Genomic DNA, 72,089 nt, shown 5'->3' on the forward strand with positions numbered 1-72,089 from the left:
GAACAGTACAGAAAGAGATATTCGGGTTCTTGTGGAACAGGGCCAGAACAGTTTCTGGATTCACTGTTCCGCCTTTGGAAATTCACTATAAATTGACCAGAGATAATTAGGGGTCATACCATATATGTATGGATTCCTCTCTGAGTCTAGTTTCCATAGAAACAAACGGCATCAGTATTGAAGCTCTGTGCAGAGAGATATCCCAGTCGTAATGGGAAAAGGTCAGTGTAGTCGACCCCTGTAACATGGGAGACTTTGACTAATAAACTGTACTAGTTGGCCCTACCAAAAATTCTAAAAAAAAATCCATAGGTGGGGACATGAGTCTAGTTTCAGGGAAAAATCACAAAACTGATTTTTGAGTTGTGAAACTCAAGATATGATTTTTGAAGCGACTAGTACTCAGACTGGGCAGTGTCTGGAAAAATTTTTCAAAGTTTGTTAACATCTCGTGTCCGACTCCGGTGTCGGTCTCGGGTTCGGGGTGTTACAATTAATGTTGGCTAATATTGATTATTATTAAATGCATTTGATGCAAATTTCTCATGGTTGTGGTGGTTTCAGTTATATGTGTTATGCTTGAATTGGTTGTGGTTGATGTTGTGTAGGTTGGTGCAAGTAAGGGCGGCAACAGGCTTCGTAAATAGCCTTGTTTTTGTCCACATGGGAGGACACATGGGCGTGTGTCTAGACCGTGTGTGACACACGCTTGCCCCATGGGCATGTAGTCCGGCCGTGTGTCCCCTACACCTCAATTTTACAAGTCAGTATGCATGTAGTAAACACACGGGCAGAGACATTGCTGTGTGTCTCAGCCGTGTGGAGGACACGGCCTAACACCTGGGCGTGTACCTTGGCCGTGTGCCCTTAATTGGTTGCTAACATCAGAAATAGAATGTCAAGGTTTTTGCATACGGGACGAGACACGGGCCTGTCATGGCCATGTGGGAGACATGGGTCATGGACACGGGCGTGTGCCAAGCCGTGTGAAAACTCCTGTAGGTTCTAAGCGAAAAATAAATTCGCACAGGCTAGGGACACGGGCGTGTGTTGATATGTTCAGACCGTGTGAGTCACACGGGCCTCCAACATGGCCATGTTAAGGAGACACACGAGCGTGATGCCCATCCACACGGGCATGTGCCCCTGTCAGCGTGAAATTTTACAAAGTTTTCGAGAGTGCACAGATTAGTCTCGAATCAACTCCAATGTGTGTTCGAGGCCTCGTAGGCCCATAGTAGGGACATTAAGGTATTGTGAAAAGTTTTAATTTGGATCAAAATTTCATATCTAGGAAATGTATGTTTGTATGTATTTAAGCCCGATAACACCTCGTATCCTGTTCCGGCGTCGAACTCGAGTGAGAGGTGTTACACCATTGTTATTTAGCATGATGAGTTGAGCATAAGTGTTCAACAAGAGTTCGGAGTTGAAAATTGTGATGAGGTTGTGAGAAAAGAAGGTTTCTTCACTCCAATTGACATAGGATTAGGAGTAGGAGTAAGATTAGGTGTAGAATTAGATATTGAGGAAGAGATAAATCGGGAATCAAGTGAAACTGTAAAGGAATCGACACACTTTCTGACTATTTCTAAAGAAGAATCAACCGATGGACTTAACGAACATACCTATTTTCAATTTAAAATGGGAATTGATGTAACACCCCTAACCCGCATCCGCCGCTGGACTAGGTTTAAAAGCATTACTAGACAAATTGAAATATTTTACGAGCAATTCAAATACATTATCCACAATCATAGACGAAACTTATCGTAATGTCCCTTATATAGGTCATCGAGACCTTAAACATGCATTAGATAGGGGTCGGGAATAAATCGAGTTCATACAAAAAATTTTGAAACTTAAACAATTTCAAAGTTGTACAGGTTCCACGTCCGTGTGAACAGGCCATGTGCCTCACACAGCTTTAGACACACTCGTGTGTCTAGGCCGTGTCAAAACAAGGCATACATACTGACTTGTCCACACGACCACAAGACAAGCCCGTGTGCCAGGCCGTGTGAAAATTAGGGAGACTACTGACTTGGGTCACACGGCCAGTCACACGCCCGTGTGTCTAGCCCGTGCTCGAAATTGACTTGGCCACACGGCCTAACACACACCCGAGTGTGCAACCGTGTGGTCTGCTCAGGCTCATTTCGAAATGGCCCTCGAGCAACACGGTTGAGACACGCTCGTGTCACTGCCCATGTGGGAAAAAATAGGTCATTTACAAGGCCAAAATGCCACCCATTAAGGGTCCTCCCTACAAGCAACAATTAAACATCAATTGCATACCAACTGCTCAACTTTTTTCAACCAATGCATACACCAATCATGTCATATCATTATCAACCAATCTCATGTTCATAACACATACCAATTCATGTCATTCCATAAGCTAAAACATACCAAAACATATGGTTTATAACCTTGATACATTTTATTCATTCTCATACCAAATTCTTACCCAATTCTAAAATATGCACATACTAAAACTTACCAAATTGATCATTTCTTTTGGCCAACCAAATGCACATCATAATGGCACATTTGCATCACATATCATATATCAAAATCAAACCATAAGTTCAAACACAAACTAGCCATATCACATGGCATGATATATACACTACAAAACATATCCAAATACTTCTAGCCTATATATGCCATACTTTTATATTCACAATGTCAAAAGTGTAACAGCCCGATTTAGACCCTAATCAGAACGGTAGTTTTGGGACCACGAATCTTAGTCAAAAAAGTATTTTAAAATTATTTTATGTGTTTATTTTGTGTGAATTTATATCTATGAAATTTTCGTGATTTAATTTTATCGTTTAGATATCCGATTTAATAAAAGGACTTAATCGCGTAAATTAAAAATTGGTAGTTTAATGTATAAAGGGTCGAATTGTTATTGGCTTTATAAAAGGAAGCCCTTAAGTGGTAAATAGCCCATTGACTTATTAAATGGACCGTCGTGGACATATATTATATGGTTTTGTTATAAATTTAGTATAGATAAATAAGTAAATTAAATCATAAGTTAATAAAATATATTATAACATAAAACATAAATAATAATAATAATAAGAAGAAGAAGAAGAAAAGAGAAAGCCATGTCCATTTTATTTTTATCATTGCCGAAACTAAAACAAGAAAGAAAAAGAAAATAAAACCTAGGGTCGGTTGCTTTTCAAGCTCAATCAAGGTAAGAGTTTAACTCGATTTTTGATGATTTTTACGTTTTTTGAGATCGTTGCTTCGAGTAATACAAAACCCATGCTTGAATTTTTTATTTTGATGAATATTTTGAGTTGTGCCATTATTGATAGCTTGTGATTTTTGTTGTTTGATGATGTAAAATGAAATATATGTTTTAGATTAACATATTTTGTATTGGAGTTTTTGGTGATTTTGAGTAATTAGGACTAAATTGCAAAAATAATAATTTGAGGGACTAAAATGTGAAATAAATGAATTATATGAGCTTGTATGGATATGGGTAATATTCGGGCTAGCTTGGGTATGGAGAAATTTTGTGTATTTTGTGTTTTGTGCAATAGGGACTAAATTGTAAAAATCGTAAATGTTAGGGGTAAAATGGTAATTTGCCCATTTATGTGTTTTTGGACTAAATTGAATGAAAATATGTTTGAATGAGATTAATTTGAATATGTTTAGATCAAGAACTAAAGAAATCGGACTTGGATCGAGGAAAAACGAAAGTCATCGACTAGCTGCCCGATTTCGTTTTGTATCGTCCGAGGTAAGTTTTTAAGCAAATAGACGTGTTTATTTGGTAATTAAATGTTATATTTATATGCTGTTATGAAATGTAGAATTTTAATATCTATGGCCAAAAATGATTAAATTTGACTACTACACTTCCGAGTTCAATTCGACCGAGTTACGACGTCCGAAAGCCCCATATGAACCTTAGGAATAGTTAGGATACATATGTCATGACATAAGATTCCGATACATGTGTGCGAGTAAGACCATGGCATCGATATGTGGTTCCGATGTGTGTCTACGAGTAAGACCCTATCTGGGACAGTGGCATCAATATGTGACTACATGTAAGACCACGTCTGGGACGTTGGCGTTGTATGATTTACGTGATTATCTGAGTGTCCTATCTGATTCCGAGTGGTTCATCGGGCAATGATAAACTCTGTTTGAATTAAAACGAGCTATGTACAAGTATGGATTAATTTGTTACCAAGCCAAAGTAAGGTAAGTAAGTAATTAATGGTTAATATAAATGACTTATTAAATAAATATGGGAGATGTAATCATATGATAGTAAAAGAATTTGATAAGGAAATATATATGTACTGTGTTGGTTTTCGAAATGATCTGTGATATGCTTATTGATGTAACTAAGTGTATTCAACCATTTGTTTATTGTGTACGTGATGACATATTATGATGCTTGGGTAATAATTATGAGTATATGTGTATTCGAATGATTAAAGATATCTTGGCTTTGTAAATAAAATATGAATTACTTATGTTGGTTATACAGACTTTTGGCCAAGGTGAGCACTTTGTATAAAAATGAAATATCATGAATGAATTTGGTAAATTGAGACTAAGCATGTTCATATTAGTATAATTCGGCTAAATTTATTATGACATAGTTATATTATTAGATTGTTTATTTGCTTATGGTTTACTAAGCTATAATAGCTTACTGTGTGTATATTTGTTTCTATTTTATAGATTTTGGATTTAAGTTACAAGCTCGGGGATCGTAAGCAAAGTCCATCACACTATTTGCTGTTTTGGTATTTAAATAGTCGAACTTGAACTATGGCATGTATAGGCTGGATTTTATTTTGAAATATTAGATTTTTGGGTCGTGCATAATTTAGCCATGCTAAAATGGCTTAAGTGTTATGCTTGATTTTGGTTTGGCTAGACTATGGTTTGAGCTCGTTTCAATTATTTTGCTATATGCCATGGGTTGGAAGTAATTATGTTATGCGTTTTGAGTATTGAATTTAATTATAAATCTTGGATGTGGTATGAAGGTGATTAACTTGGATGTGTATTATACCAAGATAAAGTATGCACGTGGATCTTGTTTATTATATTTAGTTTTAATGTAATATGTATTTAGTAATAAAGATTTATGAAATTGGTTTGTTAATTCAGTAATGGAAACCTGGGATAGGTGTGTGAATTAAATATATAATTTGGTTTTGCATGGCATTAAATAAGGAAAAATATCCCATAATTGTTTTTTTTTTTTTGTCATTTACTTGGTATGAAATTAATTAATAAAGTGTGGCTTTGGTGCCTAGGGTGAATGCGCACTAGTATTAAGCCTGAAGGTATATTCGGCTATGTTATATTGAATTTAAATTGTGAATGTAGTTGTTTGCTAAATTGTGAAATAAGTTTCAATTAATTATATTGTGAGCTTATATTGGAGTTGTTAATTGTGTCCAATTGTGGTTTAGTTTTAAAAATGTTGTAATGAGCTTGCCCTTTATGTAACATGTTACATTCCTTATATATTAGTTATTTACTTCGCCTCAAGTATGATTTGCTAATAAGCCCTATTCGAAAATGCTAGGAGTTTTTATTTATGCATGTATATATATATGATTGAATGGATTTATTAAATTTTATTAATGTACCAAAACATGAATCACGTATAAATTTACAGTATGGTGCTGCATGTAGGAATCAAGAGCTAATAATGAAATTTATTTTCCATTAATACGTAACTTATGCATGTGCATGGCTTATTTAAGAATATGTTTAATATTCAACAATAAAGATATTGATGAGTCATATGTTCGGTATATGTATAAGATATGCTGATGTACTTTGAGATATATTTTATTTATACTATGTGATAAATGATAAAATTTTTTGGTTCTGATATATGAAATTATTATACCCACTGATGTGATATTAGGGCCGGTCTGTATTATATAATGCATACTGGTATGAATTGTAATATGATCGGTAATACCTTATAACTCTAACCCGGCGACGGATACGGGTTAGGGGTGTTACGAAAAGGTACCAAAATAAGGTTTGATAGTGTGGTGACGATCCCCGAGCTTCCGGTAGCTTTGATATCTATAAAACAATTGAAAAACACACAAAGTAAGCTTTCAAAAGCTTAATAAGCCATATACAAATAAACTTAACATTCAAAACATAAAAGCATCATCAAATTACATATACTCCATGGCTAAATACTATCTCAAACCACATAGTTCATATACATTTAACATATTCCCAATTCGTTTACACATATAGCATATTTTCCCATACTTATAACATATATTATCACTTGTACATATACTTACCTTTTATTCTCAAATATAGTATACATTTAGAACATACCTGAATCGAATACACATCACATATAATCATTCGTTTCTCAGAATGCTCGTTGAACCGTTCGGAATCATAAGGATACATGGATATCTCGGAAAGCTCGTAAAATGCCAATGTCCCAGACGTGGTCTTACATGCAATCAAATATCGGTGCCACTGTTCCAGCAGGGTCTTACAAGAAATCAAATACAATGCCAACATCCCAAACGTGGTCTTACACATAAATCATAAGTCGATGCCAACGTCCCAGACGTGGTCTTACACGATAACACATATCGGGTCCTATTGTGACAACCCTAATTTGGCCCTAGTCGGAAAGTGGTTTCGGGATCACAAAATCGAGTCACAAAAATAATTAGATGTTATATTCTATGTTTATTTCATGTGAAAGTGCATGTGTGAAAATTTCATGCTTTGATTTTGCCATTTGTGAGTAAAATTATGAAATAGGACTCATGTGAAAATTTTTGAAAATGCTATATGCTAATTTGTAGTGGCCAAATAACTTATAGTATGAAATAGGTGGATTTGCATGTCAAATTTCCCACCTTAAAACATAGTGGCTGGCCATGATGGGCATGATAAGCATTTGTTCAATTTTTTTTATTGAAAGTATGGCATAAGTGTAGCACAAATAATATATGTTATTTTGTGTCATAAAATGTTAGTAATAAAATAACAAAAGGAAGTAAAAGACAAGGTTTTTTGTTCATCCTTGTTCTTCATAGCCGAAAATAGGAGAGCAAGAGGGGAAAAAGCTCTTGAAAATTTTGGTCACTAGGGGAAGAAAAATCCAAGGTAAGTTCTTGGTAGTTTACTTCTATCTTGATTTTCATGAGTTCTTCTTGATTCTAACTTAACTCATGAAGCATATTTTTTATTTTTGGTTGTGTTGTGAGCATTCGGTCATGAATAGAAATGAAGGAAATGGTTGTTGTTTCATGTTCTTTTGATGAATAATGGAAGATAGGTGAAGTTGAGCCAAACAAATGAGCATGCATGTGCCTTAGATGCTAAGGGGGAAAATCGGCTAACATGTTGTGTGTATTATGGCCGAATGTGAACTTGGATAACATTGAGTAATGTTTGTGCTTTAAAATGATGAAATGGAGATTATGCTTAAGTGAAATAATAGGTATATGATGATTGATTTGTGATATGCATGTTTGAATAACATGCATGCAAGTTATGTGTGAAAGAGTGAATTGGTAATAAATCTGCTTGGGACAGTAGCAGTAACATGATTTTAGAAAATCACCATAAATTTTGGGAGATGAGTTAGAAGCTGAATAAATTATGTAATTAAATATTAATTAGTCTAGTTTCTTATAAAAGAAACCGTGTAAGCAAAAGAATTTCCGATAATGAGATATTTGAAGTGATGTGGGACAGGGTCAGAATGACTTCTAGATCCTCTGTTCTATTTTTATAAAATCATTATAAATTGTAAAACAATTATCATAAGATGAAATTTATATGATTAGACTACTTAATTAGTCTAGTTTCAAATGAAATAAACGAGAACATATTTTGAATTCTGTACAATGAGAAAATTTATTCATAGTGAGGAGTGGTCAGATTAGTCAAACAGTGAAACAGAGGAAACTTTAAGAAAAATATGGTATTGATTGGCCAAACCAAAAATTCTAAAAAATTTTTGGATAAAATATATATGAATCTATTTTCAGGAAAAATTAACGGAACTTGATTTGGAGTTTCGTAGCTCCATTTATAAATGATTTAGTGACTGTTTCTCAGGAAGATAGCTTGCAGTGAAATTATGATTATGTGGTAAACATTGACAAAAATTTGTTAATGAGTTGCTTATTGATTTCTTATAAGCTTACTGTGATCAGTAGGTGTGAAATTAGAATATATATATAAAAATATTATATTTTGAAAGTGATGCTGGAATAGTCGAATAATGACTAGTTTAAAATCTTTAAATTTAAGCTCAAGAGCATAGAGGGGCAAATTCGGATAAGGGAAAAGAGAAAGTAATCAAATAGCCGTTGTAATCATTCGGCAACGTTCAAGGTAAGTTCTTAAGTGTTTAAGCTTGATTCCTTCTTATATGCCTAAGAGCTAAATTAATATGGCAGAGAGAATGTAAATTTTATTTAGTTAATGTGCCGAATATGTAATGATTTAAGGCTATAAGCCGATTATGGCTATTATGCTTAAGTTGAATTGGATTTGGAAATTTGATGCACTAAATGAGTGTTACAATGAATAAACTATGTCGTATATGTGCTGGTAGAGATATCACGATTTGTGATTATTAAATATCTAAAGGAAACCATGATGTGTATAAAATTATTTTTATTAGTCCTTTGTGGTAGCCGAATGTGGCTTGGTACTAAAGTGATTAAATGTGAACTTCGATGAGGTAACTGTTAGTGATCGATGTTATAAGTTATGCATTATAATATATATTCGGGTTTCAAACCTAGCAGGCGTAATGCCGGTGAAATGACATCGGACTTAAAGGTCTAGCAGGCTTATGGCCGGCGATGAAATCAGGTTATTACCTAGCAGGCAAATTGCCGGTAAACTATTAAAAGTGTGGTGCTATAAGACTATGGGCTAATACGATATGTGGATTCGTTCCGTAAAGTAAACTATTCAGGTACGAACAACCTAATTAAGTACATGTGAATTAAATGAATTTGATGATTGATGTGAATCGAACATATAAGAAATGGTTTCATGTTTATGTTCAACTATGAGACCTTGTGTTAAATCGACAATCGATTTCGTTCAATACATTAAGTTGGTCAGGTATGCGATATGTACTTATGCATGTTAAATCGATTGGAATTGAATCATGAATGTGAATTGAGAAGCATAGGTGAAAATGCCTATGTCATATATATGAGTAAGGATAAAATCATCGTAAATTATCGATAAGGATGGGCTATGTGCGAAACCATCTTATAATTGCTAATTTGAATGGTTGTGTGCAAATCAATGAGCAAGATGTATTGTATTGAGATGATGCTTCAGTGAAAATATACATATGTTCTTTGCGTTGAATGAATATTAAATTAAAGTTATGAGTCGTATGTGACTAGCATATCTAGTCGAATTTGATACTATTAAATGATGTACTAAGATATGTGTTCCAATGTGGAAATTAAACCCTATGTGGTTGAAAGGATGAAAATCTTTGTTCATAGATATGTGTTTCAGTTATACATGATTGAAGTATAAGTTATGAAAGTGGGAAAGAACAGGTGAATTGTCTATCGAAATGTGATATTCGGGCTTCGAGCCTAGCAGGCTATAATGCCGGTGAAATGATATCGGGCTTTGAGCTTAGTAGGCTATGATGCCGGTGAAATATTATTCGAGCCTTTGAACCTAGCAGGCTATAATGCCGGTGAAATGAAATGTTATGTGAATTCGGTGTTCCTTGTAAGATAGGGATTTAGCCGAATGTTTAAGATGAAATGATAGTGTATTATATCATGCTTATATGGCCTAATGGTAAGTATAACATGTTGGTAAATATGCAATGTGCTTTTATAATCGATTGATAAGTTTGAAATGAATGTGAGTAAAATGTTATGCATAAGCTATCAAATGCTAAATGTGAAAATGAGATGAAAGAAAAGTGTTGAAATGTGTTAATATATGATTAAATATGCATGATATTTGTAACCGGCTTAAAGACTGCAGGCTATATGCTGGAATTATATCCGGGTTAAATCCCGTAGGCTTCGTGCTGGTAATATATCCGGGTTAAATCCTGCAGGCTTCGTGCTGGTAATATATCCGGGTTAATTCCCGTAGGCTTCGTGCTGGTAATATATCCAGGTTAAATCCCGCAGGCTTCGTGCTGGTAATATAGCTTCGTGCTGGTAATATATCCGGGTTAATTCCCGCATGCTTCGTGCTGGTATTATATCCGAGTTAAATCCCGCAGGCCTAGTGCTGGTATTATATTCGGGTCTTTGAGCCTAGCAGGCTATTATGCCGGTGAGACAATATTCGGGCCCTTGGGCCTAGCAGGCTATAATGCCGGTGAGATACTATTCGGGCTTTCAAGCCTAGCAGGCTATAATGCCGATAAAATGATAATCGGACCTCGATCCTAGTAGGCGAAATGCCGGTGATTTGAGAAAAGTCTAAGACTAAGGTACCTCGTGTTAGATTGACAAATGAATACATTCAATACGTTAAGTGGGCCAGGTACACATTATGTACTCATATGTGAGTTTGATTTGAAGTGAATCATTAATGTGTAATGTGATACATACGTGAATAAATGTTATAACTATATCTATGATCATGATACATTGGGTCAGGGTGTGAAAGGATGTGAAAGTATTTGAGTTAATTATGTTATATGAATTCAGATTAAGTATGATAAGAATGCTGAACGTGCATTATGTGTTTGTGTGAATTCGGCCAGATGGCAATATACCTAGAATATGGCCTCTTGAGAAATTGAATAATCGAAGTATAATTGCGTTTATTTGTTTGCATTGCTTAAAACTTACTAAGCTTATGAAAGCTTACTCCATTGTTACATTCCTCTGTTTTGTAGATTGTTGGCTCCAGTTATTTGCTCGGGTTGGAGTTCGCCGGAGATATTATCACACTGTCGAGCTCACGCTATTGGTGTAAGTAAATCCTAGTATTTCGAGTCTATGGCATGTATAAGGTTTTAATGTTGAGTATGTGATACTATAAGTTAGCCAAAGGTGGTGGCTTGTATTGATAAAGTGTTTTGGCCATGTGAATTGGCCCATGTTGGCTAGTGATGTTTTGGGCCTCGTAAGCCCATATATGGGACAGATTGCATGTGAAAAGAAAAGATTTAAATTGATTGAAATTTTTTGGCACGGTTTTTGTGTGATTGACTGAGTTTAAGTCGGGTAACACCTCGAACCCTGTTCCGGCGAGGGATACGGGCGAGGGGTGTACACCTATGTCATGACATATGTATCCTAACTATTCCTAGGGTTCATGCAGGGCTTTTCGGACATTGGAACTTTGTCCATACTTTCTCGGAAATCTCATATTAAAGGCATAAAGCCATTCATCATTGTTCAATAACATATAAGCATAAATAAATCATTTCAAATACATTTATTTGTATATAGACTTACCTCATACGGATTCGAATAGACGGAATCGGCTACTTTACTACTTTCGACTTTCCCCGATCTAATTCTATTTTCTTTAGTTCTTGATCTATATAAATTCAAATTTAACCCTTTTATTCATCAATTCATTCAATTCAATCCAAAAACACATATTTAAGGCATTTTACATATTAGCCCTAACATTTTCACAATTTGACATTTTAGTCCCTAATTCACAAAATCACAAAATACACAAAATTTGCATATACCCATGTTAGGCCGAATTCCCATAGTATTCATATAAGTCCGTACATTTTATTTATTTCACATTTTAGTCCCTCAAAATATCATTTTCACAATTTAGCCCAAATTACTCAAATTCATCAAAAATTCAAAGACAAAACTTAGTAATCTGACACATATCTTCCAGTTACTATCATCAAACTTCATAAAACTCATAATTTCATCAATGGCTCAACTCAAAATCATCAACAATTTCCAAAATTCAGACATGGGCTAGATAGAATACAATGCAACGATTACAAAAACGTAAAAATCATAAAAAAAACAAATCAAAAATCACTTACCAATTAACCAAAGTGAGTGTCGAATGCTTAAAGGCTTAGAACCCTAATTTTCTTTCTTCAATTTCGGCTAAATGGTGAATATGATAGCCAATTTAATGTTTTGTTTTATTTAATATATGACTAATATGCCAATTACCAAAATACCCTTTAATAAACCATTATAAAATCACATATATCAAGGCCATTAATGTCCATTAACCATGTAAATGGCATATTAACCACATAAGGACCTCTCATTTACAAAGACATAACAAATAGGCATACTTAACATATAGCAAGCAACTTTTACATTTTACACGGTTAGGTCCTTTTTACAAATTAAGCACACAAATGATCAAATTTTCATACGAAACTTTCACACATGTCAATTCACATATTTTAAACACAAAATAATATTTAAATATTTTTCTAACTCGAATTTGTGGTCCCGAAACCACTATTCCCACTAGGGTCTAAACTGGACTGTTAGAATTGAAGTCTGAGCATCTATAGCTTATGGTGACATTGAGCTTGTGATACCCGAGGCCATAGTACCTCAAAATAAGCTATAGATTTGGGTAGGCTTTGGAAGTAAGTGCCTCATGATGTGTTGTCTAGAAGGTAAAAAAATAAGATAGTGACAGTGTGCTCAAACACCAATAAGGTCCTTATTCTAGTCATGAAGAAAAAACAATGATTCAAGGTGTTGAGGACCTCTTGTAAGTTCTTCTATGGAGGGGATAAAGATCGCCCAAAAGTTGATAAGTTTTCTTTTTGACAGTTTTTATTTTTTTATTGCATATTTTTCTTTTGGTGTGTTTGTTTTGTTTTTCTATGTAGGTCTACCCACCAAAAGCTATACAATATTGAAAGCTTCAACGAAGTTTGAGGACGACTCCACCATTTTACTACACTTACATTGGATAAAGGGAGCTTTCTCAAGCTAATCTTTGGTTGGGGACACATTAAGGACAATGTGTAACTTAAATGTGGGGGTGTACTTAAAATTTTTAATTTATGTATTTCATTTTCTTATTTTATGTTTGCTTCAAAAAATTTCAAAAATCTATAAAATTTTTAAAAAAAAATTGTTTTTTTATTTGCCTTGCATGGTTATTGGATTATTTTGGAATTTGGTTATTGGTTGTTGATATTGAAAGATGTATTCTTGACTTTTGAGCATGTAAATTTTGATTGATGTTAGATAATTTGGTTATTCTAAAAGGAGATTAGTTAGGTCAATAACTTAAATTGCATAATAGACTAAAAGTAATTATTCTTTATGTAAATATGTATGATTTGTGCCAAATGATAGATAAATTGTATAGATGCTTCTAGATAAATAATGCTTGATTCAGTTGTTATTCATTGGGATAAATGTATATCTGATTGAAATTGTGCTTGGTGAAAAGGGTAAGGTATTATTTGATTAGCCCAGAGCTCAAATGACCAACCTTTATGCTATATATCCCTAGTCCCCATGATTTGGGCCTTTATTTTTCCGTTCTTGATGAACCCACATCCTTGAAACCTTGAGCCCAAATTGAGTTGAAAACTCAACCCTTCTCAGTCCTTGATCTTAAAATGCACTATGAAATGGACGTTGGGTCATGGATGTTGAAGGTTAGGTGGAGACATTTTGGTGGTTCCAAGTTGTTCTTGAGAGAAAAGAGAAAAGAGAAAAGAATGTTTGATATGGTGTATATAGAATTTTGGTAAGCAAACTAAATGAAAAATAAAATCAAAGTGAGTGGAATAAAAGCATTGCTAGTGATAAAAGAATTGCGAATGAAAGAGTGAAAATTATAAAATAAAATAAAAAACCTTAAATGGAAATTCATTTTTGAGCTTCAAAGAAATCTTTCATTTCATAATACACAAGCACTCCCTAGTTTGTATGCACCAATATTAATCAATATCTTCTATTTTTTTGGAGAGATAAGAAATGTGAGAGAAGGAAAAATAAGGTGGTAAGCTTAATGATTACTTTGGGGGTGAATAAGGAACAATGTCATGTGCTTTATTATTTTTAGTGCTTGAAACCATTTTGGGCTACCTTTTTTTTTGAAATCTAAACCATCCCAAGCCTCTAAACGCTACAAGTCAAGAAGACCTATATGACCTAAACATTTCCCTTGCATGATCTTTTTGACTTGCTTATATTTAGCTTAATGAACAATTTTGATTCCCATTTTTGTATCTATTATTTACCTATAGAGTTTGTATAGATGGGTAACACAACTATGCATGTAGTCATTTGAAATACCTCTAGACTTGTTAGCTCTTTAACTTAGTGAACTAGTAGGTATATTTGCTTTAGGAGTACTTAAGTTAGCTAAACATGAATCTTAAGTTGCATGTGAGATATGTCTTGTACAAATTCAATATTCGACTACCATGATCCTTATTGTTCAATGCATTCAAAGAGTCATGTTTGCATGTTCTGTGTGTTTTTTTAAGGACACGCAAAGACTTAACTGTAGGGAGTTTGATCTACCACAAATTGATGTGTCAAATTAGGCTTTCGTGTCACTTAACGAGCTTGTTTTTAATCAATTTAAGTGTCTTTTTTGTAGTTTAGATTAATGTTAGTTTTTCCAATTAAATAAGTGTAAATACCTCTTATTCCTCATTTTTGTGATCCAAATTGGCCAATTATACCACTGGGGACCCAAATGGTTCATTTAGTGTTGTATCAGCTTGTTGGTGGCCCAAACATGAGCGGAAACATCATCAAAGACAGGGGTATCGTGACACTGAATTGGCCTGGAGTGAAGACCACCTACAATGGTATCACGACATCCTCTTTGGGTATCACGATATCTAAGCCCCAAGAAAACCCCCATTTGGAGATTATCAGTAATATAATGATATCCAACCCCGAATATCGTGATAACTATCGCGATATCCTGCCTAACGCGACAAAAAAATTAACTGTAGGGTAGTTTTTGTCCAACACCCACACCAATCAAAATTAAGTGCTTAGAAGCATTTTAGTCTAAAATTTTGAGTTGTAAGCAGCTATTTAAAGTCACTTTTGGTTGAATGAAAGAGAGATTCTTTTACTTAGGTTTTCTATCATCTTTTTCCTTAGTTTTAGGTTAGGGTTAGGTCTTTTTCTTCTTCTTCTTCTTTTTTTTTTTGTTTTCTTTTTTAGATTAGGTTTTCTCGTTTCTTTTTAAGTTAGATTTTAGTTTTGTTGTTTACTTTCTTCCTTATTGTTAAAGATTTTGTAAACAAAGATGGACAAACTATTGTCCTTCAATGGAACTTCATCAATTAAATGAGCATTTCCTTAAACCCTTTGTTTTCATTTTATACTTACAATATGTTTGATAAAATGCTTGTTTGGAATTTGAGTTTGAGTATATGCTAAATTTTTTGGATGGTTCATTATTTGGTTGTTTGTTAACTTAAGTTGATGTCTATTCTTGATTGGTTGGTTGTTCTATTATATCAAAATGCTTAATACGCTAGAATTGACACCTCTAGCAGAAAACCTAGATTAACGAGACCGAGAGGAGAGTTTATCCTTATATAGTTCAATATGATTGTGCCAAGTAGTGAGACAGAGAGGTAATCTATATACCTAGGTGAGACCGAGGGGTAATCTTAGGTGGTATCTTTTAGTCTAAGATGAGAATGATAGGACATTCTTTGTTAAGAGTGACAAACAATACAATCGGTATAGTTCATTAGTTTAATTAGCACTCAATTAATCAATCAACCATTGTTTAATCATTTATATAAGTTTCGCTTAGTTTAATTAATAGTTTAATTTTAGTTTATAAACAATTTTATTTGGGCTTGCACTAATAACTTCTGACTTGATTAGATTAGTAATTTCTCATCTTGTAATTGACTTGATAAACACATTTACCCACTTGGCAATCTTTTAGGTTCGAACCTCGAGTGTCCTATTGACACTAAAAATATTACAACTGAAACTGTGCATTTGCAGTTAAACTCATTTTTTAAATTGTTTTATAAAATTGTTTGTTTTTCTACGCACGAGCGCGTGCGGATCAAATGTCCAAAAAAAACGATGGAAAACTCTTTTCTCTTGGACCATTCAATCGCCATAATTTGTAGGTTCCATTGGCAGATTGATGATGGTACCTAACACCATTGCCACAAATTATTATATGATTTATCCCACATGTTGTACATCTTTCATAGCCTTCTTTTTTACAACTCATGTCTTATAGTAAGACAGTGTAATTGTACTAACTACGAATATTGACAATCAAAACCGGTACCAAAATCCTAGGACTCGCTTTCACCATAGGTAAGATAATGTTAGAGATCATGTTAGAATCCAATTTCGAATGATCCTGTGTCATACCTGCAACAACACACGTATTTCAAAATAAGTAAGACAATGTTAGAGATTAGGTCAAAATCCAATTCCAGATGATCCTGTGACATACCTGCAACAACACAAGTATGTGAAACGTTATATTTTTTAATTGTCTAGAACCCTGTCTTCTTTCTCACAAATGCCATGATTTTCCATGGACATTTATTGCCATGCATTGTGCACTTGGCCTCATATTTTTCTAGTCGAGATTTTGTAACATGGAAGTTAACTCCATGCTTTATGCTATACCACTTCATTGCAGCAACAAAAGCATCTTTGGAGGAAAACTCCATTCCAACTTGTAAATCGCCGACATTTAACTAAGAACTTGCATGGTCTAGCCTCTATGAGGATGTTTTGGAAATTCTAATCCACCTTCAGCATCAAGGTCAACATAAAGCGTGTGGGGTGGAGGTGCATATTTCGTGAAATCCGAATGGGTTCCTGCAACATTTCCAAACTTGTAAACCACTCTCTTCTAGTTCAATAGGAACGTCCTCTGGTTCAAAAATTAATGCAATTTTCGAACCATCCTAGTCAGACTCTCAGATTGGATCAATTATTGGTTTCAAATCCCTCTTTGTTCTCAGTTTCCTCTTTATTATCAACCCCATTTTCATGTCTAGGGTTGGATGTCCCTTCGCCAATACAGGTTGTAAGGAGTACATCATTCGTTCTTGTAAATCGTACATTAAAACCAAAACCACTTGTGGGTTGCCCACCAATGTAACTTGATGGCATACTCGTATAAGTGCTTCTAGCATAGAACATTGGCATTCAGAAGTTGAAATCAAAAGCACTCACTGAATTCTATTTCGGGGTGTCCAAGTTTGAGTTCTTAACTAACCCTAACTATTGGCCAAATTGTATGCCAAAGTTGAAATCGATGGTTGAAACCAATGAATGTCTTCCCATTGATGATTCTAGCAATTCTTGATAAGAGCTTTTAACAATATTGTACCCTCACCGCACAACCGTGTGGTTGGACTATCTATTTCTTGTTCTCGATACAAATTTATTGGAATTGTTGTCGAACTCGGAACACCTTCTTCGCCATCAACAAGGTGGGCATATAACTCTAGTATAGCATTTCCACTAGAGCAATGTAAATTGAGCATTGCCTTGACCTCTATGTCGCCTTTGAGTTCAAATATATCATATCTAATAGGATTCAATGACGTTAGATATATTTATTTCATGCTCGAAATTTTTCTCTAGCTTGAAGTCGACACTTTCCTTCTAATTCTTGATCGAAGCTTATGCAATTTTATGCTCCAGTTGAAAGTCAATTCTGTAGATTAGACTGATACAAAAATAGCCCCAATTTCAGTGTCACAAATTTGACCGTAGTAATAAATAAAAGCTCTAATTTGTTTACTCATCTTCAACCAAATAACCGGTTTCACATGTTTAAAACCAAAACATTATATAGAAAAATGAGTACACTTTATCCAAATTCAAACAATGACACTTTAACTAATTTACTCTGTTGGGTCAATTTTTGAAAATCAGATTTTTAACATCAACAATCTTTTCCTTACGCAAATCTCCTTATGAAAGCAATATGCTTGAAATTTCAGTATGGAACCTCTACATAAAATGTCTTCATTTTATAGGAAATACTACTCCCAAATATCAAATATAACTTCAAAATGTTGAAAAAGATTGGACATGACAAGTCTAAAAATCATTTTTAACAATAAGCGTTTTCCTGAAACGTCTACTTATCTGTAGGAGGTATTTTCTTCCCACACATTTTCAACCCTAACCCTAACAGGGAATCCAATGATAAAATTTCAAAACTCGGGAATCCTGGGATAATTTTCAAACATCCCATCCTGGGAATCTCAGACAGTCATAGGCTCCCACATAATTTATTTTTTCCCCTAGTTGCCTATATAAAGGGGGTTTGCTCCCCTTTTTCCATCAGCTCCCTCACCCACTATCCCTTAGAAAAAAATATTTTTGTTTTAATTATTTTTTTGTTGATTGTTGAAATTTTGGGAGTGAAATTTTGTTTATGTTGGAGTTTTCGGAAGAAATTGTGATATTTTTAAAGCATGTTTAAGTTCACGATGGTGCGGTGGTACTCAAAGACCCACACATTGCATTTTCCGTGTAGGGAGTGCACCATCACCTTAGAAGAAGGTGCATTGCAACTTGGGCTCCCGGTTGGCAATGGTTTTACGGTCATAGGTTGAAGTAGTAACTACGACTCCCAATTGGCAATGGTTATGCATTCACGGGTTCAAGTTTCATATCACTAGAAGATGATAGTTTATAAACCCTACATATAAGTTTAAGATCATAATTATAGGGGGAAAAAAGGGCTCACCAATATAACTTATTCTTTTTCTCCATCAAAGTAGTATCATTAACCTGATTGTCTAAAACCTGTTTCAAAGGTAAGAGCAAGAAGACTTTTAGAAGGGGTAAATGTAACGGTGAAGAAAAATTAAAACACGACTCAAAGCAATAGTGATTGTTGTTTTCAAGAAGCATTTTTTGTTTTTCTCTAAAATCAACCTATTTCCCTAAATTTAAGAAAAGCCGACCTAATTTGCTAATTAAGCTTTAAAAAGAACAATTTTCTCTAATTAACCTTAAAAAAGTACATAAATTGAAAATTTTAAAAAGTACATAAATTGAAAAATTTCTTTCATTTTTCGACAGTTTTTCCATCATCTTATAGAACTTTCGATCCATTTCATATTTCTCACCGAACACATTACTATAAGTATTTTCATTTTTTAAATTTCCAATCTATCAATTTTGTTTGAAGCAAAACCTCATCCGAATCGATTGTATGATACGGAAGATACTCGAGCAAATCAAGTTGGACCCAAATCTAATCTTTGTGATCCATTATAATGCAAAGTTTGTTGCTTTCATAAATTTGAAAAGAAAAAAAAAATAAAACGGGAGAAGAACAATGAACACACTGAAGGATGAAATAATAATGGGAAAACTATTTACATGCACCTATAAGAACAAATTATTTGCCAAAGCCCCCCCATCCATGAAATATCTGCAGGATACGATTCCTTTTTCCAAACATTTGTAAGACCATCTACACCGGAGGCTAATGAATATATATCCCTCTATATATATAGCATTACAATCAGCAGATCCCCCCACCCTACCCCCCTGAATTTCCAGGAATACCCACAGTGAAATGGTAAATGTGGCAGCAACATTTACAGGTTATCTTCGATCCTGACTCCATGCAATTTGTGCCGATGCCAGTTCTATCGTGCAATACCTCCCGAATTCATGAAATTGGGAAAGAATTGATATTCATCTTGTCTGAGAATTGTCATCAGCGTAGATAGAAACACATGCATCTGCAGCACCAGCAGCAAGCAATACTTGGTAGGGATGGAAGGTAAGGCAGCTCACAGAACCAATCTTCTGGGCCATGAAGGTATGTTGGTATCGAATGATGCCTAGTTGTTCACCTTCCAGGCTGAAGACTTTGATTAGCTGTTTTGCTGACCCACTGGCAATTATCGGGGCGTGTCTATGAACAGCTAGAGCTGTAAGTGAGCCTCTGTGCGCATCGATTGTAAGGTAAGTATCTCTTTGGTTTCTAATATCAAGAAACTGAATATCACCTGCCTGGGAAGCACTAACAATCTGAAAAACAAAGTGAAAATATCAAGTTTAGTGTTGCCTTGATCAAAACATTGATGAAATGTTCAACGAGGAAAAAGGATGATGATGATGATGACATTTGAGCATATCCCGAGCTTACCTTTCCTTGATCAAGTCCAGGCTGAAAGCCAATACCCACAACTCTTTCAACTTGCTGGGTATGTGGTCTAGTTGCACAAACCAGCCTAACATTAAAATAACAATCTCAAGTCAGATGGAAAACATGGATGAGATCATGAGAGGGCAGAAAATAATAGAATTGAGATGGGAGTTAAGCACCATGAAAGGGATCAAGTGTCCCAACTCCCAAAAGATTACAAGCAATATCAATTGAATAGTGCCGACTGATGGATGACTATAAACTAATTGAAAAGTATTTTACGTCTATCAGTTGACAAAGGTAATTATGGGATGGGAAACGATGGCAGGTTTAAACAGGTAAGGTCACAGGAATCAATTTAATAACGAGGAAAGTTGAATTTAACTATAGGGCAATCCACATAGCAATTCAAAGCTCAAAATGATATCACAAACAGATAAAAACTCAGAAAAATGCTGCTCATTATCTTCTAAAAGAGTAATTTATTATAAAGTGCTTACATGTCAGGTGTCCGGACGTCATAGAGTCTGACAGAACCATCCACAAAACCGGCTGCAAATTGACCAGCATGAACTTGAGAAGAAGCCTGTGACCATGGAGAAAACGAATCAACAAGGAAAATAGGTAACCTGAGATAAGATGCCAAAAGAATGAAAAAAAATAAATAAATAAACTGAAAGAACAGCAACAGTTGACACTCCAGATGGCTGAAATGATATAAGAGCTAGATTCTTTAACAAAAATCACACAATACTTTAATTGTGCAGCAAGAATGGGATAAAATCACCCATTCCTTATTAAAAAGCATGTCATGGACAAACTAAAATGAAATATAAACGAACAAAAAAAAAAAAAAAGAAACAGAACAGCTCCTCCTTTTACGCATCAAACTTAATTCAATATTCAGGAAAGCATCCATACTAATAAAACTTGAATATATTTCCCAACATACATGAAACATCGCATCCAATTACAGCATGCTTCTTATTTGCCAGCTCAATGATGATATGCGGTAAAATTCCCTAAGTTGTACCTTCTACAAGATTAATTCTTTAAGTACCTATTGCCAACGGAATACATACAAGCATGCTCAATCTGATCGCTTCAGCAAAAACTTTAACAAAAATGCAGCGATTGACGACTCACCAATGCTGAGACACTGCAATCTGAGGAGGACGGTATTGAATTAATAAGTTGCTCCTTATCGAGGTCCCAGAGCATGACAGATGATATCTCTCCAGATGCATACTAGTATATGACATCATAGTGAAAAATATTAAATTAGGCATCAAATTATAAGCAAGGAAAACCTTTTAGTGGTGACATTTTAGACAAATACGTACGAGATATCCAGACTGCTGCTGCCAGTCCACAACGGTACTCAAACTCCGCATACCAGGTTTGTGACCTTGAATAGAAGAAAATGCAGTAACAAGTTTCTGTTTGCCCCTGACCGTATAATCTTTCCAAATCCGTATATTTCCATCACCTGCATCAGAACAGCCCTAAATCAACTTTACAAAAAAAAAAAAAAAAAAAACACCCACCACCATGGAATATTGAAAAAGAAAAGGTGGAAAGTATATTACCTGAAGCAACAAGTAACAAGCTTTCATCAAGCTCATTCAAAAGACAAAGTTTAGAAATTCCATTCTCTGGAAAATCATGATTATCAAAACCATTGAGAACGGTGGCTTCCTCATAATTCCATACCCTGGAAAGAAAAACCAAACAATTAATATGGCAGCAAGTAATTTACAGAAATAAATTGTGAAAGTATCATTGAAAACAAAATATAACAGGCAGTCCCAAACTCATCTTAACCCATTTCAGCAACATTGTCCAGTTTTTAGTAACAAAAGAAAAGACACTTGCGGAAACAATTTATAATAACCTTTGACAAAGTGGAAAAAAACTAGTTTTTGACAGCATATTTGCAGGCAAGCATCAGTTCTTAAAAAGCAGAAACTATTATCTTCTTAAGAGTTTATATCTGAAGCACATAACGGCAACGTGAATCACAACTAGCCACCTTGTTAATTTTAAAATTAAAAATAAAAATAGAAGGGGTGGGGGTGGGGGGAGAGAAAACTATATTAAAAAGGTTCAAATATATGCATTTCAGGAGTATAACTTAAAGACCCCATCATTGATTACAGCTCACCAATAGACGGATCATAGCCATTTAATACTCAGAGACAAAAGAATATTTATTCTTAATAGTGTGTTATCTCAAATCAGTTAACATTCAAAACTGGAAAAGCTTGCTTTAAGATCCATTAAAGCAGAAATGGCATACCTGATCCGTTCACTCTCATCTGCTGCGATAACAATAGGAGAGAAAGGTTGCAGCAATGCTGTTCTTGTACCTGTCTCGAATCTTGTATCCCAACTAGCAATTTGACTATTATTGTTAAGTTTGCTGACAGCTAGAAAAGAAAATGAGATACCTATTAGTTACAAAGCTAAAACAGGCATGAGAATGGCATGAAAAGAACAAAAACAATTTAGATAAAACACATACAGGAGTGCTGACATTTAGCAATACGCTCCAGTGCAAATCTCTCCCGCTCTTCTCTTATAGCCAATAGTTCTTCACTATCATCTGATGCAGTAAGAAGTGGCTTTGAGAAGTGGCCACAACTAAAATTATAGATAGTTGATTGTGGAAGTAAACTGCGCTCAGAAACCCCAGAAGAAGACCCTAGAAGTGGGTCAGCCAATCCGGAGTCCGGAGAATTCATCAGATGAGGCCTGAATTCTAAAGAGCAAACTCTACGCATTCCTGTCAAAAAATTTTGCCGAGGGGGGCTAACAGGAGGAGTTCTGAACGTTAAAGGCAGATGACCTGTCAACAATGTCCAAATTAAATCTTGTAACTTGCATGTCCAAATAAAACAAAAATAGCATCATGTCAAGCAGGAAAAGAAGAGAACACAATGATTCAGATACTCATTATTAGGACTAACAGAGAACATAACAGTTACCTCCATTCATGTCAAACCATGAAGAAGAACGAGCTAACCCAGCAAAACTAGGAGTCGCTGAGGAAGTTGTAGGCTCACCAGGCCTAGCACTGCTGCTACCAGCAGACTTCACAGATTTTGTTACTTGTTCAATCCCAATAATTGAAAGAACCCGTCTGCCTAGAGTTGCTATGCGTGGAGATGGGTCCTTAGCTAAAGTACACATAGCTGGTACACACTGTGAATACATTGCATTGTCCAAAGGTTTTGACCTTGAATGACGAATAAGTCCATTACTAATACCATCATTCAAAATCCCAGAATCAGAATGTTGAGATGAATCATCAGATAAAGGAGATCCATGCATGACTCCAGCAGTAGCAAGAGGACTGCTGGTGGAAACCCTTCCATCCCGAACTACAGATGAATTGTCATTTCCTACCCGAATTAAAGGGCCTATCTGGGATGAAACTATATTCCCACTTCCTGTGCCATTTATATTAGCCAGCGAAGGCAATGAACTCAACAAGGAATTAGATTGAGGTTTCCAATATGCAGCAGCAATTGACTTGAGATGCTGCTTATGTCCAAAGGCAAACCTTGCTAGAGCTGCCAAGACAAAGAAAGGCATCAACACTTAGTCACCAGCATAGTTAACAAACATGGCAATCTGTGGAACGCACACTCACAACCCCCAACCAGGAAAGAAAGCAATTCAAAGATGAATTTGTGTTTGCGCAAAACATTAGGTTCTAATAATGGTATCAGAAACTGATAGAACAATTTGTATAACAAGAGATTACTAGGAATACAATTGCAAGTTGCTCTAATGCTTTGCATATACTATCACAGAAATGATGCAGAGTTCGGAAAATATTACAGATAACTCAGGCATTTACAAGAGCTACTGAAACTTTTGACCATGTCTCAAATTGCCAAGTTTCTGCATATTCATTCAACTAAGTCGTGATAATATTCAAAAACCAGGGTAAACACTATAAGCGACTCTCAATCTCAACACAAGAAACATGAATGAGATAATCACCACATACCTACAGCTACTTCTGCTCTGACAAGAGGGCTACCATCAGAAACAATATTCAGAAGGCTTTTAATAATAACAATAATCTCGGCTCTAGTCTTTTCATCATCATCACATTCTTCATCCCCTCCAACACCATCTCTGAATGAATCAAACCCAATGTCAAGCAAGGTAGCCAATGCAAAAACTGCAGAAGCCCTAACCTGAAATAAAAACCATTTAATGTTACAAATGTCCGTTATACGCAAAATAGAAACTACCCATTTAGAACCAAAATATATAATTAGTGAGGAGATATACTTCAGGCTGCGGCTCAGAAAGAAGAGGAGTGCATATTGCAGGTGCATCTGCCTGCAAACCTATTATTTGAGCCTCAGTAAAATCCTCCCAGAGCTTTCCAAGACACAAGCAAAGCCACTGAAGGAACAAGGGTTCAGTTTGCACATCATTTTGCATGGAACTGTGAAGGTGCTTCAAGCACACATGGATCAACCCTGCCTCAATACAGGCTTCCTGGCCCCGTCTATGCCCATCCACAATGACAGCTAGAACAAATGCAGCCATTGCTCGCTGTTCAGGATATGCTTCCACGCTATTAAGAAACCTAATGAAATAAACATGACCGCCATCTTTTACCAGATCAACCTGACATGACTGCAATACAAGATGATAGAATTTCAAAATTACTAAGTATACAGCGAAAGGAATATGCTATCATATACTGCTACCATGAGACATCAAATGGAATTTGTGAATTAGACCAACCTCTAAGCGTCAGCAAACACAAACGACAGACTATCAAAAACATATTTATTTGGCTACCTACAAAAAGTGAAAACTAGAATTTTTCACAACAACGCACTTAATGACACCTAAATGTCAGTTTTGAAGTCAGGCACATAACTGCTACTTAAGTACTAGCACAAGTATATAAGTTATGCTGTATGCATAAGTAGATATACAGAAAAAGCAATCAAATACTTATCCCAAAATTAAGAATCATCCGTGGTCACACCTTATCAAGGGCCAAAATTTTTGTCCATATGAAGACAAGGATTTGACGCAGTTCTGGTGTGGTTGTTTGCAACAGCTTCAGCACATAAGGGAATATTCCAACAGAAAGGGCCTAAAAGAAGGGAAACTACTATGTAAGTACACAACAGCATGTAAGGAGAAACAACAAAGTGCACATAACAAAGAGTACATCCAAGAACAACTACCAGATCTACAGCCCATGGTCCCATATCAAGGAATCTTCCAAGAAGAACCAATGCACGGAATCTATGGCATTGACTAAGTAAAACCTGAAATATCAATTATGAACTGGTCAGTCGTTATATTGAAAACTAACTTGACAGGGTAAATTTGTTTTAGCATATACCCAATTAAATTTAACAATCAACATAAATAAAGAAAGGCAACTAAAAACTGCACCCCACAGCTAAAAAGACCACCAAAATATAGCACCTGAAGAACGATAGGCAATTGCTCCGGTGGCTTTTTATGCTCAGATCCATGGTCAAGCCATACCTCAAAAGCTGTCAGCTGTTCAGTAAAAAAGGGACTTGGCTGAAAACAAAAGAAAAAACACACCGAGTAAGGGAAAACAAGGAACATAAAATAAGCACCTTCTCATCCTGCTCCTATAAAATTCTTCAGGCTCCAGGAGCCATCAAGAAAATTCAGGGTAATAAATTCACATTAAGCAAAGGACTTTGAGAGAAAAAAACACACCTGGAACTCCGCATTAGGATCCTCGACCAATGCTGGAAGCTGAGAAAGGCAAATTTCAGCAGCCATGTCCCATGCATCCCTAGAGTGCATAGAAGAAAATTTTAAGAAAATCAACTGAGAAACAAATTGTAAAGTTAATGGAATCCCCTGTAGTACCACATATGGTGCTGATGAGTTGGCGGCAACATTGGGTAAGAAACTGGAGAACAATTTGCAGAGCGCATAATCCTCTCAGCAAGCAAAAAGTTTCTGAACAAACTGGCAACTAGTAGATCCTGCCTAAACAATCTCCGGAAAAGCTCTTCATCACAAAAAGCAGAGTTGATAGAATAGATCAGAAGACAAAAATCACTATATGGAAGAAAGCACACAGCTGATCGATACACTCAAAAGAACTACCATGAGGGAGAACGTTCCAAGCAATTGTGTCTGTTACTGCAGTAAAAATCCAATTCAACTCCCCTAGAAGTGTTTTACGATCATTTTGGCGGCCAGGAATTTTATCTATAAGCGAACAGTCAAGAGACTCATGAAGCAACGAACGTGTGCAAAACCTGGAAGAGATGTCAACCATCAGAAGATTAGTAACCACATTTTACACAAGATAACCAAACATATCAAAATTATAAAGGTGTAAGGTGAATATCACTGTCATAACAAATCCAGAAACAGCAAAATTAAATAGAGAACCAGGGTAAAGCTAACTCAAAAAGAAAACAGAAGGAAATATCTCTAGCCTAGTTACTTTATTAAATATTGCACCCTCAAACAGACAGGCATTTGATTAATTCCATCTGCTAGACATTGGTGAAATACTACTTTGACCTTACAAGAGCTATTAAGCAGCTCTTGGGAAACCGCATGGATCAAAGACATTGACAACAGTCAATTTACAGACAATAGAGACCGAAACAACAGTCAACATAACGTTTTATACATAGCATCTCACACAATTTCTAATCTAAATAAAAACCATCTTCTAGTGACAGTAACTACTCATTGAATTTTAAATTTCAAAAGGAAACAGAACAAAATGATTTGATGTGATGTGATACAGTTCATGAAATATTATAAATGTGAGAAACAAGCCAAAAAAAAAAAAAGGAAAGGTAGGAGGGAATCAACTTTCATGAGCCTCAAAGATGCATTCTCATGATTTATCTAGAGTGCGAATACCAAGAAGACCAATATTTCCCAAATGAAAACTACACATGATCCTAAATACAAGGCTTGAAGTTTTACCACCTTGATGTCATCTTGATAGGTTAGTAAGACAAGTCATGTCATGATTTATATACAGCGTGATACCAAAAAGGAGAACATTTCCCAAATGAAAAATACACGTCATCCTAAATATATGGCTAAAAGTTTTACCATCTCAATGCCATTTTGATAGGTGTAGTAAGACAAGAAGTAAACACATCAGCAGGAAATTCAGCACTTTGAGGAAGAGTCTCATGTGCTTCACATGCAGCCAGCAGAATGCAATCTCGTGCAGATCCAGGGTAACTAGAAGTGCCAGAGTCAAGAAGCTATCAACCAAATTCAGTTCAAAAATCAAATCCAGCTAAAAAAGAGGAGAATAATATCAATTTTGATATAGCACAAAACAGAACACAAGCAAATACCTCAATGAAGGCATTAACAATCATTCCAGCCGCAGAGCAATCAAAAACATAAATAGAAGGTGTTCTTAACCATGAATCAATGTCACTGATAGGCAAGGGAATATACTGTGTATAACTCTGCAAAAGAAAATGACCAGGCTAAGCAGGAACATAATAGTGCAAACAAAAAGCAACAGGAACTGTTTCATAACAGTCAAACAAAATAACACCTTATTGAAAAGCCAGATTTCACCATTTGTAGTTGGCTTTGGAACACCATGTCCATTATAATGAAACAGAACTCTCTCTGACTTGGCATATCTACGACATGTATTACAAAGTTTTTTCACTTCATCCACGGTAGGATCAAGTTCAACCTTGCACCGTGCCTGGTTACATTCAATAAGGAGAACTAGATTATAAACTTGATAGAATAACCTGAAAGAAAGGTATGAGAAGGTTTCCACACCTTAGGCTGCCACCTCTCATATTGATCTCTCAAGTTTTTCCCAATGGTTTCAAGAGCTTTTTGTGGTGCCATAGAAAAAGGATCTGCCAAATCAAAGAAATAAAAAAGTGGAAAACTGACTTCCCCAATTAATCAAAATAAATTGAATTAAAGCTTTTTTCTTAATTGTACATAATTTGGTCAACAGGGAAAGGATATTGGAAGATAAAATATAATAGGAAAATCATTTAAGTAATTAAATACTAGGATATCAAAATTCCTGTTCTTCCTTCATGGCAACCGAGTAAAGCAAGGCTACTACATGCATTAGCATTATTGTAACTGCTTGCTAAATACCATTCTAATGCAGCAATAATCCCAATTTTTTAATCCCCATACTCAATTGTTCTTATTTCAACTCCTATCCAATTTTCTGCTGGTTGTTTGGAACTGCTATACTTGCTTAAAGAAGGTTCTCCTGCTGCTCCAAATATTTTTTCCTTTTTGAAAACCTCAAAGCATTTTTTTTTTTGAGAAAACCTCGACGTTTTTACAAATGTCAAATGAATCAAACTACAATAGTTAGATAGTATTCCGATATTCACCACAGGATGACTAGAGGTACTCCTTTTGTTCACAGCTGGTACAAGATTATCCATAGAAGATGTAGTCGGAAGTATATCTTAATTAGGACTCTTGGAAGGGAATTTTATTAGTTCTCTTCTGACATCCCACTACAGAAATAATGACAACTTTATGGGGCAAAAAAGAGTAACAGCCAAGGGAAAACCAAATAGCCAATCTTAGAAAATTCATGCATGCTCAAAGAAGGCCACAAGAATTTAGCTCCTTTGCATGTTTGGGGGAGGCAGGGACTCTTATTAAACATTTATTGAATAACAATAATCATGAGGATCAAAGCATTAAGAACCATTAAATGCAAACATGCAAAAACAAGAGGAGATATTTGACTCAGAAAACATACCAATCCAACACTCCATTCTTGCACAAGGAGATATCTTTATTACATCAGGTGGATCAACACTAATATTTAAACATAAAACTAGTGCTACACATCCTGTCTTCATCTGCATATAATGTTGAAAGTCAAGTGAATATGGTCAAGCATCCCATATCATGACAAGTTAAAAGGGAAATTTTATGGATTATTTGTAATATACATCAAGAACAAACATCCTATTATCTAAGAATCATATTCAGTCACATAAAAGAATATTGCTTAATGTTTACAAAGGATAGACTAGAATGGGAAAAACCTACAGCACGGTACTTAATGTATAAAGTATCAAACTCCCTAGTACTCTGAAGCTTTATTTAGAACTAAATCAGGAATAGAATGCCTGTCATTTCCCCCAGCTCATACTTCAAGAATTTCACTGAACCTAATAATTCCATAATGCTAGGCTAGCACGTCCGAGAACTCTCCTCCCTTCTAATTTACTATTCAACGCACTAAAGCCATAATCACATGTTACCTTCATAGCCGAGGTGGCATGGATGGATTGATATTAGCAATAGAAATGTGATGCAAATATCATCCCTCATAATCTAAACTTGAAGTCAAATTTTCCATACTCTCCAATAGCAATAGAAAATTCTATTTATGTGCACAATACCCATATCTGACACAGCATCTAAAAAAGTTATCATTTTTCTTCCCTGGCCCGTGATTAGATATAATCAATCTGATCAATGGAATAATTAAGGAACAAACGAGGTTGAAAGGAAAGGACTTACTCGATCCTTGGGTCGCCATTTGGAGACAAGGCCACTATCAGAGGGTCCAGTTGGAGTGAAAGCTTCAAAGGCAGCATGCCGAAGCTCACATAAGACAATAGTTTGAGGCAAGTAAGCCATAGTTGTAGGCACTGTGGCGGTGGATGCAACGGCATTGGCATAACTACTGGTGGATGCAGTATCAAAATCCCTCCTTTGAGAGGCCATGTCGGCAGAAGCAGCATCCTCAAGGTAGTCGCCATTGCTGCCGTTGCCGTCCATGACATGATTGGATACTGCCAACGACAATTGCGAAAACCGTGACGTCGTCAGATCGCCCAATGCCATCCAAATCCCCCAACAAAATGAAACAAGAAACAAACAAAGCCCTCGGATGAAAATTTAATTAATAAGAGAAAAAGAAAAATTCCCCCACAAGAAAACCCTAGCCTCTCTTCTCGAAACTGATCGAGGAATGAAAGCGAGAAAGAACGAGAGAAGAAGAAGAAGAAGAAGAAGAAGAAGAGGAAGTGATTTAATCAACAAAGCCGCTGAACCAGCGGCGCATGGAGATTCGCCTGAGGAAAGAGAGAGAATCCAGCTCGGAAAGTTGTGCGAAGAAACGATAAGCGAAAAGAGATCTCAAACCCTAGAACAAACCCTAGGTTACGGCAGCGACGATGGTGGTGGCGCATACAACACTGGCGGCACAAGAAAAATAAATTAAAGAAAAAATGGAAAGAGAGAGAGAGAAAGAAAGGAAGGGGGGTTTCAACTCAACTCTCTCAAATAAGGATTTTGTCTATGCATTCCAGTGTTTGTGCGTGCATTGCTGTATATTTAATTTTTGTGTATTCTTTCCTTCTTTTTCTTTCTTTATATTTCCAGTATTCTTTTATATGTACTAACCAAATATACTACTTGTTTTTTAATCAAAATCCATAATTTTTATAAATGTTTAAAATTGCATTCAAAAAATAAATGTTTGAAATTAAAATAAAAATTTAATAACATTAATATATTATTTAGAAAGTGACTTTAAAATTAGATTTAAGAGTGAGATGTTTAAGTAATCATAATAATTTGTAGGTATCACTCAATTGGTTTAATTGAAATACACCAATTACATATTACAATTATCAAGGAAGTGTAAGAATTGAAATAATCATATAAGTAATTACAATCAAATTTAATTACGCTATAATTTTTTAAACACTCAAAAATGATTTAACTTTAAAAATTATTTTTATATAGATTTGAGTTATAAAAATTATATTATAAGCATAAATATTTATTAGTATTTGGGATTGTTATAGGCAAAATTTTCTAAAATTATACTATAAATCCTAAAAAAATATATTATAAAAATAATTTATTATAACTTTATATTATTTAAATCCTAAAAATATTCAATCCGAAACCGAGTGAGCATCCGTATCCATGTCTGAATCCATCACAACAGGGGTGGTTGAGAGAGCAAACAAAACAAAACACAATCGTTCGATTGCTATACTCCAATAGCAACCTCACTACCTCACAAAATAAATATCATAGATGACGGATGAAACAACTGGAGTATGTTGTAGCATGGAATTGACCTAGCCATGTTATGCTACTCGTCCGCCTCATCTCTTTCACTCTGCTCTGGTTAAATGAAAAATGTCGCTTTGCGGTAAAACATTGAATTGGATGGTTGGTTCCTGCTTTCAATAAGGACTATGCTTCTAAGCCCTTCCTTCTTTACTATCAGGCATATAATTTTACGACTAAAAAAGTATATTACAAAAAATACTTTGTATTATAAAAGTGTTATAATATACTTATTTTTAAAAATTTATTAAAAAATACTTATTTATGAAAAGGTTATGCTGGGGATAAACCCTATTAAACAACGAACAAGTAAAGTAATAAAGAAATTGAAAAGATCGAACACAAATATTTTACGTGAAAAAACCCCCTCCGAAAAAGGATAAAAAATCATGGGTAAAGATAAATTCACTATAACGGCAAAAATGAATAATACAAATATGGAGATAAAACTAAACCTCGAAACCCAAAATAAGAACCCTCAAAACATAAATACAAATTCTCTAAAAGCTTGTAAAAGCTAATACTTAAATGTGTGATGTGTTATCTTTCTAGGGTTGTAAAAGGCCGATTTATAGTCTAATATCGTAGGTCAAATAATATTAAAATAATCTACACTAATCAGAGTTCGACTAAAATGAAAAATTAGAACTTAACTGGGAGAAGAAAACCTAAAAAATTGTATGACATGTCGTCACATTGTGACGTGGAATTCGCATTGTCAAGACGAGGTGGTGTCACATCGTCGAGACTACAATCTTCTTCTCGTTGTAATGTCGGCAGCTCGTCGAGATAAGGAGCTTCTCCTCATTGTGACATCACTCTCTGATTGTATCTTAATTTGACCGAAATGCGAGGCATACTCCACAAATCTCTACATTGACTCATATTTCCATAATGCCTTCTTTGCCAAAGTCCGCCAAGGGCTTATCTTGAATTTTGCAAGATATTAACTAAGTCGAAACTTTACTTAGAAGCTAGAAGACTTCTAACCTTCGGCTTATGCATTGTCAAATTAAAACTGACCTGGGTCTGATTTTCACGAACGTGATTAAGATAAAAAAACCTGATTGGGGATAAAATCGATTAAGCAATGAACAAGTAAAGTAACAAAGAAATTGAAAAGATTGAATACAAATATTTTACGTGGAAAAACCATTCCAAAGAGGATAAAAAACCACAGGCAAAAATAAATTCACTATAACGGCAAAAATGAAAAGTACAAATATGGAGATAAAACTCAACCCCGAAATGAAAAATAAGAACCCTCAAAACATGTAATGGTTTATCTTTCTAGGTTTGTAAAAGGCCTATTTATAGGTTAAATTTGTAGGTCAAATAATATTAAAATAATCTACACTAATCATAGTTCAACTAAAACAAATAATTAGAGTTTAACTGGGAGAAGAAAACCTAGAAAATTGCATGACATGCCGCCACGTCGTGACATGGAATTCGCATTGTCGGGACGAGGTGGCGTTGTGTCATTAGGACAACGGTCTTCTTCTCATTATAATGTAAGCAACTCTTCAAGACAAGGAGCTTCTCCTCGTTGTGACATCACTCTCTAATTGTGTCTTAATTTGACCGAAATGCGAGGCATACTCCACAAGTTATGGTAAGAAAGTATGGACATAACTTATTTACGTGTTCATACTATATATTATAAAAATAATAATATACTTATTTATAAAAAAGTATTATAATTTTTTACCATAATTTATTTATAAAAAAGTTATTGCAAAAAATTCTATTGTTTATAAAAATTACTTTGAAAGTTATTAAAACTTTACAAAATATATATTATAATTTTATATTATTTTTAACTTAATTTATTTTTTTTATACAATGCCTAGAAGTATCCAGAACCCCTCCCCAACTTTTAAATAGAAGAATAAACTCACTTCAACGCGCTCGAACCTACATACTAAGACTAAATCGACTAATTTGCTTTAAAAAAGGGGTTAAAACCTAGCATAAGTCTATCTCCAAATTAAGTTTATATAAGTTTTTATAATCAAAGCTACAGATTATTTACATTGTGAACTCAAATATAATGTGTAGATGCTAGTTAAGCAATTATAACAGGTTTTCTTGCATCATTTCGTGGGGTATGATACTATTTGAGAGAATAGAAGCGGACGAAAGCATCAGAGACAACTCGCAAACTCTTCAATTTGAGACATTCAAAGTTTCGAATTATAATTGAGAGGACATTTGTTATTCTAGAAAAAGATCTCTCATATTAAAACATTACCTCATTATAGCATAAAAAATAAGGTTGGATCATACTAACATAATGCATAATTCATAACTTCATTCTTAGGTGGAAAATGAGATAATTCATACTTTAAAAAGTAAATGAAAGAAAGTGATCTTGATAAAATTAAGGGTTACAAATTCAGATTCAGATTCAGATTCAGATGATGATAAGAAGTACATGTTAAATGTTAAAGAGAGAATAACACAACAAATATGAAATCTAGAGCAATTGGATAAAACTAATATAATGTTTATTTTTCTTGTTATTTTTATTAATACTCGTATTGTCAACTAGTTTCTTGGACTAACATGTGACATATGGTGATTTGATTTCAATTTTGTTATTTCAAATTTTTTTGTCGTATTAATATTTTTTTATAGTAACCAATATTTTTAAAAATATATATAAATTATATAACTGTATAATTATAATTTGTACTACCAAACATGACAGAAAATAACGATATAATTACACTTTGTTAAATTACAATTTTTTATAATTACAAAAGAGTATAATTATTAACCTAATAATTACACATTAATCCAATTACTTTGTATTATCCAAACATACCCTAAATTTATTACTTCATATTTTACAATAATTACTAATCCTCATGGGCCATGCTGCACATAATCTTTTTAATTAGTTTTTAAAAAATATTATATGTTTAATTATTGTATTTAGTATAAAATAATATTCTTTATTCAAATTATTGATTATAATTAAAATATATTAACTTATTCAACAATTCAAAATTATAATAAAAAATTCTCAACATTTGTAGCATATTTCAATATACAATGTAATTTTATTTCATGTAATTAATAAAAAAATTCAAAATAATAGTTAATCAACATATATGGATTATTTTGATAATTTAAATAAGTGCAAATAACAAAGTTTCTAATCATTATTAAAATGTTGAAAAAACTAGAAAAATTATATATATTACAGTTAAACTTTTTTACTATTCAATTTTTATTTTTTTCTTACAGTCAATAAAATGACGATAATATATAATTAATATAAATATAATATAATATATTATATTATATTATAAAAATGTTATTTATAAAATTTCATATAACAAATATAAAGTTAGTTATTATATAAATAATTAAAAATTAATATTTAAAACATCCCCTTTTTACTTTTTTTAATGGAAACATAAATATAAATAATTTGATATAAATTGGATTATTTTTTTATTACATAAATTCATTTAATAAATCAGAATTTTTATTTATAAATGTGATAAATTTAAATTTTTTTACTTTTATTTAACCAATTATTTTAGTAAAATAATAAATGGTAAAGTCAACCATAAGATAAAAAAACAAAGGCTATATTAATCAGCTCAAAAGTTTTTTCAAGTTCGTACTTTTATATTATATATATTATAGATAAATGTATTTAACCAACATTTTGATAGAATTATTAATAAATTTAATTTACAAAACTATTTAAATTAAAATTCATATACATAATTGTGATAAATTTATTTAGAATAAAATATTAAAATGAAAATATAATAAATAACAATAAAAAATTTTAATTATAAAATTAGTAATATAATGAATAATAATGAATAATTTGATAAATCCAGAAGGTTGTTTAATTTGATACTTATACATATTAGTTTTTAGTATCACATCTGGTTTATGTGAATCTTAATTTAAAAACATTAAAAATAATAATTTTATATCTTGTTTTATATTCACAATTATGCCACATACGTTGAATAACATATTATATTTTAAATATTACATTTTTAATCCTTAAATTGAAGGAAACTATACGTATTCAAACCCATATCCTCTTAATTATTGTAATAATTATAGTGTCAATTAAGTTAAGGCTCAATCGGCAAGTGTTAATTACATTTTAATTAATTGATGCATCCTAATTTCCCTAATCTTACAATTGTTTGATAAATTGTCTGGACTATCAGAGCAAATAATTCATTTAAAGGATTATTATGTTGTTTATAAGTCTAATTGGGGAGATAACTTATTTTGATTGTTGGAGTAGAATTGACTCTAGAAATAAAGGCATATATTTGATTGCTTGAAGTGACAATGCATTGGAGTTGACCCAAGTTGAATTTATCTTAGACCAATTTATGAATTCTTTAACTTGTGACATTTATGGTGTGACTTACATAAATTCTAAGCAAATGAATGACCATGTATGCATAACTCACGTGCTTTGATATATTGAAAACATGTTCTTTTACGGTTGTGGTCCAAAAGTTTGTATGTTGGCTACATGATTTGGGCATGACATTGCTTCATTTATAATAGTCAAATCATAGCTTAATTAAAAAAAATGATATCTTCTCAATGACATTATATGGATTATAAAAATAGAACATGATCACGGGTGGTTTGTTTGGACGAATGACTAATTATTACTATTTGTAAGTAATATTCATTTTTATCGCGAAAGATATAATGGTGAACATGAGAAAAAATGATTAAATTATGTTTCTCATCATTTCTTTATCTTATTGTTTACATATACATTTATTTTTATTTATTTGATTTAAAATTATAGTATCATTATTTTACTTTAATAAATCATGGACAAAAATCTTATAAATTTATTTTTTGCTCATGTTATAAATTTTACTTTATCCTTTTATAGTAGTGATCTAAAAAAAATTCATGTTAAAAACACTACTGCCACTTATAAAGAAATCATGCCTTCTAGAGATCCTCCTACTACAATGAGTCTACCTATGCTGCTTATCGTTGGCTAGTCTACTATTTAAAATAGAATCTAGAATCATAATTAAAGGTTTTCCATTATTTCTTGAAAGTTTCGTAAGTCATAATCTACTATGAGGTTTAAAGTCATTCATGTAATTTTCCTTAATGAAAGTAGCATGAGGCAACACCTTAATCATTTGGTATTTCAGGTTATAAAATAAACCTCCTTTTGTGCCTTTTGGAAAACCAACAAAAATTCACAATTCTATCCATGAATCCAACTTCTTGGCATCATTATCTAATACGTGGGTTGGGCATCCCAAATTCTAAAGTTATTTAGACTTGGCATCTTGCCATGTTGCAATTCTTATGGAGTCTTAGGCATAACATTAATTGGTACATTATTCATAATATAACAAGCTGTTTGTAACGCATATCTCCAAAAGGATATAGGTAGTTGTGAAGAACTTAACATTGAATGACCCATGTCAAACAAAATTTTATTCCTTCTCTCAACCAAGCTATTTTGTTGAGGAGTACCTAGCGTGATTAAATAGTATAATATCTCATTCTCTATAAGGTATCATAAGAACTCATTCAACAACTATTTCCCACCTCAGTCAGACTAAAGTGTCTTTATGCCTAATTGTTTCTTTACTTCCGCACGAAATCTTAAAATTTATCAAATGTTTCACTCTTGTGATGTATTAGGTACACATACTCATATCTAGAATAATCATGTATAAAGGTTATGTAATAGTCATAACCAACTCTCGCACTAACGTTTATGGGACTACATGTTGGAAAAAATCCTGTTTGAAAACAATTTTCTTGCACAATGAAAAATACATATTTTAAAAACCGACCCAACTTGTGACATTTATAGCAAAAACCTTGGAATGAATTTGTACTTGTGTTTTCAGATAGGCAGATCGTTGCCGTTCCTTGCTTTCAACCAAATGATCTTCTCCACTGTTTTTGTACCACGAATTGCTTCGAGTGTGACTCGAACAAATCGAATCAAACACAAAACCATAAATATTTTCTTTACTTTTAGTGGAAAAGTAAATCTCTCTTAAATAGAAAATGGTAGAATTGCAATTACTAGAAAATAGAATTTATTTTTAAAATAAATTTCCACTACATTCTACCAGAATAGCAATACTGAAAACTTTAGAGAAACTTGTGTTTTTCTCTTTCTGTTGGTGTGATCTGAAGCTTACCAAAGCCATCAATTTATAAGAAGAGTTGGTAGAATCCTAGTTGAATTAGTGGAATAAAAATAATATTATTTTTATAGGAAAAATCTATAATGCTCGGTTACCCAATTGCCTCGGGGTTTTAGAAAAAGCTAGGATTCAATAGAATGGACTGAGAACTTTTCGGGCTCTAGTAGAAGATTAGAAAGTTTAGATGCTTGACTATGAATAGTTGGATTTTAATTTTGGTTTGGTTAGGATGGAATCGACTGATTCCAAGGTGGAAGGCAAAATGATTAAGAATGGGTAGTGGGAAGGGCCAATGAAGATCGTGCCCAAGGAGTATATATAACAGCCCAATTTTGGTGACGTCGGAACAGTGGTTTCAGGACCACAAATCCGAGTTAAAAATAAAAATTATTTTATTTTATTTTATGGTTGGCATCATTATAGGAAGGTTACATGAAAATTTTGATACGAAAATTTTATCGATTGTGTGGTTAATTAGGTAAAGAACTAAATTGCATAAAATGCAAAGTTGGATTGTAACTATAGGTATCAAATAGCTATGGAACTCAAAACTTAAGGTCTTTATATGGTAATTAGACCATTGAAGAGTAGTTAGTAGATATTTTAATGACTCATCTATGGAAAAATTAGAAAAGGCAAGGGACTAAATTGGAAATCACTAAAATTAAAAGATGGAAATTAACTAAAAAGAAATATTCATCTAATTTCATATCATCTTCCCCAAAATTTCTATGGAAACCTTAGGAGAGAGGAAGACAACTTACCAAGCTTGAAGATGTATGAAATCAAGTCTCTTTTTTAATGATTTTTATATTTTTGAAACTGGGATAGTCTAATCTCTCTATTTAGGGAATTAATTTGAAAAGTTATCAAGGTATGAAATTTGGATCAAGGATGAATATGCTGAAAATTAGAAATTTATGGTAGAAAATGAAAAGTTATTCATAGATAAACAACTTTTACAAAGCAATTTTTGATGAAAACTTGATTTAGGGATTAAAATGGAAAATGGTAAAACCCATGGAAATTTCTGAAATTTGTGAAAAATATGTGCTGTAAATTTTGTTTATAAATTTTGGCTAGGCTTGGAAAGAGGGTTAAATTTCATGAATTTCATTTTCCGGGCCTAGGGATGAAATCAAAATTTTTGAAAAGGATAGGGGCAAAATGGTAATTTTCCGTAGGATGCTATAGAATGCAAATGTATATGAAATGTGATAGATTAATAGTTGAATTTATCCATATAGATCCGGAAAGACCAACTACGGAACTAGATCAAGGAAAGTAAGAGGTTTTGGATTAGTTGAAATTCAAAAACGAACCATTTTCAAGGTAAGTTCGTGTAACTTAAAAATGTATGTTAAAATGTTTGAATTGAATTGCATGATTGTGTTGATATGTGTGAGATGATATATACATAATGAAATAGCCTTAAGTTGTGTTATATGGATGAATTATCATGTTCCGGTTGAACATTGAATTTCGATGGATTAAGAATAATAGTGCACATGTTGCATATTGAATTTACCCCGGACGGGTAATTCTAATGTAAGCCCTTTTGAGCTTAGGTTATAACTTGGATTTAGCCCGGATGGGTAATCCAAATTAAGCTCTCTAGAGTATATTTTACGGATGAGATTTAGCCTAGACTAGTAATCCTACTGTAAAATGTACGACTCAAGAGTGTGCCTTTTTATTATGTACCTAATGGGTACTTTTGCACATATGTATATTACCCGAACATCCATTGAAATTTCAATAGTTCAACGGAAAAGACTCTTGAAAAGTGGAACGTTGAAATTAATGGAAGTTTGTAATACGATGAGCTTATCTATGTTTACTTGATATTCATATGAGATTATGTGACTAACTTGTTTGAATAAGTGTATGTGTTTAGGTAACTTACCCAAAATTGATGGAATATGTATTTATGTGTGCTTGTGTTAATAAATAAGGCCGGTAAGTTTATTTCCCGTTATACGGACTTACTAAGCATAAAATGCTTACTCCGTTTATTTTCCCTGTTTTATAGTGCTTAAAGCTCGTGAAGGTTAGAAGTCGGTCGGAGCAGTCATCATACTATCCACTATCTCATTTTGGTATAAATAGAAATATCATTTTGGTATAATGACATGTATAAGCTTAGTTGGCCAATGATGGCTTGTAATGGTTGTTTTGTAAACCTAGCCATTGGAGTGGCTAATGATGGTTTAAGTCTGGTTATTTTAAAGTGATGTTTTGATAATCACATAAGTGCTTATTATGTATTGGTTTGATGAAATTGTGTTAGCATATGAGTTTATGACATGAGTAAATTTATATCTATTAGTGCATGAGATAATACTATATGATTTGTACCACTCCTTACTCATATTTGATGCCAGAACAGGGTCCGAGGCGTTACAGGACTTAAACATAAACATTCATACAAAATCGGGCCATAAAATTTGGACCAAATCAAATTCATCCAATCACATGCATATCATCCCTTATACGGGCCCACGAGGCCCAAAACATACGTTGGGAGTGGTTCGGGACTAAACCGAAAACTTTTGGAACTTTTACTACACTTTGAAAATTTTCATACTTTGGAGAGTCACACGCTCGTGTGGGTAGGCCGTGTGGTCATACACACGCCCGTGTGTCTTGGGACATGCTCGTGTGGCTTGGGACACGCCCGTGTCCTCAGCCCGTGTAACTCTCTGTTTATGACGTCATGCACAATTTGTGGTTACACGGCCAAGTCACACGCCCGTGTCTTGGGGCCGTGTCCTTCATATGACTGAGACATACAGTCGTGTCTCTGCCCATGTGGCCAAGGAAATGGCTATTTACCAAGCCATTTGCCACCTCATTTGCACACTCACATACACATTTTCAATGGAACTTAACATGGCACAATTAAGCTACCAACACAACGATAATCAAGGCCTAAACATATCAAAACAATTATTTACTGTTCATAACAAAACTGTCCACTTGAGTCATCGTCACTAAATTATTTATATATTGAGCTACAGAACTCTAAATTAAGATCCGATAATTTTCCCTAAAACTAGACTCACATATCTTATTACCATAAAATTTTCAAAATTTTTGGTTTAGCCAATAAGTGCAGTTTATTCTTTAAAGTCTCCCCTGTTTCACTGTCTGACAGTTTCAACCTTTCTTCACTAAAAATTAATTATCTCTTAGTACGAGATTTGGATGATGTTCTTGAAAATAGACTCATTAAGAATTTAAACATATAAATTTAAACCCTCAAGTATTTTTATACATTTTTAATGGTTTTCCAAAATCAGAACAGGGGAACCCAAAATCCTTCTGACCTTGTCTCACAAAAATTCAAATATCTCATAAAATGAAATTATTTTGCTTACATTGTTTCTTTTATGTAAAACTAGACTCAATAAGATTTAATTTCATATTTTATTCAACCTATAGTTTGATTTCCACAATTTTTGGTGATTTTTCAAAGTTGTACAACTGCTACTGTCCAAAACTGTTTTAATGCTAATTTTACACTTTCATGATTCCCTTGTACTAACTTTCATTAACATGCCATTATAAACCACATCACACAATGACATTGGCATAGACATATGAGTAATTAATATGATTGCAACCTATTAGCCAATATAAGCCAATTTATATGGCTACATACCAAATCAAGTCCTTATTCATTACAAGCCAATACATTTGGCCATATCATAATGACACATACACCAAATGACTAAGTCCCTATACATGCCATAGACTCAAAGGTTTGTGTTAATTTACCCAACATGATAGCTTGATAGTGTGATAGAATCTCCAACGATCTCCAACGCGAGCTAGCTAAATAAATCTATGAGAGGTGGGAAAGAAAAGGGGGTAAGCTATATAGCTTAGTAAGCCACATGCAAACAAGATGCAACTTAAACAAGCATTAATCATACATTTAACATAATGAACAAAATCTTGCATTTTATCAAATCTCTTAAACTCATTCTTCATATATAGATACATATTCTCACCACAAGTTCATCATATCTCATGTCATTCTCATGAGTTCGATGTACATACCTGTGCTCACTTGCACATAATAACTTACTTTCTCATATTTGACGTAATCATCAAGATTACCCATTAACTTCTCTTAGAACTACTCGTTGAACACTCGGAGTACTATCGAATACATCGGAATCTCGCACCTAAGTGCCTCATATATAGCCAATGCCACCTCATATCACATATCACATGTTGCTCACTTTCGAGCTACTCACGGGTCTGTTCACACAGGCTATCAGGTATCCATAACACATGCCGGACTACCTCGCCATCAATAGCATATACGAGACCAGTACCCGAAATGCCAAAACATGAGTCACATACATCATGAACTCAGACCACAACTCAATGAGTTCAGATGTCACATATATCATGAACTCAGATCACAACTCAATGAGTTCAGATTTCATAGTTACTGGTGACATGTCACTTGTGTCCTAAACTATTCCAAAGGTTCAAATGGGATTTTTCGATACCACATTTCCGCTGAACTTGCTCGTGATGTCAATTTCAATATCCATAGCACCAATCACATACTCATAATAGTAATAAAACATTAAATTTCACTTGATATCAAAACAATAGAAATATGACATATCATCTCTTATGAACTTACCATACATGCAATATTAAAGCATTTAAAGTATGGCACATGTTGCAATATTTGCAAATGAACTTACCATAAGTTCATCCTATCTCATGGCATTCTTATAATAGTAATAAAGCATTTAAAATTCACATGATATTAAGTAATAGGACATGACATAACATCACATATAAACTTCCATTTCATTTCCAATATATTCAATTATCACATAAAACGTTATTGACATTTGGACTATCGAATATTTCATGGAGTACGTCATTATCATGTATATAGCATCATAAACATTTAATTCAACATAATCGAATTTACATACCAATTTAGGTTTCAAGCATAAACAACAATGACATTGCATCATTATTATCACATGAACTTACCTTGGGTGCAAAAATGGCAATTTATCTGATTTAGTCCATAACCTCGTTCTTTCCCGATCTAAGCCCGAATCTCATTTTATTGATCTAACATTTCAAATATAACTTATTTATTACTCACATTATTCAAATCGGTCCAAAAATCATACTTTTTCAAAATTACATTTTTGCCCTTAAACTTTTTCATATTTACATTTTTGCCCCTAGGCTCATAAAATGAAATCTATTCAATTTATTTGTACTTTAAGCCTAGAAAAACCATTTTCATAACTATAATAGCCCACAATTTCCACTAGAACACACTTTTACTACATATTTTATAACTTTTACAATTTAGTTCTTTTAAGCATTTTCACCGAAAATCACTTAGCAAAAGTTGTTTCTCCAACCATAAACATGCATAATCTACCATTAAATATCAAAATGTACAAATTTATAACATTTTTCAAACCCTATACCTTCATCATAACTCAAATAAATGGTAGAAATAGGTAGATCTTGTTACGAGGATTTCAAAAACGTAAAAATCATTAAAAACGGGGCAAGAACGGACTCACAATCGAGCTTGGAAGCTTGGAAAACCCTAGCTATGATTTCTTCATGTAAAATTCGGCCAAGAAAGAAGATGAACAAGAAATTTTGGCTTTTATTTTGTTTTAAATTCATTTTGATTACTAAATGACCAAAATGCCCCTAATTTAAAAATATTCTATTTCACCTATTTCATGTCCATTTTTGTCCAAAAAATTTACCAATGGTCTAATTACCATTTAAGGACCTCCAATTTAAAATTTCATAACAATTGAACACCTCTATCATGTAGAACTCAACTTTTGTAATTTTTACAATTTAGTCCTTTTGACTAAATTGAGTTCCCAAATGTCAAAACTTTCGAACAAAATTTTCATGAAATCATTCCGTGAAATTTTATACCATAAAAAATAATAAAAATGAATTTTTCCTCGTCAGATTTGTGGTCCCGAAACCACAGTTCTGACTAAGCTCCAAAATCGGGCTGTTACATGATTGATGTCAAAATTCTTGTGAATATGATGTTGGATTGGTGGATATATGTTTGTGAGTTTTAGTGTAGGAAAATGGTAAGTTTTGGGTGATAAATGAGGCTAGGAAATGGCCTTATTTTGTCCACACGGGAAGACACACAGACGTGTGTCTTGGCCGTGTGTCATGGGCATGTGGTTAGGCCGTGTGTCCCCTACAACTTAATTTTGAGAAATAGAATGCTCATAATTAGGCACACGGGCAGAGACACGGGCGTGTGTCTCAGCCGTGTGGTTGACACGGCTGTGTGAAAACTGCACCTAAATTTCAAAAATTAAATTCGCCACACGGCCTAGCACACGGGCGTATGACTTGGCTGTGTGACTTCAATTCCTTTATGCCTTAAAAGTAAGATAGTTATACGGGTTAGAGACACAGGCGTGTGTAGTACACAGCCTGACCACACAAGTGTGTAAGCCCTGCACCTATGAATTTTTTTTGAATTTCGCAAAAATTCCCTGAGTTCCCGATTTAGTCTCGATTTGATTCCAACACTCATTTTGGGCCTCGATGGTCTATATAAGGGACGATATGTATGATCTCGATAAATGAATAGTAATTTACGTAAATTAATTGAAAAATGTTCTGAATGTTCTGGTAATACTCCGAAACCCTATTTCAACTACGGATACAGGTTAGGGGTGTTACAGTAGATTTATGGGTGAGAGTGGAGACAGAATTCTCATAATTCTACTTGTAAGCTTTCACCCCCTAGCATCATCCTTTTCAGTCGTTCTAAAGAAAAAAAGGGAATGCAGATGAAGAAAGCTCTGCATGTCGTAACGAAGCCGTGAGTCTAAGCCTGGTATAGGAGCAATTAAGGAACTACTAAGTTTCCTTATCTTCCTCTGTGTTTAGGAACTAAAGAAAGAAGTAGAACGAGGCTATCAAAGCTTCTGTATAATTTAAGACTCTGGTTTTCTAAGAATTTACCACTATTGGTTTAACCACAACATGGTTGTCATGCTTAGCCACTTGGATGAATGAGGTTCTAGTGTTTGGATTAACTAAACTATCAAAGATGGGGAAACAAGGCGAGTATTTGCACTTTCTTCTCTGGTTGTTAGTTGTAATTACAAGAAATTACCATGTTAATGCTGATAGTAAGAGTAGATAATGGTTGAATGAATAACTAGCATAGTATTTTGCTTAATGATGTTCTGTATGATATGAATGATTAGAGCATGCATAATATGAAAGGGGTAACTAACTATGGGTTAGGCAAAGTTAGGAACGGGAAAAGGGGATAGATTTGTTAGATATCGCCAAACAGATTTACTGAGTGCAAACTATGATGAGCGAAGCTCCAGATATTGTGGAGGGGATATTCTGGTGTTCGAGCATCAAGGTATAGGTTGGCGAATGGAGGAATGGATGGAATGTGATGGGAAGAGTAAATGAAAGATCATGGCTAGACCATGGGACCGGTCGGAGGCTATATGCCTGAAGATAAGTAAGGCCATAGCTAAAAGATGCTATGACGTCATGATATAAACAAGTAAGACAATGGTTGAAAAACGCCATGACATCATGGTAAATAGGACTAAGACCATAGCTGAAAGACATTATGGCTTCCTAGTAGTCCACCAAGTTTGTAAACCTGAGAAATATAAGGTGTAAGACCATAGTTGAACTATGGCAACCTAGATAGTCCGTCGGGATGATAAACATGGGTGATACTGTGTAAGACCCTAGCTAAAAAACACTAAAACATCATAAATAGTTTGACAGGACATTAAACACGGGATAGTCTGCCAGGACGATAAAAATGGGGTTGTCTGCCAAGACATTAAATATCGAAACAAGGGAGTATAATGTCAAGGTTTGGCTATGGCAATGAGTAGAGGTTAGTTAGGACAAGGAACCTAAAAACTAGTAGAATGAGAAAAAGAGAATCTAGGTATAACTCAGGTAAAGAGGAACATGGTAGATGGAAATGGTGTGTTTGGAAACCCGATATAAGTATTTAAGAAGGGCTAATAAGCTAGGATCAATGATGACCATGAAATGTTTGAGTGGAATCTAAAACTAAAGTTCCGTAGATAAGAATGGGCACCTAGTGCCTAGTAAATTTGATGAGGATCGTTAGAAAATTTTGATTGACCAAATGGTCAAGTAGTAGAGGATGTTGAACATTCACTAAGAGAGGGGTAGCTTAATTAAGTGTAAGTAACACCAAGAAGACTATAAGGAAGTCTGCTAAAGACATAAGGGTAGAATGTCACTGTATGGAAACAACGAATGTGAGTCAGTATAGATTTAATCATTACCATTGATCGTTTGACGACCGGGAGCAAGACGAACGATAGGACAAGTCCAATTAGTAAAGTACAAAATCCACCTCAATAAAAGGATAACCAAATAGATGGTTTAGTCCTGTAATCAGAATTGAGAATACTGAATGGGTTGAGAGGAAAAGGGAAATTTGGAGTGTGCCAAAAATCAGGTCCAAACTATTAAGGGCTATCATGGCTAGGCTCACATGTAAGTCTTAGATAGAGAATAAGTCTACCAAATGGTAAATTATGGATGGAAAGGAAGGTCTAGACTACGTCATTAAAATTTATGAACATCAATGATGAACAAGGAGTTTAAATCTCTCCTTAAGATTTTGTTTTGGAAGTCATGAATTTTGTTTTAGGTTATATCATAGGATCTCACTAAGTTCATTTGAACTTACAAATCGTCTGCATATTGGAAGATAAAACCTCATTGTGAGAATTGAGTGGAAGGAATAAGCTAGACGACGCTAATTGCGAGGGTTGCATGAAAATTGACCTAGTATATAAAGAGGCACTTGTAGAGGCTTTGCCTCAAAGTTTTAGTTGTCAATTTATGTTTTCGAATCTTATCCAGAATTTTTGTAATTTATTGATGAAAATAAAGCTTTAAAGTTTTTATCATTTGACAATATAAATTGATTAAGTGATTTAATTCGGTAAAGAAATTTTCAATAAGTAATTCTAGTTATTGTGACATTCGATACCCGAGCTAAACGAACAGGTCGGACATCTGGTGCTACAATTTAGTGGTATTAGGGCTTCAATTTAGCCAATCTTCTGGACACAGGGAGTTAAAAAGTAGCCATTGTATCTAAGTGTTACAACATATTTGGCTTGGTCCCCCGAGAGTTGTAAGAAAGGACATTTGATATGAATATGAATGCCAGTTTGGTAAAATATAATTGGATAAATGATAAGTGAAGTGGCGGATAATAAAGAAACAATGGGAGATTTTATTAGAAAGATTGATTCTAAGACAAGGAAATATTAAGTAAACCCTAACCAGTGGACCAACCGATTTCCCTATGTTAATTTCCCAATTATGCTGAAAAAGTGGACGCATCATCGGAGGTTTCATCTTCGAAGAAGGTGCCACCTGAAGAATCTGAGTTAGATGTATCTAAGTTGTTGTCGTAGAAGAAATCATCATACTATTTCCATTTCCTTTGAAATTTCCTCGATGCGGCTCTTCTGGGATTTAGGATGTCGAAGCTGAGGTCAGTTTTAACGAAAGGCCATAATCATTTGAAGCTCATATAGCGAAGGTCAAAGGGACCCATAGGCACTTGTATAGGCAGTACCAAGCTAGATTTTAAGGCTGAAAAATTTTCTTTAATACCTTCATTGGCATCCGCCTGGAATTTTTCCCGAGTTGTGTTACTATCTTTTTGTAATGGTATTTTTCGACGAGGTATTCTTTATCCAAGGTCTCCAAATGGCAGATCTTTTCTACTAATTCCTTCTTTTAAGCTGCCAAAGCTTTGTATTTATCTTTCCAGGTAGAGACAAATTGATTGAGCTTGTGGTTTTGGAGAACTAGGCCTTCATGGTAATAGTGAGGATGGGAGGGTAATTGTCATCCTAAAAGGGTAGTCCTCTCGGGATTGACTTGAATGGCCTTAACTTCTGTGATGATCTGTTGAAGAGCCAAGTCATGAGTTCCCATTTTGAGGCTATTATTGATAAAGAGCCTTCGAACTCGATAAGAATTGGCTTATGGATACCCTTAGAAGAAGAAAAGGGGTAGGCGAATCTTTTCAGCTCTGGAGGCAAGACCTTATCTTGTATCTGGCTATTTATGTATGGGGGAAAAGGATACTGATCCCTACGAATATGCTTTATTCAAGGAAAGAAGGTTTGTAGCTCACTCGAATAGAGAGTAAAATTGATAGCGCCAATTGGGGAAGTGGGCAAAGTGGAACTAGAAGTAGTAGGCCTAAAGGGAAGGGCGAAAACGATTGGAGAAGAGATGAGAGATTTTTTCTCAGGGGTTAAATGTTCTTTCCTAGATTTTTGGTAACCTAAATAAACTTTGTATGATTCTTCAGCGTGGGGGGATTCTCCTTTTAGCCTCTGCCTCTTATGGTGGCCACTTGCCACCCGCATTCGATTATCAATCGTAGCTACAACTTTTTGTGAACTTTCCATGAGTGCCTCTACATCCATGTGAGGATGATGTTGTATTAAGTTGAGGTAGAAAAGAGTGTTGGAAATGATGAACTAGGAGTTGATAGTAAGAACTTTATAGACATAACAAGAATGGATACCTCGGGTACAAACACAAAGGGGTAATTAAGGAGGAGACACACCTTGGGGAAAGGAAGACTTTTTTATTTTCTTCACCAAGGCTTGGGCGAACTTATTAGAGGACCCATAAGGGCATTTTTTACTGGTAGGCTTGACTTTTTGAGGGTTTGCTCGTAGTGCTAAGTCCACCGATCTAAATCTATTAGGACTTTGCTCTTCTAGGCAATAACAAAAAACATTCCTTGTTATTAGGAGCTTGTCTAGCTTTAGAGGACCTCTCGGCCTTAAGTGGTCATATTGTGATTGGGTAAGATCTGAGACAATAGGTTGACATTGAAGACAACTAGACTTGTGAGGGATAGGCTACCTCATAGAGAAGCGAAAGTTACTATCAAGCTTCCTTCTCATCCTTATGAACTTGTGGCGATCTGAATGGAAAAGTAAAGAAGAACTTTGAATGATAGATTCAGGGTCCCTGTGAGTACTGTAAACTCTAAATTATATCGATTTTTTATAGTTGTTTATGGCACCTTTTTACTTAAAAATTATGTTAATCTTGAATATTTGATAGTTAATTGGGTGATTTTTATTCATATTGATAATGGGCATGATTTAATAAAAGTATGCAATTTTATGCTTTTATGTATCAAAAGTGTGCATAATTTAATTATTTCATGTTATATATTAATTTTCTATATTTAATTGTTGAAGTGAGACCATGAAGTTATAAGTTGAGAAGCTTATTTTAAATTTTCATGGACATGAGCTTATTCTACCTTAGTTGGACAACAAAAGCATGCAAATTGGGTCAAGAGGAAGTCACTTTGATCCAGTTAAAGATGATGTAATTGAAGGATAAGTCTAACAACCAATTGAGTCACAAAACCATCCAAGCAAGGGGGTAAGGAGCCCAATTCGACAAGGGCAGATGAGCAGCCCAAAATCAACTTTTGAGAGATTTATTCAGAGGTTCCTACACTTGGAAAACAATTAAAATTCATTGCACAACTTTTATCCATAAAAGCGTCCACCTCCTTGCTTGATTCATGCATGAAATCAAGCAACCAACAACCTTTTTTTATCACAATTCATGGTTGGCCAAGAGTGAGAGAAACATAAGGGAATTTCAAACTATTTTTAGTAAACCTATTAGCCATCCTTCTACTATAAATACCACCCTCTATTTCCTATTCATTCATCTCATCCCTCACCTCTCATCCTTCATTATTCAATAATCTCTCAATCCTTTCCTTCTTATGCATAAACCATCTCATTTCCCTTAGCTAACAATTCCTTGAGAAAATTCTCTCTTGGCTGGCCACTTTGAGGAGCATTTTGAAAATGAGCAATTAGAGGATTGAAAGAAGCCACCACACTCAATTTTAGGAGGATTACCGAAATTAGTTAAGAGTTTCTTCTTCCTTAATCTTTATTATTGTTCAACATGTTTTCAGTTTGCTTTGATGTTTTTTCATTAACAATGATAGCTTAATTTTGTTTAGGTAGAATGATTACATTAACTTGATGAAGTCCATTTGATTGATGTTGATGTTATTTTGTGCCTCAATCATTCATGCTTCTAGTTAAAATCATACATATATTTCATTCATTAAAATGTGATTGAATGTATTAGAATTAGTTGATCAATCCTGACCAGATGGCAATTAATGGACACAATAATTGGGTGCATGCTTAATTTAGATCCTGATTCGATTAAATTAAAGGGTCGTAATAACTTGGGAGGGCTTTATTACCTTGCATAACTTTTAGTATTGTGTGATTAAATTGTTGCAAACATGACCCGTCCAAGTTACTTCACATAAACTCTAAGAAACCCTTAGTTAAATATGATCATGGTAGTATGCATGTTTTTCTGAGTAAAAGATTCTGAAAAGACTTAATATTGGTTTCAAAGTTAATGAAAGATCGAGTTGCCATGGAATATTTTTCGAAACATTATGAACATGATGAAAATGACTAAGTCAAATGATGTGATTATTCTAGCCTATTCATGTTATCGTTGTTGAAATCTTGTACATTCTATTGCTGAATCCACCTTATACATTTTAATTATTCATTTCATTTGCATTTAGGTTAACTTGCATCTAGATAATTACTTTACTTAACATCAACCAATCAAAATTATTGTGCTTTTCTTACCAAATTGTTAACATTAATTTTGCAAAATATTAACATATACAGTCCCTGTGGAGATTATAACTCTTATACATATCACTTGATAATGACTGTGTACACTTGCACAAACCCCAGCGTTACATGTACAGAAATAGACCATTCTAGTGGAGGCTTCGTGAGTAATGACCTCTAGGTGGTAAAAATGTTTGAACACGCCCAGAATTGGAGGCTTATAATGTTTACTACATTCGATGAAATAAGCTACCAAGACCCTCTAATAAGGACCGTTAAGCTATTCGGGTGCAAATCCATAGATATTCAAAACCCCACCAAAGACAGGGTGCAAAGAGAGATGGAAACTTCCCTCCTGTAAGTACTATGGAAGGTTGAACATATTAGAGTATGCCTAAAGACCAATCATGAGATGATTGTAATCACATACTTGTTTTACCTTGTTTTTATTAATATAAGGCATTGTATTATTATTTCAATTTCTTTTTCTGTGTATATAAATAAACTAAATTGTAATAAAGTCCTAAGAAAATATGATTATTCTTAAAAAGGTCATTAGTCAAGTATTATTGTGGGCTTGGACAACAATAATGCATTGAGACTAATGTGTAGTTGATTGATGACAAAGAATTGTAACTGACATAGAGATGCCAAAATCAATGCATGAGTATGTGTTAGAGAACAACATATTGGACTGACCCGCTATGGGTATGTTTCTTGAATTATTATGTAATAGTCACAACATTACTCATAGCGATAACTATGTATATGATCCACAGACTTGAGATCATCATTGTCCCAACATCATGAGTCGTATATTTTGATATAGTAAAACAAGTTGTACTATAAAGACTGATGTTGGATATACAACAATCCATGTAGTAGGATATGGTTGATCAAGATAAGATTTATCCCTACTCCATAATGGGAGCAATATCTTAGTTCTTTTGACGGAGTGAGACTAGAAATGCATGACCATGCTCAAATAAGTTGATATGAGATATCACACTTATTTGTTTATTGTAGTTTGCTCAGAAAATCAAGAAATATGAGATGTGACTATACAAGTGTGACTATTCCCTGACTTGTGTCCAATTTAGATATTAAGGATAAAAGGATATAATACATGAAAATATTATCACAAAAAGGTTATGTCGAATCATAACTTCTTCTAACTTGGGTGACAATGATGCATTGCTAGATGCCACTCATTGCTTGTAATGTTAGTAACGTTCTAGTATTACTACCAACGTTACAAGAGTGTACAATGTCACACCCTATAGTTGAAATGAAGAGAATCCAAATATATTTGGTATTATATTTAGTTGTCACATGAATTAAATTAATTGTTGAATTAATTTAATTTGATAGTTAAGTATTAAAGACATTATATGTACAAACTTGTTATACACAAATAGAGAACATAGATATAATTAATATATGAATTTAATTCATACAAAATATTAATTGTATATATTTTACCGAATTTTTTAATATAAACAGTTATATGATTTAATTTCGGTCAAAATATAAAAGACATAGAAATTAATATTCTTTTGGAAAGAATATAATTAATATATGAATTTGATTCATGCAAAATTAATTGCATATATTTTACCGAATTTATTAATATAAATAGTTATATTAATTAATTTCGGTCAAAATATAAAATACATGGAAATTAATATGCTTTTAGAAACAATATAATTTAATATATGAATTTGATTCATACAAAATATTAATTTTATATATTTTACTGAATTTATTAATATAAACAGTTATATTAATTAATTTCGGTCAAAATATAAAAAGCATGAAGAATATAATTAATATATGAATTTGATTCGTACAAAATATTAATTGTATATATTTTACCGAATTTATTAATATAAATAGTTATCTTAATTTCAGTCAAAATATAAAAGACATGGAAATTGATATTCTTTTGGAAAGAATATAATTCCTTTTTCTAGCTTTCCATTTGCCTTCTCTATTAATATGGGAATAATGCTTGTTTTCCTTTTTAATATGTGATATCAAAGTGGATAAAAGGATGATAATCCCTTAGTGTGTTAAGGTTACCAACTTCATAATTTAAAAGGTCCAGCAACGTTTTTAATTCTCTCTGAAAAGTTCAAGAGAAAGTGGCTGTTTGTTTTTGACGGGGTGGACTACGTAGAGGCTGGGACATTTTCATTGTGGCTTGGAATTGACACCAAATCAACAACATCATTTCAATGTTTTTAGTAAGAAAAGGTATATTTTCATCATTATTTCATCCCGATTCATTCCTTGTACATGGATCATTGGCTGTCGATAAACACGTGTGATATTGTGTAAGACCCTAGCTAAAAGACACTATGACATCATAAATATTCCGATGGGACATTACACACTAGATAGTCTACTTAAACAATAAAACTGGGGTTGTCCGCTAGAACGTTAAAGATGAGAACTAGGGAGTATAAAGTCGAGGTTTGGCTATGGCAAGAGATCCATTAGGACAAGGAACCTAGAAATTGGCAGAATGAGAAAAAGAGAATCCGGGTATAACTCAAGCAAAGAGTAACAGGGTGGATGGAAATGATGTGCTTGGAAACCTAGTACGAGGCCTTAAGCTTGGCTAATAAGCCAGGATTGATAATGACCATGAGATGTTTGAGCGGAACCTAAAACTAAAGTTCTACAGATAATAAGGGGCACCTAGTGCCTGGTAAATTCGGTAAGGACCTCTAGAAAATTTTGATTGACCAAATGGTCAAGTAGTAGAGGATGCTGAACATTCGCTAAGAGAGGGGTAGCTTAATTAAGTGTAAGTAACACTAAGAAGATTATAAGGAAGTCTACCAAAGACATAAGGCAGAATGTCATTGTATGGAAACAACGAATACGGGTCAGTATAGATTTAATCATTACCATTGATCCTTCAACGACCAAGAGCAAGACGAACGGTTGATAAGACCAATTAGTAATGTACAAATCAACCTCAATAAAAGGATAACCAAGTAGATGGTTTAGTCTTGTAATCAGAATTGAGAATGTTGAAAGGGTTGAGGGAAAAGGGAAATTTGGAGTGTAGCAGAAATCATGTCCAAACTATTAAGGGTCATCGCGGCTAGGCCCATACGTAAGTCTTAGATAGAGATAAGTCCGCCAAAGGGTAAACTACAGAAGGAAAGGAAGGTCTAGGCCACGCCATTAAAATTTGTGAATATCCATGATGAACAGGAAGTTTAAATTTATCCTTAAGATTTTGTTTTGGAAGTTCTAAATTTTGTTTTAGTTTATGTCGCATGATCTCACTAAGTTCATTTGAACTTACAAATTATCTGCTTATTACAGGATAAAACCTCATTGTGAGAATCGAGTGAAGGGATCAAGCCAGACGAATCTAATTGCGGGGGACACATAGAAATTGATCTAGTATATAAAAAGGCATCTGTAGAGGCCCTGCATCAAAGTTTTAGTATATAAAGTGGTACCCGTAGAAGCTTTAAGGTTTTCCTCATTTGAAAATTTAAATTGATTAAGTGATTTAATTTAGTAAAAAAATTTTCAATAAGTAATTCAGGTTATTGTGGCATTCGATGCACGGACTCGACAAACGGGTCGGGCATCAGGTGCTACAAAATCTCTAACTCCTTATTATTTAGGGAGAGGGGCGACAACCCTAGATAGGAATCCTAGGGTTTGTCATCCCATTTATTCTATATAAGGGGAGTTGGGCCTCTCTTGTACTGGGTCCAATTATATATGCTTCTTAGACTTTAACCCAACACTTTATAATTTATTTCAACCCAATACATTTTTTTTTCTATTTCCCTGATTAAATATTATTTTCTCAATTAATTTAAATAATTTCTCAATTAAATTAATTTCTCAATCAAATTCTAATTTTATTAAAATCATGACAACTTTACTGAAGAATCTATGAAAAATATATTTAATTTTCTACATTCATTTGAATTCACAATGACCAATTAATTTAAATCTATTTTTGAAATTTAATTAATTAATTAATTTATAATTTGAAAAACCGTAAATTAATTCTTAGGTCATTTCCATACTTAGTGAGAAAACCATATTCATTTTTTAATGTAGCCATTTTCACTAACTTTTTCATTTCTGTTTATTTGATTCATCCTACAATTCTTTTTTTTTTCAACGAGCTAGTGGGGGGGGGGACCAATTGGACATATGCAATTGAGACTCAAATGATTTATAATTAAGTTCCAGCTTTTCGCCTATTAATTCTAAACTAATTTAGTCACGAAGTTATTCCACTATAGTATTGTTACTAAGCTCTCCTCAACAGCATACCATTACGAAAGCAACTTGATCAATGCTCGTCTAATAACCATTTCATAAGTGTGTTACCCTTATAGGATATCCTAATCTTTCTTGGATAATATCTGCTCTACTAATATAATCATGCTTTATCTCATGGTAACCATTATATCTTCCTTCATGAAAGTCAATTACTATCAAATAGTAATCAAGTCATTTATCACAAAGATGAATAAACCGTGACCACGTTTACTTGTTATCAACCATGTAATGCCAATAAGAGGATATCATTTACCTATGTCTTGAGCTATGAATTCCACTATTGTGAATGGCACTACATATTGTAAAAGTCGTACATCTAATGCACCAGCTTTCGGTTCTTATCTATTAGAACTCAGGATTTTACTTACTTCAAAGTGTACGAGTCACAAATACATAGTTTGTCATCCACTTAGTATTTAGGTACGCCACTCTATGAATATCACAAGTGAATAAATCCATAAATAGATTCAGGATCTATTCTTCTTAGGTTGTAACAACCCATTTTCATTGTTTCTAAAACGGTAGTTTTTGAAACCTCATTTTTGGATGATTGAGTTAATAAATATTATTTATTAATATTTACGAGTTTATTATAGTGTTATATTAGATTTTGGTCCGGTAATTTGATTGATTAAGTGGCTAATTAGGGTACAAGGATTAAATCATAAAAATCATAAAATTTAATCGTTATTGATTTTTATTAGCTAAAATGCTTATTTAATAATTGATCAAGGGTTTATGTGGCAATTAGCCACATTTCAAAAGGGTTGGACGATTAGTGAATGGTTTTAAGTGGAAATTTGGTTAATATAATATTAAAATTATAATAAAAGATGTTCAAACATAAAATAAACAAGTCATCTTTTCTAGTTTTCTTCTCCCACCTATTTTCTCGTTGTTAAGAAGCTAAAGATTCAGCCAATCTTTCCTCTATGCATGTAAGTGATTTTTAAGCCCATTTTTCATATGCTTTTGATATTGTTGTAGCTTAATCTAGATAACCCAAGTACTAAATTGTAAAATTGTTTAAGATTTTAAAAGTTACCATTGTTGCTTTTTGATGTCCACGAAAATAACTAAAAATTTGACTAAGGCAAGTGCACCTATCAATTAATAATATAGTTACGGTGAGCAAAATCGTTCTCACGAAGACTAAAAATACTAGTAATTACTGTCTTTCTATTATTTAACCAAATAATTTGAGTGATTGATTGAAAACTAAAATTAACTAAATCGATTACTAACGAACATGACAAAGAAAAAATAAGAAAATAAACGATTAAAAACCAAGAAGTGAAACAATATCCAGGAAAGAATCAGCCTAGATTTCATCTGTAACACCCCGAACCCGAGGCCGTCGCCGGAGTCGAACACGAGGTGTTAACAGACTTCAAACCACTTAAAAAAAATTTCCCAGACAAGCTGCCAATCTGCGTACTAGTCGGTTTAAAAATCATATCTTGAGTTCTGAAACTCGAAATCAAGTTCCGTAAATTTTCCCTGAAACTAGACTCATATGCCCATCTACATATTTTTTTTTAGAATTTTTGGTTGGCCCAATTAGTACAGTTTATTAGTCAAAGTCTCCCATGTTACAGGGATCGACTACACTGACCTTTGCGCATTACGACTTGGATATCTCCCTGTACGGGGCTTCATTACTGATTTCATTTGTTTCTATAGAAACTAGACTCGAAGGGGAATCTATGCACATATGGCATGACTTCTAATTATCTCTGGTTAATTTATAATGAATTTCCAAAGTCGGAACAGGGAATCCAGAAATCGCTCTGGCCCTGTTTCACAAGAGTTTAATTATCTCCTAACATACAGCTCATATGGTCGTTTCGTTTCTTCTATATGAAAATAGACTCATCGAGCTTCGATTACATAATTTATTCATTAATTAATTCCACTCCTACTATTTTTAGTGATTTTCAATCTCACGTCACTGCTGCTGCCAGCATCTGTTACTAAAGCAACTATGCCTATTTCGTGATTTCTCCTTGATCTAACTAGTAATTCATCATACATATCACAAATTATGATCATGACCAGCCATGCCAAAGGCTAATCATTGTCAAACATCTCCCTACTACACTATTGCCATATCATAAATTTTAACACCAAAAATAATCAACCATGACATATGGCATAAAAATCGAATTACCAAGACTTACGACCTAACATTATAGAACCAAATCCAACCGAACATTTATGCCATTTTCGCATGGCTAAAAGTTTACATACCAAATTTCAACAAAACATATTAGCCTATACATGCCGAAATGTTCTCCTAGACCGACTAAAAAGAAGATACCAAAAGTTGCTAGCCGGTGTGATGACTTCGATGACGGCCCGATCACGCAAAAAGAGACGAGTCCAAGAAACCTAAAATAGGTGACAAGGAAACACCGAGTGAGTATATAACTCAGTAAGTCATAAGCAATGCACTACCATCCATTAATAACATTATCACAAGAGGAAACAAAATGGAACGAGGCTAGTTACTCCATCCATACCGAACCATACCATAGTTCCTTAGACCTATCGGTTCAATCTCATACCAAGTCATGCATTCACATTCCATATACTAATCAATAGGATATTTGAGGCATTTTCATACATCATTGTATTTTCGTTACAATCATACAACTAAACGACCTTTCACCTATTCCACGATAAATCTTATGTACGTGACTTCAATTATAATTGTCACATAGGTTCAAACTTACCAAGCAAAACTCCAAATATAAACATAGCGCCTATTAGCCATGAACTCAAGGTACTTACCCGATCCGCTGTCCGTGATCAACTCAATAATGTCGCACACTTAGTGTCCATAGTGATTCAAAAGTATATATTAAGTCCGCACACTCAGTGCTATATAATCAACTCGCACACTTAGTGCTATATAATCAAACTCGCATACTTAGTGCTGTACAATTTAAACCCGCACACTTAGTTCCAATCTCATGATCATAAATGTTTATACCCGCACACTTAGTGCCGAGATCAACAACTCAATACATCTCACCTCTTTTCTTTTCATTCAACACTTTCATCACCACATGCATACATGTATATATATATATTTATCATTCCATTCAGCATCATTACATAGACGTTATGACCATTTAAATTAATACAAACTATATGCTTAATGACTTACTTTGTGTTGGGTAAGACGGTTCCAACTCGGCTACTCGATGATCTTTTCTTTGCCTTTGCTTGATTCTCCTCCTTTAACTCCTTGAGCTTAATCAATAAATCAACTAGTTTAACCATCTTGCTAACCATTCATAATTCAATTACACATGCATATGTATGTCTGTATATTCGGCAACCATCCTCACTAATTACCCATTTAGTCGATTATACACATAATTAAAGGTAACATCACGAATGGGCATACTTATGTATATATATATATATATATGTATATATATATACTTCGGAATGGGCATCACAATTAGATTTAACGCCACCTTCATACTCAATTAGATGGCCGAATGCATGTATATATGCACAATGTCAACTATAAAATCATTTAAACACCTAATTTCATCTCATGAACACTCGACCCATTTTTACCCCATATGGCCGAATGTGTAAGATTACATTCAACACCACCGATGTACTTAATTAGGTGGCCAAATATACCAAGTTAGACTTGACATTATACGTCACAAGAACTCTAATTTAATTTGTCAATTGCTTGGCCAAGAACTCACAAGTGCCTTATCTACAACCTATTCGGCCTTACTACTTAAACTTAGCCTTTCATACACTTATCTCTATTGTTTTAGAAGGCCGAATCCTTATGTGTTCCAACATCTAGCTTACTCAATTCAACACATCAAAACGACATTTAGGCCGATTTTGCTAGCACACAAGCCTTTGACCGAATGTCCTTGACCTCTAGTCACCTAAATTTTTATTCTTTAAAACTCATCCAACTCATATTTTTCATTGACAACCTCTTTAACTTCAATTTATTCACATCTTTAATCATGCTACATTTGACCATTATTTAACAATAATTCATGTATCCTTTTTATTAAACACTCAAAATCAACCATCTTCATACCTCATCACCAAAGACATCAAAATACCAACCAAGAATGTAACATTCATGGCCGAATATCATCTCCATCAATTAACAAAATTTGAACCATGGCTAGGTAGATTTCAAACTTACAACTTAAAATATACATGAATCTCAAAGAATAATATCAAACATACCTCAATCTAGTTACATGCATGGCCAAACTTCTTAGAAACTTTTCCCCTAGGCACCGAATATTCAAGAGCTTCTTAATCAACTTAAAGGTGACCAAATGCCTTAACTTCAATTTCTTCTTTTTCTTTCTTTAGGTACGGCAATTGTAATAAGGAAAAGGATGAACACTCCTTCTTCCTCCCTTATTTTATTCATCTTTTTCCTTTTTAATTCCTTTCTTTTATTTATTCTAATTTACTTACCAATATTAAATAATAAACAACATAAACTTGGAGGAATGGAACCATGCTTGGGAGGCCACTTATCATGAATTGGGCACTTTGACATGCAAACCCAAACTTTCCTATTTTAATACTATTTGGTCCTTACTTATTTACCTATCATAATTTTCTAAGTCTCTCAACTAGATCCTTTCAAGCAAAATTCACATTCCTAATATAAAATTAAAACATCAAATTTTTATACAGATACTATCACACATATAAGATATGCAAATAAAATTTTAACTAAATTTTATGACTCGGTTTTGTGGTCCCGAAACCACATTCCGACTAGGGTCGAATTAGGGCTGTCACATCATCTGTCATTATCAACCTAAATTACGCAATTTATTTACTTAGTATCTTGATTTGTAAAAATGCCTAAATTATGATAATATCTTTTTCAAGCATAAGAGTAACTGACTCTATAATTGCAATTTCTTTCTAATTAAAACCCCTATTATCGCATTAACTTGTACTTTAAATTCCCCTATTAGATTTGGCTCTAATTCGATAGGTTTATGTCGTCATATTTCTGGGATTGCATGCAACTTCACTCAATTACACAAGATCTACTCTTAAACAGGGTCTATTCAACCACTAAATTAAGCATATCAAACATGGATCAATAATCTAGAAATATTAAACTAAAAATTAAACATATATAATTCATCATAGGGTTTATCTCTCTAGGTATTTAGACAATTAGTTCATGCTTGAAAATAGAAACATCAAAGACATAGTTCAATTGAAAGAAATAAAGAAACTTATGATAATCTCCTAAGAAATCAAATGGGAATCTTCAATCTTGATGGAAAACTGCTTCATAATCGGCTTCAATGGTGTTTTTTGAGTTGTTTTCTTGAATATTCTATGAAGGCTCCCTCCCATCTTCTTATTTTTGTCATATATACGTCTTAAAATGCTCGAAAAACTTAAAAATTGTGTTTTTCCTAAGTTCGGGGTGAAATCCTATGAAATCGACATGATTGTGTGGAATAGGTCAGCTCGTGTGGCTCTTGTAGCCTTCTCCAATTTTTCGATTTTCACTCCTTTTAATCCCAAGTGCTCTATTAACCATTAAAACATGAATTCAAAGGATTAGGAGTATAAATTTCAAAATTAAAAATGAATAATCACCAAAAACACATTAATAATGAGGTTGAAATATGTTACTTTTTACACTTATCACTTTTGAAGCTTTTTGGATGTTAATTGGTTGAGTTTGAAGCTTGTTATGGAATAGGACTATTTTGTAAAATGGTTTTTGTTAGTTTTAAGTTTAGGGACTAAAATGTAATAATATCAAATTTAACATAGATATTCTGTAATTTTTTATTCTAGAGGGTTATTGGAGGATGAAATTGAAAATGGAATGAAAAAAGAAGCTCAAATGTAAAAGATAAGTTAGTTTCGATTTTAGGGACTAAATTGAATAAAAGGTAAAGTTTAGGGAAATGTTTTCAAATTTTATTAAAGGTTCATATGCATATGTTTAGACATTATAAAATATTAAGAGTTGATAATTGAATTAAATTATTAGATAGATCAATAAACAGATCAATTGGTCAATAAACATGGAAAAGGAAAAATTATAGAATAGTCCTTGGCGTCGTTTTTGTTTCCATTTGTGATTAGTTAAGTTCGTATGAGGTTTATCTCAATTAATACTCATTTATGTTTGTACTGTATATGTGCTTGTGTGTTTGGGTCAAAATCAATATTAAATTTAATATTGAAAGACTGAATTGTAAAACAAAGTTTACTTGATAATTATAAGTGAATATGTATATGCAAATGGTGATGTTATATGTATATGAAGATGGTAAAGGATTGAAATGGAACAAACATGAAATTGAGGCCTGTGTGAACTTAGTGAATGATTAGGATACAAATGACATGCCATTAGGGTTTAAAAGTATTAGGTACTATGTACCGATGTTTATATTGTATCAGATACTATGTATCGATGTTTATATTATATCAGGTACTATGTACTGGTGTTGGATACCATACCGATCGCTGGGATCTTGCATTTGTTGTGGATTTTCCATAGCTCATGTGAGTAGCATCAAGTAAAGGTTAATGTCCCTATTTACAGCTCGTGTGAGCAAATTTATCTTGAGTATATGAGGTTAATTTACTATAGTTCTTCAAGCAAATCAAAGATAAGAAATTGAAATGAAAGGAAAACAAATTGTACAAAGATGTTAATCATGAAGTGAGCATGACTATTATGTTTATCATGCTACTTATATGCATATGATGTTCATTATGTGATCATGCACTAACCATTTTGGTATGGTATGGATGGTAAAGGTGTCAATGAGTATCATGTTTTGTAATTTTTATGTTCAATTCTTGAGTTATGAAATGTCTGGTAAGTTGTGTTTATTGTTATACCAACTTACTAAGCTTTGAGTAAGCTTACCTTTGTTTGGTTTCTTCCTTGTAGATTGTCGAAAATCGAGCATTGTAACACCCCGAATTTGGGTCCAGAAGTATTGGGCCTTTAGTACGGGTCCGTAAGGAGGTTGTATATAAACATTTAATTGTATAAGGAAATGACACAATTAAATGTCTACTTTAGTGGTTAATGGCCCTGTGAAGTGTTGGAGGAATCTTGGGTTCAAACCTGGGCTTTAGCAAAAATTTTGGTAATAAGTGATAAAACCCTGGGTGCTTGGATGAAGGCCTTTTAAATTATTGTGGTAAATAAATGACATAAGGAAGCTTGTGGTCTAGTGGTTGTGGCGTCATTAAGGTTGCAAGGGAGCTTGGGTTCAAGTCTTGGCTCTTGCAATTTATTTTGGTTTTTCTTTTAAAGGAACCTGGACTCTGGCCTATAGACCTTATATTTAATTGAGGATAAAATATGACACAGAAAGAGCCTGTGGTGGAGTGGCAAGGTGGCGTGTTGTGTAACTGTGAGGTCTAAGGTTCAAGTCTTGGGATCGCAATGGAGTATTTATTTTGCTGTTTGAGCTGTGTAGGAGGTGGAGTTGGACTGGAACTCTGTGATTGAGGTGGTCATAAGAAAATAAGGAATTTTCCTAATGGTTGAAAGTAATCTCACATCGGGAAGCTAACATGGGAACTGGTGAGAAGCTGGCTTTAAATAGAGCCGAACCAGATGAGTTGGTGAAAAAGAAAAAAAAAGGTGATTAAGACCCAATGCAGGATGTGCCAAGATTGGTGATCGTGGACTTCGGCGCGTTCTCATAAACAGGTGTGTATTCATGACCTTCTTTGTTAGAAATCGGCAAAAAGTTGAAAGCCGCCACGAGCATTCTCGTGTGCTAGGGCTGTTCTGGGCTTCGATGGGTCGAATGGGCCCGATGGGCCTGCTTGTGTAAATCTAACTGTTAGGTGGGAAGCAGTTAGGCCTGATGGGCCATATGAATGTGATTGGGCCTGATGGGCCATGTGAACGAGATTGGGCTTAAAGGGGCCAAATGAATAAGTGTGGATCTGTTAGTGTTTGGTAAAGGGGTTGCGGACCTAGTTTTTGGTAACTACTCAAGCAGACATAAAACTTAATTAATTAATTAAGTGTGACCATGGACAAGTCATAAGGTTAAAGTGTGGCAACGAGTATATGCATGTCTTGGATTGGATCTAGGGAGAGCTTGGTACTTAAGCGGTCTCAATGACTCACCTCCTCTTCTCTGGAACCCTACCTGGTGCATAATATCCGTCCATTTTAGCCAACGGGGATTTGTTAACGGGCTAAGGTAAGTAAAAACCCGTAAAAAGGAAAATTACCAAAATACCCCTGGTTTGTAAAATTACCTAAATACCCCCAATTTGTAAAATATCCAAAATACCCTTGATTGTGAAATTACTAAAATACCCTTGATTTGTAAAATCATCGAAATACCCTCGATTTGTGAAATTACCAAAACACCCTCGATTTGTAAAATTATCGAAACACCCTTGATTTGTAAAATTACCGGAAAACCCTGATTTGTGAAATTATCGAAACACCCTCGATTTATAAAATTACCGAAACACCCTTGATTTATAAAATTACCGAAATACCCTCTATTTGTAAAATTATCGAAATACCCTCGATTTGTAAAATTATCGAAACACCCCCGATTTGTAAAATTATCGAAATACCTTTGTAGTGTAAAATTATCAAAATACCATTGTAGTGTAAAATGACCGACATACCCCTGTAGGGTAAAATGACTGTTTGCCCTTGAGGGTAAATGACCGATTTAGACTTCGAATTTGACTGATTTGATTATGAATGTATGATTGCGTTTTAATTGACTTGACTGTGGTTGTATGACTAATGTGTCTTAATATATGTTTAAAAGACTGTTACTGAGTATGGCCATTCTGCATACACTTGTGATGATTGAGCATGACATACACGACATATTGCAAGGGTTGGGAATTATGGAATGGAGGAAGTATATGAGGATCGCATGGTTGCTTGACGACCGTGGATCCACCGATGGCTATTAAGCCTAATATTTGATTAGCAGCTTGCTGCAATAAAGGTAGTACCGCAACAGGGCTACCATTGATATGTATCGGATGGGTGGGTCGATATTTATATCCCTACATGATGTGTACCAGGGGACGGGGTTGGTGTGTAGTGGTTGGATTATTGGGTGGGTTATGCAGCATTGCATTTATGATATTATTGTGATATTATTGCGATGTGGGCTTCGGCCCAACTGAGGCTAAGATGGGCTAGGCCCAATTGATTCTGTTATGGGCTGTGACCCAAATGATATTGTAATGGGCTTTGGCCCACGTATGCTCTGAATTGGACTGTATTGTTACTGTAATGGGCTCCGGCCCAGACTGATTCTGAATTCTATCTGTTTACTGACTGTTACTCTAGTAAGGGGATTACACACTGAGTTTTCGTAAACTCACCCCATTTATTAATTGTGCAGGTAATCCCCAGCGTTAGGTGGATCGGTGTCGCAGAGGGACTCAGAGACAACCACACAACTGCACATGTTTTTCTATTTCGTTTATTTAGTTAAGCACTTTGGTTTTTGATTTGGGTTGTATTAAGGCCTCTTTATTTTCTTAACTTCTTATTTGGGAAATTTATTTAATATGCTTAATATCTGTTAGAAGTAGGGTAAGTTTTCCAAAACAACAACTGGTTTTCAAAATATCACATTTTCGCAACTATTTAAAAGTGAGCTTCCACAGCAAATAAGGTTTTAAGGGAATTAACGTTTCACAAGTTTTAAAATGGCTAGAGGTTTTGAGTAGTAAGAAGGGTTTTCAATAAGAACATGGTTTTCAAAAAACACTTCAATGTGACACGCCAGATTCAGGCCTAACTTCTAGGTCAGGTTTGGGGTGTTACAAGCACTTGGTTGGATAAATTCTGAGCTCACACTATCCACCAATCCTTTCAGTAGACTTTTGAACAGTTTGGTCGATTATAAGTGGCACGAAAAAAAGATGTATATGGTTTATATATGTATTCGTGAGGTTGAAATTTGTGTTTGGTTATTCTTGATATGAACATATGTGTAATGTATAAAATGTTGATGTTGGTTTTGAATTTTGGTTTTATATGTCTTGAAATGCTAAAATTGTTGTTTGGTGTTCAAATGGTTGAATTGAATGGCATTTTAGTGTGTGGGTTATACTAGGTCCCTAGGTGCATGTTTAAGATGACATTAAATATGGAATTGATAAAAGTCTTAAGTGTGAATTTGGTACTAAACTTATGTATGGTTTGTTTTTGTAACATGATTATTTATAGGTGGCCATAACTTAGTGTTTTGATTGTTTATAGTGAACCTATATGGTCATAGTTTAAATTGGCATGAGATGGGATTAATTATTTGATTTGAATCTTATTGTGAAATGGTGCCATTGAGGCATATTGGTTAGTTGCTTAAGGTAATGGCTTAGGTGTGTTTTGGCATGTTTTGAATAAGTGTAATATTGGATATTAGCATTGGAATTGGTTTTGGCATGGTTGAGATGCTTACTTGTTTAAAACAGATTTTTGTTGCACATGGTCTCGCACACGGTCTTGTGTCTCCACACTAGCTAGTGACATAGTTGTGTGACCTTTGAGATAAGTTATTGTATAGTTCACAAGGTTTTTGAATGTCACACGGGTTGGCCCCACACTTGTGTGAGTTTTTGTTGATATAGTCACTTGGTTTACACATGGTTTCAGTCTATCACACGGCCTAGCCACACGACTGTGTGGTTTTTGGTAAATCTTTGCATATAGGTCCACATGGCTTCTGTGAGTTACACTACTTGGATACACAGTCGTGCAACTCCTTTCTGTATAGTCACAACTTATCATATGGCCTTGATACATGATCATGTGACCTTTTTTTGTTGAAATTTTCATAATTTTTTTGTTAAGTTTTCAATTAAGTCCTTATTTGTTCCTGGGTTGGTTTGAGAGCTTTCATAAGCTCGTTTGATACTTAGATTTGGTTATAAATCATGTTGTGCTCAGATTATGGAATGTTTTATTTCTTAATTGAATATTAAAAGCCAAAATTGTATGTATTATGCTTGGTTAATTATTGTAGCATCCTCTAGCTTGGGTTCGACAACCAGACTGAGTGAGAGGTGTTACATGGGCCCAGTCCGATGTATTGTCAGTCCAGTCAATATCATCTATGTCTCTATCTTATGGGATTCATCTGCTCTAATGCCTAAGACAAAGCATCTTCCCATTTGGACTTGATATACGACATATTAATGTTTCAATTGGTTTGCTCAATTTTGATTAGACTAAGGACATGTTTAGGTTCGTATACTAGTATAAGCTGTCTTTTCGTATTACGACCCAACCATGTGATACCACTTAATATCAGTTAAACATTAGACAACCAATAAGCAACATTTGCTTCCATTTCAAGTTTACAAACGAATATATTTCACTACGGGCACCAAATCCAACACCATATACATTAGTGTGCACGAGTTCTAAAGGTAAAACAACCCTTGTACCTTTTGCATTAAAAGATCACTTGGTCATTTTGCTTTCCAAGCAAGATTCACATTGTGAAGATGCACCTCTTTAAGTGAAATTAAATTTCCATCTTTCACAAGTCTAGTGATTTTTTTTGTTAATATAACCAAACTTAAATGTCATAAGTGAGAAGTTTTGAGTTTCTTATTCACAATTTTGATTTCAAGCAGTGAGTACATCTTTAGTTTGCTAAAATAGAGATTATTTTGCCACTCATTACAGATAAGAACACGATTTTTATGAATTAAAATTCTTTTATTGAAAGTCACAAAAAATCCATCTTGAAATGAAAATGCAACAAAAATTAAATTTCTCCTAAAAGTAGGTACATAAAAAACATCTTTCAAAATAATCTTTCTAAAATTATCATGTACTTCTTCTACTACTTCAGCCACTACACTACTCCCGTTTTTGATTGACAATGAGAGTTCCTTATCACGAAGGCTTTTTGTTTCCTTAAACCCCTAAAAAGAAATATAAACATGATTAGTGACTTCGGAATCAATGATTCAATGGTCTACCAAATCTTCCACTAAACAAGTTTCTAAAAAAAAGAATTCTAAACCTTTACCCCTTAGAGGTTTGGTAGTCCTTCTACTTTTTATGGTTCACCTTGAAATTTCCTTTCTTTTCATAGAAGAAACATTTAGACTTAGATAAGTCCTTAGGATTTCTAGGCTTCTTCTTTTTTGCTTTTGGCATTTTTGAAGTCTTAGCCTTTTTCTTAGTTTGATTTTCCCTCCCTCGAGAGGAAAAAGCAACCGCTAAGTTGGCTTATACTTTTTAGACTTGTTAACCTCCATTCAACATCAACTCATAATACTAGACTTCCCTTACGAATTGTGTAAGAGGCAATTTCTTGTCTCCTAAGTTTAAAATAGCCCTAAAGCTAGTTAAGTCCTTAAACATATTTTGAACAGTATCTGTAACCTCTCAAACCCAACGTAAACGTTATGGCTAGATTGAGAAGGCTACATTAGCCACAGAAATGGCTAAGTTAACTTACGCTACTTTTTAAGACATTAAATAAACTCATTTTAGAGAAAACCGTAGTTCTACTTTGAGTTAGCTTAAAAGCATTCATTCATTAGGTCCTGTATGCTTAGGATTCATTTTATTGCTGACAGTGTTGTTTTAGAAAAACCATTTACTTGTCGCTCTTATTTTAAAAAAAACTCAAAGTTAAACTAATGCAGCGAAAAAACCATTTTTCAAGTCATTTTGGAAAATTAGTTGCCTTATCGATTTGCTTTTCAAAAATAGTTCCTTTGCAATGTAGTGGGAACTAGGGAACATTATCAAATTTTACTTAAGCCCAATATCATTCATTATCCGACTATTATGCTTGAGTAATTCATGTGTGCAAAAATCCCCAAAAGAAAAGTTACCAAGCCACAGAACAAACAGAGGCGGATATAAGGGGGTGGCAGTGGCCTTGGCCCCCCTAAAATGGAAAATGTATATTTAGGCCTTCGAATTTTTTTTAAATTTTAAATTTGTAAATGTAAAACTGTACTTTGGCACCCTCTAAAATTATAAAAAATTGATTTAATCCTTTAAAAATTATAAAAATATAGACTATAAAAAATTAAAATTTCATTTGGCTCCCCTAAAAATTTGTTCTGGCTTCGCCCCTGAGACTAGAAATAATTAAAAATTATAAGCTAAAACCAATAAAGACTTAATAATATTTAATTTAAAAAATAATAATTTGAGGTCCAAGTTAATTCTCCAAATGCCGAGTCCAGTTCTAATTTTGAGGTTTACCTAAAAAGTTAAACACTATTGGGGGTGAGCTTGTAGAAAGCTCAGTGTGAGTCGAATAATCATTTAGACGGGCGAAAACATCAAATACAGTGAAACATATTAGCATCAACAGAAGAAAATAGAACCATCATAGGAATTTCATGTCATTACATGGCCATTATCAAATTGATGTCAAATTGTGTATGAGCGTAGGTCATTATTCATTCGAGTAACAATCATTAATTTCAATACCATTTAATACAAAAAAAATACAATACGTAGCATAAATCAATAACATTTGAATATGTTGTGCACATGATGCAATAAAAAAATGTTCCTACTCATACCATCCGTTACACACCACGAGTTCCCCAGAACCCGTCTGCCAAACTCCAAAACAATATGAGCATAGCTCAATGTGGTAAAACCATCAAATAATCAATAATGCAAAAAATCTGTCGGATATCAAATAGTGCAATACATATTGTTTTGTAAAGTATTGATCACGGTTGTCAATATGTAGCAATGAGTTTTCTCATTGGAACCATTCCATCAAGTTCTAGCTTTGAGTTAGTTTACACTAGGGCCTTCAGTATCAATGGCTACTTTGTGTTTCTCACAGTTGAGAATAATGTGAAGATTTCTCTTCCTTGTAGTTGTTCCCATTCAACTTATTATCAGCAAGGGTGTTAATTAATGGAGTTGGTGTTATTTTTCCAACTATAAAAAAAATTGGCATCCATTAATTATCTTTGTATTAAGAAAATATTCATAAAATCATTTTACAACATACGATGTGCATTTAAATGATGCATCCGTCTTACAGTAAACATTGAAAACATTTGTAAGTCGTTCCAATGATAATTCCTACAACTACTAAATTAAGTTACCGTAGGGTGATCTTAACCAACAAGTAAGAACATGAATTTCCATCCAATTAACACATGAACCTAATTCCTTAGGCATTCACACATATTAATAATCATTTCACGTTTTCCCATTATTCTAACTTAGGTAGAATTTTGTGAAAAGTTACTTAACTAGAATAGTCTTGAGTGTATAACCATTAACTCTACACCCATCATAAATTTGTAACTCTTATATGAGTCATCATGGGAAAATCTCAATAAGTATCATATATGACTAGTTATCCTTTTAAAGGAATCTCTCTACTAAAATTCAAATAACAATACGTACCGTGAGATGCGGCTAGGGTAAAATCGGCTTGAAGTATTATCACACCATCAGACAAAGACCATTGATGAAGGTTGTAGGTCTTGTTTAGGGACCTTTTACCACTCAATATTTTAAAAACCTATGCAAGCTTTTTATTTCGATTTCAATAATGAATGTTTAAATATGCAATAATAATTAATATTATATATGACAAGCTTATATTATATATGCATGAACATACCTATGAATTTCATTTCATACAATCACATTTAACAAACTATAAAATTGCAAAATTAAATTGACTTTGACCAGTCAAAGATTTCTATAGTTCCATCCTAAGGAAAAATAAAATCACTAATATTATAATATTTTCCCAAAACTTTCTTTAGATTTTCTAGGTAAAAGCCAAATATTCTGTGGGTTTCGTATAAAATATTCCAAATCTTAAAAAGAAAATGTTCACCAAATATAATCCCAAAACCTAAAATTTACACAAATAACTATAAGTGGCTCCTGATCTACTGAATTCGGTGTAGTAGATTAAACTAGTTTTCACATTTAAGGAGTTTGAATACAAGTATTTTCATTATGTTTTAGTTAAGCTTTCATAGTTTTATTTACATTAAATAAAATCTACAAATTGAGTCTTTTATTGAACTTAAGGGTTGAATGAGGGCTAAGGGTGAGCTAACGCACTTAGTGAGTGTGTAGGAGACCATTAGAAGGTGCATTAAATGGATAGTAGTAGCTATGTCGCAACACGGATGACTTAATATCGCAACATAGGGAGTAGAATGGAGAAAACTCAAGATTGCCTTCGATATCACGACACAAACTGAGAGTGTCATGACATACCCTTGAAGATAGCTGCAGAGGAGTATACTAATTGCTATGTCGCGAAACATATAACACCCCTCACCCGTATCCAACGCCGAAATAAGGTTACGGAGTATTACCAGACTTATAGTACAGAAAATCATACATTTCACATACATTTTTCAAATGCAATAAATCATCATTCAAAATCATTCACATCGTCCCTAATACGAGCCTATAAGGCCCAAAACATGCATTCAGGAAGGTTTGGGACTAAATTGACAACTCAGGAAATTTTTACGAAACTTAGAAAATTTTCCAAAATACAGGGGACATACGCCTGTGTGGCCCAGTCGTGTGTCTCACATTGCCAAAGACACGCCTGTGTCACACGTCGTGCGGACATTCGAAATGGAAGCACATGTCTGTGTTCCAGCTAGTGTCCGACCCCATGTAACTCTTTGACTTAGGTCACATGGCCAACACACACGTTCGTGTGCCAAGCCGTGTTCTAGACCGTGCCAAACCTGTAGGGTATACTGGCTTATACCACACGGCCAAGACACACACCTGTGTGCTGAGCTATATGAAGCATACTGACTTGATTTCAATTTCAACACCAAGGGACACACGGTCGTGTAACCTGACCGCGTGTCACACATGGCTGAGAAACATGCCAGTGTCTCTGCCCTTGTAGACAAAAATAGGCTATTTACCTAGCCATTTTGCCACCCAATTTGCATATACCTACATTAAGCCAAATGGCACAATTCATGGCATAAAAATAGGTATTCTATTAACCTAATTCAAGCATATTTCATACCTTTTCAACACCAACCATTTCAAAACACATCAATACCACAATATGCCATTCCAATTCATATAAATTTTCACTATCTCAAATCATCAACATGGTCATTTTCCAAACATACATTATTTACCTAATTTCACCAACATACCAAACTTAAATTTATACCATTTGATATTCACTATGCTATTTATCAACAATCATCACAAAGCCATCCTCAAACGCTCATCATAAACCGTATGCACATATATATACATACAAAATTAAACCAACCAAATTAAGCCAACTCTCATGGCCATATACAAAACCAAACTTTAAGCATTTACAAGCCAATTTAAATGGCTAAATTTCATTATCAACACATATACCAAAATGACTCAAAATTCCTATACATGCCATATATTTAAAAACACTTAATTTCAAAAGTACCCAAGAGATAGTAGAATAGTGTGACAAAGTCTCCGACAATCCCCGAATCTGAGCTAGCTTTGATTTCACTATAAAACACTAGAAATAAACACAGTAAACTATAGGGAAATTAACCTTAAACCCTAAACCATAAATCCCCAAATCTAATGATATAAACACAAGATAATATAAATTGCATTAAAACTCACAGTTATAACTTATCCGTCACATTGTTTGTTCTATCAATTTGCAAGCATAATTTAACATGTCTTGACATTAGCCTAATAACTGAAATCTCTCCATTATAACCGTTTACCACAATCGACCAATCATTTCAAACCTCATAATAAACATGCACATTAGTTCCAAGTGTTCACTTTTCAAGCATATATTCTAACATCTTTCAATTGTTTAAAGCCCATATCTTCTCATAATCATTTTAATAGGCAATTGTGCCAATCTTTCCTTTTTCTCATATCCGATAAATCACAATTTGTGCGAATAAAACATGCTAGCTCATAACTCAATTTGGCCCGAAAGCCAATTACACGATCGCCAACCGAATTTACCATATATTTCGTACATCACAAGTATAGATCAATAATCACAAGCCTTTCGCAAAAACATTCTCATGGAAACCATGAACTCACAATATCATGAAGTCAATACTTATAAACTTTATGTACATACCTATACAAATTTGGTATACTTACATGCTCTTTCTCTTCTTCGACATACCCATTAAATTACTTGGTGAACCACTTGGAATACGAAAGGATACTCAGGAATCTCATACACATAGTACCGTACCAATGCCATATCTTAGATATGGTCTTACATGTAATCTCGTATCGATGCCAATAGCCTAGCTATGGTCTTACACGAAGTCTAATATCGATGCCATATCCTAGATATGGTCTTACAAGTAATCTTAGTAACCCTAATGTCATGACATTTGTATCCTATCTATTCCTAAGGTTCAACCGGGACTTTCGCTGTATTGAATCTCTGTTGGTCATTTCCGTAGTATCGTACTCAATAGCATTCACATTTCATTTCAATAATATAGCATTTTCCAT

The 72,089-nt window shown here is 33.9% G+C and overlaps 1 protein-coding gene across 3 annotated transcripts; it reads right to left on the minus strand.

Moving 5' to 3' along the window:
- Window positions 1-19,321: 19,321 nt before the first annotated feature.
- Window positions 19,322-30,541, minus strand: LOC107896885 (regulatory-associated protein of TOR 1). 3 transcript variants are annotated; one of them, XM_016822183.2, is made up of 23 exons: window positions 29,698-30,541; window positions 28,925-29,027; window positions 27,961-28,043; window positions 27,722-27,880; window positions 27,513-27,629; window positions 27,259-27,416; window positions 26,284-26,438; window positions 26,041-26,185; window positions 25,885-25,963; window positions 25,618-25,719; window positions 25,371-25,454; window positions 25,166-25,276; window positions 24,451-24,804; window positions 24,161-24,353; window positions 23,130-23,717; window positions 22,667-22,990; window positions 22,442-22,571; window positions 21,732-21,856; window positions 21,486-21,631; window positions 21,289-21,390; window positions 20,643-20,728; window positions 20,143-20,227; window positions 19,322-20,024 (listed from the first exon to the last, which is right to left on the minus strand). In XM_016822183.2, the coding sequence occupies exons 1-23, from the start codon at window positions 30,022-30,024 to the stop codon at window positions 19,686-19,688; spliced, it is 4,095 nt and encodes a 1,364-aa protein (XP_016677672.2). In that variant the 5' UTR covers window positions 30,025-30,541; the 3' UTR covers window positions 19,322-19,685. The 3 variants fall into 3 exon arrangements, 2 of the variants coding, with proteins under 2 accessions (XP_016677672.2, XP_040934838.1); XR_001683916.2 differs by lacking the exon at window positions 19,322-20,024 and having other exon boundaries at window positions 21,203-21,390; XM_041078904.1 differs by lacking the exons at window positions 19,322-20,024; window positions 20,143-20,227 and having other exon boundaries at window positions 20,642-20,771.
- Window positions 30,542-72,089: the final 41,548 nt, after the last annotated feature.

Source organism: Gossypium hirsutum, chromosome A10 (assembly GCF_007990345.1).
Source record: "Gossypium hirsutum isolate 1008001.06 chromosome A10, Gossypium_hirsutum_v2.1, whole genome shotgun sequence".
NCBI classification, from domain to species: domain Eukaryota; kingdom Viridiplantae; phylum Streptophyta; class Magnoliopsida; order Malvales; family Malvaceae; genus Gossypium; species Gossypium hirsutum.

Bases quoted from the DNA above. Each gene is read 5' to 3' on its own strand.
- LOC107896885 (XM_016822183.2), bottom strand. From the start codon at position 30,024: ATGGCATTGGGCGATCTGACGACGTCACGGTTTTCGCAATTGTCGTTG. The intron at 28,044-28,924 runs GTATGTTTTCTG...TTGATTTGGCAG, and splicing joins AAGAATGGAGTGTTGGATTG to ATCCTTTTTCTATGGCACCA. The intron at 25,455-25,617 runs GTGCTATATTTT...TTGATATTTCAG, and splicing joins AATTGCCTATCGTTCTTCAG to GTTTTACTTAGTCAATGCCA.